At 41.6% G+C, this 67,754-nt stretch overlaps 2 protein-coding genes and 1 long non-coding RNA gene across 4 annotated transcripts; 1 reads left to right on the forward strand and 2 right to left on the reverse strand.

The window, feature by feature from the left end:
- Positions 1-20,214: 20,214 nt before the first annotated feature.
- On the reverse strand, positions 20,215-24,103 carry LOC139371149 (uncharacterized). The gene is made up of 3 exons (XR_011627211.1): positions 23,886-24,103; positions 23,612-23,646; positions 20,215-22,337 (listed from the first exon to the last, which is right to left on the reverse strand). It is a non-coding gene; the product is annotated as an uncharacterized lncRNA (long non-coding RNA).
- A 353-nt stretch (positions 24,104-24,456) lies between these two features.
- Positions 24,457-34,288, forward strand: LOC139371147 (ERBB receptor feedback inhibitor 1-like). 2 transcript variants are annotated; one of them, XM_071111256.1, is made up of 4 exons: positions 24,457-24,724; positions 29,518-29,717; positions 30,353-30,435; positions 31,099-34,288. In XM_071111256.1, the coding sequence occupies exons 2-4, from the start codon at positions 29,566-29,568 to the stop codon at positions 32,301-32,303; spliced, it is 1,440 nt and encodes a 479-aa protein (XP_070967357.1). In that variant the 5' UTR covers positions 24,457-24,724; positions 29,518-29,565; the 3' UTR covers positions 32,304-34,288. The 2 variants fall into 2 exon arrangements, with proteins under 2 accessions (XP_070967357.1, XP_070967358.1); XM_071111257.1 differs by having other exon boundaries at positions 24,463-24,724; positions 29,518-29,729.
- A 2,207-nt stretch (positions 34,289-36,495) lies between these two features.
- LOC139369841 (mucin-4) lies at positions 36,496-41,622 on the reverse strand. The gene is made up of 8 exons (XM_071109121.1): positions 41,234-41,622; positions 40,446-40,567; positions 40,146-40,210; positions 39,795-39,997; positions 39,461-39,629; positions 37,554-37,721; positions 37,350-37,420; positions 36,496-37,251 (listed from the first exon to the last, which is right to left on the reverse strand). The coding sequence occupies exons 1-8, from the start codon at positions 41,535-41,537 to the stop codon at positions 37,142-37,144; spliced, it is 1,212 nt and encodes a 403-aa protein (XP_070965222.1). The 5' UTR covers positions 41,538-41,622; the 3' UTR covers positions 36,496-37,141.
- Between the last annotated feature and the right edge of the window lie 26,132 nt (positions 41,623-67,754).

The raw sequence follows: 67,754 nt of genomic DNA on the forward strand, positions 1-67,754 counted from the left end.
TATGTGTGACTGTGTGTTGGAGAGGGGTGTGCAAGAGAGTGTGTGTGTGTGTGTGTGGTGGGGGTAAAGTGGATGGTTGACTCCACTGGAATGCGGCGCTGACTCAGTTCGTCTGGCAGCCATAGTCTTGCTCACTCTGTGGACTCATTCACGCTCTACACCCCCCTTTTGGGGTGGGGGGGGGGGTTGCCTGTTGCCTCATGTCGGATTTCCGGCAAGTGTCTTGGAATTTCAGGGAACGGAGCTCCAGGAAGCCCAGGGACGCTGCCTTGTTTGGGTTCTAGTCAAGTCTGGCCTCAGTTCTCTGCCGTAAACAAACCAATCCCTTGGTTACTGCTGTATACAGTATAATAACAACACACACTCACTCCCCACTGTGTGTCTCAAAGCCTCAGCATAGCCACGGGAAGATGTTTGGAGGTGGGGGTGCTGCGATTGTATTTCTCCGGGTGGGCAAATATACATGTTTTGCCCGATTTTTTTTATTCTTGTCTTTCAGGGGGTGCAGCAGCACCCTCAGCACCCCTACTTCCCGTGGCTATGAGCCTCAGTCAGTCTTAAAGGGCAATTCTGCCACTTTTCAACCTCATATTCATCATCTCCAGCACCAAACCAGGGTCTACATGTGTAAAAACAGCGCGTTTCTATGATCTATGATTAAAAAGATTAGAAGAAAGGTCCTAAAAAATGCTTCACTGTAACATCACAGTGTAGGATTAAAAAAGCTGTCATTTTTTTTACATCTACAATGAGTTTCTAGTCCAAGGGAGGGTATTTTGTTGCTCCCCACATCACCGCAAATCTCATAGTGTTTGAAAATCACAGTTTTTTTTTTTTTTTTTACTTTTGATAATGTCATTGGGTAGAACTTTTTTACTTTTAAATTTTTGTTCTACAAAACGTAGGAATTTGACATTTTTTGACACTGGTATTGTGCTGGAGATGATGAAAATTAAGTTGATAAGTGGTGGAGTTGCCCTTTAAAGGCATTTATTCTCAGTGCAGGTGGTTGGTAGTGCTATGATATAACTTGCTTTGTTCTATCAAGAAGAAAAACACTCTGTCTTCTCTCAGTCCCACGCCTGTCCCACCACCCACCATGGACAGACAGAGAGACCTGCTGTGTCTCCCTCTACGGGGCCACTGGCCACCTGCCCACCCTGCCTAGCTGCTGCTGTCCAGACTGAGCAGATCGTCTTTCAGCCAGGGATTAGCTACACCTCTCACTGGACTGTCACAACAAAACATGCTATCACACAGCAGAGGCTAGCTTATAATACACCAAGAGGAGCTTCTGACATCCCAATCATTTGACAGACACTGATCTAGAGTTTTGACTCACTTATAAAACTGCATTTACTTATACCAATGCAAATTAAATGTTAAAGCTTTAAAAAGACCCCAATTCAACTATAGAGCACTTTCCTGAAATCGACTCTGAAGGATCAAGCACACGGTTATTTCCCTCAGCACTTTTGTTTCAACTTGCCAGGGACCGTGAAACAGCTTTCTAGAATTTCCCTACACACTGTCCTGTATATTAGTACTGCTGGTGCCTGCTTATGGGGGGGGGGGGGGGGGGGGGAGGTTGGTTCTTCTATCCTTGTGGGGACCTAAAATTCCCAAAAGTCCCCACAAGGATAGTAAATCAAGGACATTTCTCCCTTGTGGGGACACTTCCTAAGTCTCCATGAGGACAAAGGCTATTTTAGGCTTATGGGTTAGGTTAATGGTTAGGGTTAGGGTTACAATTAGGGTTAGGGTACGGAGGTAGTGGTTAGGTTTAAGATTAGGGTTAGAAGTTGGGTTAGGGTTAAGGTTAAGGTTAGGTTTAGGGTTAAGGAAAATAGGATTTTGAATGGAAATAAATTGTAGGTCCCCATGAGGATAGAAAAACAAAACGTGTGTGTGTGCCTGTGTGTCTCCCTGTGTGTTGAGCATGCCACAAACTGCATTATGTTAGTGTAAAGAAGCATTGCAGGAAGGGTCCTTAATGCAGATATGCATGCATATGCAAACACACAGACGCACGCACGCACAGACACACACATACACAGTAACTGGGGCAGAATGCCAGCGGGCTGGTAGAATGTGACCTGATGACCTTTGCCTGTAGACTTCCACATGCAACCCTCAGGAGGGGAGGCCTGAATAGACCCGGTCTTCGCTAATGGAAGACTCTCTGTTTGTAAACTCTGACCATATGACACATGCAGAGCGGTAACACTGGGGCAAGCACTGCACACTTACAAACACTCAAATAAACACACACACACACACACACAGGCGAACCCAGCGCACACAAACATATGTATGTATGTTCAAAATAAAGGAGAGGGAAAGATAGGGAGCATGGAGGGGAGGTTATTATCAGCGGGTATGTCTTGTGTTGTACAGCACTTGGTGAACCTCGCAGCCACACATTTTACTGCTTTCATAAATCCTGACTTACCTGTTTGACGTTTTTTTTCAAACACGTGCTCAGTTCAGTGAGAGGCTGTGCTTGATTTATTCAACCTTAGAAATAACTTTACATACAAAACCACAAAACTTAAACTGGTGGTGAAAGTGTCCAGGTAAATATTACACAATACATCCACACATGCATGGACAGACTGTCTAATTTAAGTACACATGTACACATGCATGCACACCCACAGACACACAGACCCAAGCACACTCTGAGGTAAATATGAAGGCAATCTATTGCACAATGAGTTAGGAAGCATGATGTTGAATGCCTGTCCAAGCAGTCACACAGTTCCACTGCTTAAAACTAACTGCACCACAACATGGAACTTGACATGCTGTGTACATTGGATTTCAGCTGTAAGGATGCTCTACATATATTGAATGATCTTATGGGTTTAGAGATCTGAATGCCCCTGAGGTGAGGAACTCGTCTTCTGTTGTACAGTATATGGAAGAGGGGACTATCCTATGTTGTCTCAAACAGACAGGGCATGGGTAAACCCCACCCTCTGTGCAGGGAGAAAGGACACTAATAGATCTGACAGGTCTGGTTCAACCGGTCACAGATGACAAGCCTTTGGAATTGCTCCAAGTCGATCTGACTCAAGCGTGTGCATTCTCTGAGTGTGAAATCACACTTATTAAACTCATTTGCATTTGTGCCACATATTAAAGACAATACCTTGTTACCTTGATTTGATTAATGACCTATTTTGATAGGCATGAGATGACTGGAATTCAGTACTGTGGCGAAGGGTTATAAATTGATTTTATTTATTTTTTTGTGACCTCTAGGTTGTGTACCGGTTGGAGTCCCTCTGATTCCAGACTTTTTCCCAGTAATAAATCACACATATGTCCACTTTGTCACTGATGTGACTTCGATATCAGATCCACAACTGATAATAACCAGTGCCATTCTACACAGCACCTGTATTTGATCTTACTCATGAAGAATCTGTAGAAATCAGGAGAGACTCAACCTGCGTGAAGCTGGTAGCTGTCTCCAGAGCTCAGTCTGTATGGTTGTCTGTGTCATATCTCTCCTGTTAAATCCACAGGTGCAGATCCAACCTGGCGAGAGTCAGACAGGCTGGTGCCAAGGGGCCATAAAACAATCAGGAGATGGCCATATATATATCCTGCCTATCAAATAGCTAACAGAGCAGAGATGGGCCCATTCAGTCAGGTCACGTAGGAACAAACAACAGGGCCACTGCCCCTCCCTGGCCCCTCAGCCGCTGTCACAAGAGAGCCTCTATGGCACACAGACACCCAGTCTTCCTCCTTACAGTGTAAGGTTACCAATCCCATACTCACAGCTCTCAGACTGAGTGAACATGATGTACTGATCTAATCTATTAGGAAGGGTTTGCCCAATACACAGCAGGGGGAAATGGTAGTGCTGAAAGGGAATGAGCTAGACAGGCCCAAAGAGCTGCAGCTCCTATACTCTGTTGCTGCAAATCTGTTGATGCAAACAGGACTCTGGCTCTCAATCTGATTAGTAGCCTAGCTACACATCCACCTAGATATCTGGAAAGCCAGGAAAGTGTACCTGCGATTGGATGCTTGCAAAGGGACAAATGTATGAATGTCTAAAGGGTCCACAAGTGCACACAAATAATGCTAACTAGCGCAAACACCCTAAGACATGTATGGCTTTGGATAGGCCCTATTCAGTGTTGTTATCAGGGGAGGTATGTACATCTAAAAGATAATGCTCAGAACAAACTGACGACAACTCTTCCCCTGATTCATCTATTCAGTTCCACTACTGAGGGGTGACTCTATCACTAGGGCAACACGTCAAACAAACAATGTGTGGGCTTGTATGTGGATGAAACCCTAGACCCACCACAACTGCCTTCCGCCACACAAAATATATTGAGATCTGAAGTCATCACAGAAGACCAGAGTAATTAATAGACTCTAACACAAGTCCTGTTCCTTAGAACCAACCAAGCATGTGGGTGGAATGGGTTTCTGGGATAATGGCTGTTTAGGTTATCTCTATGTTTACCAGAATTGTGAACTCTGTAAATACAGGATGTGCCACAGGGTTATTATTCTCCCAAGGCTTTGTGTTCTCATCCATGGCTCATTGACTGGCCCACACAGCCCAGTGAGGAGGAGGGGGTGAGCTGTGGAGAGGTTTGGTTGAGTTGGCTGCATACTGATTATCTATTCCCAGGCCTTTGGGAGCATGATGGCATAATGATCATCTCCATTGTTTCTCTGAATCCCTGTAAACCATTGAAATACAAGGGGGAAGTGTACATCACAATTCTGTAATGTTCAGCCTTTTAGTCACTCTAAAAAAGGGGAGTAAACAGTTTGGGGTCACATGGGTTGGAAGGTGGGGGTTTGTTACTAGACTGATAAATGACATTATCCATCCGAACCTTTGCCACCTAGAAAATGTGTGTGACCGGACCTTCTCAAATAGTGCTTGAGTACGCAGCTGGTTTAGGTGTTGGGTTATGCCTACGCAGGTACATTGATTGTAAAAGGTTCACCAAGAGAAAACCTCAGGGAGGCACACTGCACACATGCCACCTCCCACTCCTCGCCTATCACAAAAAAAAATCTAGGATCAGAAACATTCATTTTTTTCTGCCAGTAGTTGACTCATAGTCACATAGCGAGAGCTGCAATTAGTCAAATGAGGGGGTACCCAATGACAAACATAACTTATCCTCTGGGCAACTGAGTAAGAGTTAGCATGTGCATTCAATGAACAGAGTTCTTAGTCCGTGTGTCACTCTGTTCCTTCCATAGCCAGAGGGGATTTCATCTGGTCCCATCAGTAAAGAGCCTGGAGTCTTCCCCAGTGCTGGGAAGGGAACCTATTGGGGTCACATGTGTATTTAGTCTTGATGAGACTACAGACTGGGCATTGGCCATTGTCTGGTTGTCCATATGAGAACTGAGTGGTTATCAGGCCTGCTGTGTGGTAGGTAACAGGATGTACTAAGACACTGAGGGATTGTAAATACGCTGGGGACACAGTGAGAGGTAAACAACTAGAAAGCGGAAGTTAAAGGCGGAAACAAACACAGAAGAATAGGAGTTATTAGCATACGCTCTTTGGAGTCAAAGGAAACAACAATGAGGGAATTAAATTCACTGGGGACAGAGATGGGCCAAAACAGATGAGAAACAACATAAGAACTAGATACTCAGGGGACAGTGCAAAGGGAGAAGCACAATTAGGACAACGTGAATAGTACACTCCAGGGACACAGCTTTTGTTCTATGTGAGTGTGAATGGATATTGGGGAGATACATACAGTAAAACATTAGTGTTTTGAGGAAAGTGTGTTTGAGAGACAGTGCAGGTCTAAGTATCTGGTTTCACTGTAGGTTATTGTGATTTTATAGGAAATAGAAGGAAAATTAGCACTATTGTTCTCTGGTGGGTGACAGAGAATCCACACATTTATAAGTATTCTCAAAGTAAAAAAAAGTAAAGCAGTTTACATGGCGTTCTCTTCGAAGAGAGAGGATGGCACACTGGACAGTGTTGGACATTGTTCAGCAGGGAATGGCCCTGTTATGTAATGTGAATATGACAGACTGTGGAAACAGAGGGAACTTCAATAACAAGCTAGCACACAATGTGCCAGATGCTGAGGCCATGCAAACAACCACTTCTGACGTAGGCATTTATATGATTCGTTTGAATTAATTGAACCTTTATTTTAACAGGCAAGACATTCAGACCTAGGTGGCAAATAAAATTTGATTTGATTTGATATTTGGCCTATCGAGGCATCAGAGCTCAGGCCTATCGAGGTCAACTTATTCAATAAAATAGCATGATCAACCGTATCAAATACTTTTGACAGGTCTACAAATAAAGCAGCACATTTCATTTTAGTGTCTAAAGCATAGAGAAGATCATTAACAACAGTCCAGCATAGTCCAAACCTACCAAAACAAATCAGAAGTGCAGTATAATTATAAAATAAATATATGGCCGAGCACAGGACTTAACAACCACTCATTGGTGCCTGGGAGCTTACACACCCATAACTGAATGGAATAGGGGGTGACATCCATGACTGTTTTCTCCACGGTCACATTGAATTATGAGGATAATTGTCTGTCTCCCCCATGTTGATCTTGAGATTGGCATTACAGTATGGCTGGTTTCAGAGTGGGAGCTGGGGTTTGTGTTGAGATGATTTAAACGGAGGGCCTCTGGCAGAACTTTGTCTCTGGGCTGGCCACTTCCTTTACCCATCTTGTGTGCCAGGCAGCCAAACTATGAGTCAGAACTCTGTGGTCAGTGTGGGAGGCTATTCTTCTTGTGTCACCCCAGTGACTAGTCTCCTCTCCCCCTTCCTTCCTTCCCTCTCGCTCTCTCTCTCTTTCCTTCTTCCTCTTTCTCTCTCTTTTCCCTCTGAATCACCAGGGAAGAAGTCAACGCCTGCTTGGCACATAATATAACTGCCCCCACACACTGAACGTGCTTTGATTCATTATTTGCTAATATTACTGTACAATACTACACCACTGAACGAGGATGACGTAGGACTGTTTGCCCATGTCTTATAAGGACTATGACACAGGAGTGAGGACATGTGCCTGTGCCCACATTCCAGAACACAAAACACTCTCCCACAAAGTGCTCTGTCTCTCTCGGGGGTTTTGCCCATCCTGTGCTGTCATTGTTTGTACAGTAGAATCCCTCTGCCTCTTACACACTACTCTCTTAACACGTAGCAGGATGCTGTGTCTCCTTCCTGTTGACACAGCCCCAGAGCTGGGAAAAGGAAAGCAGAGGGAAGTGGAGCTGTTGTCCCCTATCAGTGCTGGGCGCTCCGGGCAGTGCTCTTCCTGTCCTGATAGAGGGGGAAAGAGGAAGAGATGGCCGTGAAAGGAACTTTTGGAATAGGGAGGAATCGCTGGGTGCTTTCAATGACTTCAATCTTATCTGAGTGGAGTATGGTATGAATCCACTACAACACAGCAGAATTTGGGAGAGGGGATTGGTGCCTCTTGGCTTCCCTACCCACCTCTAGTAATAAGGCTAATGAGAATAGATTTAGAATAAAGCAGGAAATAGGACACTATTGAGTAAATCAACCGGTCAACCTTTCCAACCACACACAGCTTTGTATTCTGGCTCTAAATCTGAAAATAGACAACCGATGTGTTGGTTGGTTTTCACTGTGTTCCAAGCTGCATTTCCAATGAGTTCGGATGAGAGCTGTAATTAGTATGACCTTGATGATATCCCGCTGGTGGGAACATTTTGCATATAGATTTCAAAAGGAGGCAAATTACAGGAACTGGGGAAAAAACAGGTTTCACAGTATACTGAACAGTATGTTTGTGTTTTATGCAACGTCTGTTTTATCAGAAATATTTTTTAACATTCTCTTTGCACTAACCACTATGTTTTATGTAAGTCCTCTATGTAATTTCGATAGGACCAGTCAACTCTAACCCAGCCACAGTCTATCTTTGTCTCTCCCTTCCACCGTCACGGTCAGACAGCCGTGAAATAATCCTTGACATCGTTATATTCTCTTCAATGAAACACAACATTATGGCATATGCAGACAGCACAGTACCATTATTCCAGATGGTTACCTGTCTCTTATACAAACAATCTAAGAAAACATTTGGAGGTGGCCTGTCTGTCTGTCTGTCTGTCTGTCTGTCTGTCTGTCTGTCTGTCTGTCTGTCTGTCTGTCTGTCTGTCTGTCTGTCTGTTTCTCCTCCCCTCGCTCCCTAGTCATGGTTCCCTGGCCCTGGCTCCCTGGTCTTGGTTCCCCGGCCCTGGCTCCCTAGTCGTGGTTCCCTGGCCCTGGCTCCCTGGTCGTGGTTCCCTGGCCCTGGCTCCTTGGCCCTGGCTCCCTAGTCGTGGTTCCCTGGACCTGGCTCCCTGGCTCCCTAGTCGTGGTTCCCTGACCCTGGCTCCCTGGCCCTGGCTCCCTGGCCCTGGCTCCCTGGCCCTGGCTCCCTAGTCGTGGCTCCCTGGCCCTGGCTCCCTGGCCCTGGCTCCCTAGTCGTGGTTCCCTGGCCCTGGCTCCCTGGCCTTGGCTCCATAGTCGTGGTTCCCTGGCCCTGGCCCTGGCTCCCTGGCCCTGGTTCCCTGGCCAGCATTGCGTGTGGATGATAGCTGGACGTGGTATCATGAAGTGAACTTAGGAAGGGATGGGTTTATCTTGTCATGACAGTTGTGGTTTTCCTGATGGACTGTTCGCTGGACTGTTCGCTGGACTGTTTCATTTACACAACACTCACTTGGAAACATGTAAGGTTATTTTACCTGGAAACGTTGGAGACCCGCACAAATAATACATCCAAAACTGAGGCTTAAAGGGAAAATAAAGATGTTTATTAAAACAGGTTCTAGTACCTGACATACAATAAGAAGCTAAAAAGGAATAGTAAACTGTTTTCTTTGCATTACAACCAATGTCATTTGAAGCTCTAAACAATAGAATGTTTCAATCAAAATGATTCCATCGTCTTCCTCAGTACTCCAGAGGTGAAGTATCACACCTTCTGTTTCTGTGAACTAGGTCTATGTTGAATAAAACATATGTTTTACCAACAGTGTGGAGCTTGAGGGAATGATCAGCATACCACACACAAGCACACACACACGCACACACAGTCATGTCTGAAACCTTTTAGCTTTTGGACTAAACTAAGCCTGTCTCCATACACATCATTGTAATTTTGTACAGTAGTTAGATGGTAGCACTGCTGCTTAATTAGAGGGTAGAAATAATGAGGATGTAGGAGTCATTTGGGAGCAGACTTCAGAAACACAAAGAGAGGCTGCCAGCACTTTGTTGGAAGTCTGTTGTGTTTGATCTCCCTGAAAACCTCAAATAACCCAACTCAGAACAAAGGCTGTTCTCACTACTTTCTCTGAAGTCATGGGAATACTCTCTTCAAGAGTGTAAAGGAGGGCACACTGTATTTGGGACAAATTAAAGATTTTAAAAAGGATGCAACATTTTGCTCTATGCACAGTTGAAGTTCGAAGTTTACATACACTTAGGTTGGAGTCATTAAAACTCATTTTTCAACCACTCCACACATTTCTTGTTAACAAACTATAGTTTTGGCAAGTCGGTTAGGACATTTACTTTGTGCATGACACAAGTAATTTTTCCAACAATTGTTTACAGACAGATTATTTCACTGTATCACAATTCCAGTGGGTCAGAAGTTTACACACACTAAGTTGACTGTGCCTTTAAACAGCTTTTAAAATTCCAGAAAATGATGTCATGGCTTTAGATGCTTCTGATAGGCTAATTTACATAATTTGAGTCAATTGGAGGTGTACCTGTGGATGTATTTCAAGGCCTACCTTCAAACTCAGTGCCTCTTTGCTTGACATCATAGGAAAATCAAAAGAAATCAGCCCAGTTTGACCTCTTTAGAGTGAGAGAACTAGACTGATTTTTATTTCAAAGAGCATGTATTGTCCATCCACCACAAGTTCTGCAAAATGCAGAGGTGTCTTGGATGACATGACTTGGACTCGAGTCAGACTGAAGTCACAAATTTGATGACTAACAACTCGACCTTGACTTTAACACCAATGACTCGTGGCTTAACTTGGACTTGAGCCTTATGACTCGACCTGACTTGATACCCTCCCCAAGCCCAAATGTAAAAAATGATGCTATAATGCTATTGTGTGCAGCGCATCAACTCTTCATTTAATGGATTACAGTTTGAATCGGACAGCAGCCAATCAAATTGTGCCAGCTGAGAAAAAGTTGTGAGTGACAGTGCAGAGGAACGTCGGCGGGTGAATTCAGATTGAGCCCTTGGAAAGATGATACCCAAATTTACAGACGGAGGGGTAACAATTTCCAACTTTGTTCGACATTTGAAGCTGCACAAGAACGGTAAGTCGTACTTTACTGGTGTGTCATGTAGGCTAACGTAACGTTAAAGCAATGAGCCTCCACACAGTCAGGAACGTGATCATTGCAGCCAAGATTGAGCTACAACTGGCTAGGCAGCTGGCAGCCTAAATCCTGCCTGATGTTACTGCTGTTCCTAAAACTGCTGTTCCTACTGTAACCAAACAGAGAGAGAGAGAGAGTTTGTGTGTGTGTGTGTGTGTGTGTGTGTGTGTGTGTGTGTGTGTGTGTGTGTGTGTGTGTGTGTGTGTGTGTGTGTGTGTGTGTGTGTGTGTGTGTGTGTGTGTGTGTGTGAGTGTGTGTGTGTGTGTGTGTGCGTGCGTGCGTGCGTGTCTGTGTGTGTGTATGTTAAGGTTGTGCGATTGTGTACAAGCCTACATCGCCTAATTGCGTCCCATAGCGATCCTCGATAGTCGATCACTATGGGGGGGTGTCTTTCTCATAGCTACCCATGTATTTCCATTGAAATATAATGTTTATTTGGAAAGTAATAAATATATAGATATTTTTAAAAGCATTCATGATTTGTGTAAATGTAATATACTATTACTCTTGTTAAAAATATGAAATGGTATTACATTTGGTGAAGAGCACATTATGACTTGTTTAGGACTCGAAACTCAAAATGTAGGACTTGAGACTTGACTTGATACTTGACGGTCTTGACTTGAGACTTGACTCGGACTTACCTGTCTTGACTTGGGACTTGACTTGGGTGCTTGGGACTTGAGTGCTAAGACTTGAGACTTACTTGTGACTTGTAAAACAATGACTTGGTCCCACCTCTGGCAAAATGTACCTTGGTATTTTTTCAAAAGATTTCAGCGAGGAATCTCTGCTGAGTTGTGTGTCTGTGTGTGCGTTTTTTATTTTTGCATTAAGTGTACAGTTGGTGTGTACAGTATGTCTGTTATTTTGCTCAAGGGTAAGTGAGTGGTGCCTTGTGAGCTGTGGAAACCTCCCACACGCCCACACCTCCAGGCACCAGCGGAGAGGCACAGTGTGTTTGGCCCAGAGCAGGGCAAGGGCAGGTCGGCTCAGCTCCCCCGGCTGGTCTACTTCCTGCCAGGGACCACGGCTGTGTGGAGGCGCATGTCTCTTGATTTGCGGGAGGCCGGAAAGAAGGCTAGAATAAACTAAAGTTGTTTAATTTACAGGCCCGCCAGGGCCACACTCCCATAATTCAAACTGTCTTTAAAGCATGGCACCTACATTTGGTGATCGAGGCCAGCTGTGTCTGTGTCACTGTCTGTTTCAATTCTGCACAGACAGCATACTGTATAATCCAATCCACTTGTAATGTGCTATATATATACCGTTGACATTGGCCTGCACATTGTAAAAGAAGGGCAGAACAGGTTCAGAACAAAGCATGTTCTGTGTTAAAAAGACAATCTGTTTCATGCTTTAGTTCATAAAAATAGTTCCTAAAACAACTGATGGTGGGGTCTTGGTAAGAAGCACATACAAACGTTACAGTATTTTTCATCCAACGCTCTTGTTGCATAATTCAAAAAGAAGTTGCATCGCAACAACAACCCAGAGAGAATCGGTGATAACTGCAATTGTTCTCTGCATGGCTTGTCCATTCTGAGTTATTAATACTATGAAATGTTTCATAGTATTAGAGAGAACCTCTTTGAAATGTGGCATAGGGTTCTTTCCTTGACCCATACATTATGCAATGTGTTTTCAATGAAACACCACGATTGCCATTAGATCCAGGTGAGTGACTTGCATTAATGCATTAGGGCCGATCACAAAGGCTATTGTGGCACGGACAGTGGTTTGGTTATTCATGTGTATTGGCTTTCAGCATGTGACCCTTCGGCTCATAGTCTCCATGCCCGCAGAACGAGACCGTGCATTTGCATCCCCTCACAAAACCTTCTCTGGGACACGTTATTTCCCCTGAATGAATGCATTCACACAGCCCTCCCGCTGTACAGCGGTGGAAAATTTGAGTTGGGCAGAGACAACATGCCCCTGAGCCCGTAGGCCTGCCCATTAAGAAGTCCAGTGAGCACAGAGCCAAAGCAGCTCCAGTGTCAGGAATGAATGTGGATGCAGCCCTGGATCAGATTAGGTAGCCTCACTGACTTCAGAAGAGGGCCTAATTCCAGTGGAGACCGGAACAAAAGCAGTCCTGACAATGCACATACTCTGCCCTGGATGAGTCAGACACTGTCATCAGCACACACCAACGCACGTTGTTTATTTGACTAATCCTAACTAATCTGTGTGCTTTAGATGTGTTCCTCCTCTTTAGAAACATGTGTTTTTCCCCTCCACACAGGTTATGTCAAGCTCATTGCTTTTCTAACCTTGAGGTTATTGATCTATCCCTCAGTCCATTAGCTCTGCCCCTTTGAAGGTATGTGCTCTCCAACTCCTGAATGGAGAGAGCATCTGAAATCTTTATCAGTGACACAGGGAGCGAGGGTCCTAGTGGGGTTCTGTGTTTGCTATATCTCCCCCGAGAGGGCATATATCACGAAGCCAGGAGAGAGCTGACTCCCCTAGCTATCAGCTTTTGCTTTAGATTAATAGATTTCTACATTAGCAAAGCCTTGACCTCATCTTTAGGAGACTTCCATTGGAAAAACAGGAAACCCTGGGATACTCATCGGTTGCATTCCAGAAACTTCTGGGTTAACCATTACAGCACCAGCTCCAATGTTAAAACAGTCAAGTGTTAGTGAGAAAATGTAAAGGGATTTTAGAGTAATAGACAAACAATACTATAGCATTTATTTATGCTGTTGAGATGAATATTTGATCGTCTTTGACAGCATGTAAAACAGACTGAATAACATGTACTAGCTACAACATAGGCATACTACATTATACACGTGTTGCTATTAGGTCAAACTGCTCTGAAAACAAGGCCTATTAGGTCAAACTGCTCTGAAAACAAGGCCTGTTAGGTCAAACTGCTCTGAAAACAAGGCCTGTTAGGTCAAACTGCTTCGGAAACAAGGCCTATTAGGTCAAACTGCTCTGAAAACAAGGCCTGTTAGGTCAAACTGCTCTGAAAACAAGGCCTGTTAGGTCAAACTGCTCCGGAAACTAGGCCTATTAGGTCAAACTGCTCTGAAAACAAGGCCTGTTAGGTCAAACTGCTCTGGAAACTAGGCCTATTAGGTCAAACTGCTCTGAAAACAAGGCCTGTTAGGTCAAACTGCTCTGAAAACAAGGCCTGTTAGGTCAAACTGCTCCGGAAACTAGGCCTATTAGGTCAAACTGCTCTGAAAACAAGGCCTATTAGGTCAAACTGCTCTGAAAACAAGGCCTGTTAGGTCAAACTGCTCCGGAAACTAGGCCTATTAGGTCAAACTGCTCTGAAAACAAGGCCTATTAGGTCAAACTGCTTCGGAAACAAGGCCTGTTAGGGATATACTTTCATCTGTGTCAGCAAGTCTTACTGAATTCCTTTGGTTTTGTGAGCTCAGTTGGCTATGAACCAGAGAACTGAGAGGGTCTGTTTAGCAGGACATACTGGATTAGACCACAGCTGTCCGTCTCACAGCTTCTCCCCAGAAGAAACATTTCAGTAATAACATCATCATCTGGGCTGTGTGAATCTGGTAGGAAGAGCACAGGCGAGGTGACAGGGTACACACCCTAGTTATCATCTCTCCAACACCAACTATTCCAATAGTATAGTGCAGACAAGTGGCTTATACAAGTAGAATGATGGACACTCCTTTGTATAAATCGTAAATGAAAGGACAGTATTGCCTTTGGAGGTGTGCCTGTGGGTGTGTTGGAGCCCACAGGTCATCATACCCCCTACTGTGAAAGCACATTATAACACACACACACACACACAATTGGGAGACAGCATAGAGTAGCACTGTAATTTAATGCATTTCTCAAAGAGAAACGATTCATTTTGGGGACAGATCTATTGTACTCTCCCTCGCCCTCTGACCATAACTCCATCCTCTTAATTTCTGCTTACAAGCAAAATCTCAAACAGGAAGTACCAGTGATGCGCTCAATATGTTGTCCGATATAGCGGATGCTAAGCTACGGAATTGTTTCGCTAGCACAGATTGGAATATATACCGAGATTCATCCGATGGCATTGAGGAGTTTACCACGTCAGTCACTGGCTTCATTAATAAGTGCATCAACGACATAGTCCCCACAGTGACCGTACGTACAAATACTAACCAGAAGCCATGGATTACAGGCAACATCTGCACTGAGCGTAAGGCTAGAAATGTCCCTTTCAAGGAGCAGGACACATATCCTGACGCTTATAAAAAAATCTTTATACGCCCTCCGATGAACCAATAAACAGGCAAAACATCAATACAGGTGTCACGTTCTGACCTTAGTTCTTTTGTTATGTCTTTGTTTTAGTATGGTCAGGGCGTGAGTTGGGTGGGTAGTCTATGTTTGTTTTTCTATGTTGTGTTTTTGTGTTTGGCCTGGTATGTTCTCAATCAGAGGCAGGTGTCGTTAGTTGTCTCTGATTGAGAATCATACTTAGGTAGCCTTTTCCTACCTGTGTTTTGTGGGTGATTATTTTCTGTCTAGTGTGTTTCGTCACCTTACAGAACTGTTTCGGTTTCGTTTCTTTCTCTTTGTAATTTTGTTTAGTGTTCTGATTTAAAATAAATATCATCATGAACACATACCACGCTGCATCTTGGTCCTCTCCTTCCAACAGCCGTTACAACAGGACTAAGATTGAATCCTACTACACCTGCATTGACGCTCGTCGGATGTGGCAGGGCTTGCAAACTATAATGGATTACAAAGGGAAACCCAGCCGAGAGCTGCCCAGTGATGCAAGCCTACCAGACTTGCTAAATGCCTTCTATGCTCGCTTCGAGGCAATCAACACTGAACCATGCATGAGAGCACCAGCTGTTCCGGACCACTGTGTGATCACGCTCTCCGTAGCCGGTGTGAGTAAGACCTTTAAACAGGTTAACATTCACTAGGCCGCAGGGCCAAATGGATTGCCCGAAGACATACTCAGAGCATGCACTGACCAGCTAGCAAGTGTCTTCACAATGTTCATGGGCAGATTGTCAAAACGTTCTACAGCTGCACCATTGAGAGGATCTTGACTGGCTACATCACCACTTGGTACGGCAACTGCTCGGCATCTGACCACAATGCACTATAGAGGGAAGTGTGTATGGTCCAGTACATCACTGGAGCCGAGCTCGCTGCTATCCAGGACCTCTATGACAGGTGGTGTCAGTGGAAGGCCCTAACAATTGTCAAAGACTCCAGCCACGCAACTCCCAGTCTGTTCTTTCTGCTACCACACGGCAAGCGGTACAAGAACACCAAGTCTGGGACCAAAAGGCTCCTGAACAGCTTCTACCCCAAAGCCATAAGATTGCTTTTCACTGCCTACCTACATGTACATAGTACTTCAAGCAATCACCTAACCAAACCTACATGTACATATTACCTCAATCAATCACCCCAACTACCTCGTACACTGACTCGGTCCCTGCACTCTGCAAAATTGTGTTACTATTTTATTTGTATCTATTTGTTAATTGTCATACCTTTTAGCTGCATTGTCTGGAAAGGGCTTGTAAAGTAAGCATTTCACGATAACGTCTACACTTGTTGACAAATAACATTTAATTTGATTTGACAATTCTACCCTTGGTGACAGTGTAATGGTATGATGTGTTTTCCAGTAACTCCCTCAGATTGTGTTCTGGAGACTAAACACACCCTGTGATCGAGGAGTGTATGCTCGCTCCACCCACTACTATTAAGCTTTGGGAGCACTCATAGACTTCAACAGAACACTGATGAAGAGTGATGCAATGGATGAGTCGCCCTTACCACTTTTCATCTTACCAAAATAGAAGTACCTGCTGTGTATGGTGGCGTACTCTGAAATCCCTCCTTTTCTCAGAAGTCTTCATACTAAAGAGGAAGTCGATTAATATCTGAGATAGCTGGAGGATTCAGGAGCATGTAGTCTGGTTTGCGTTAATGGCTAATAGTGTTGTAGTATGGTACAAATATTTACATTTTAGCGAGAGATGACAGCCTATTACTGGCTTTTGCATTGGGATTTGTTAGGTTTTCAAGGCAGAGGCTTGGAAGCGTCTGTGTGGGTCTGAGCGGAGCCACTGTCCTGCCAAGATGCATGAGAGGAGATGTGTCAGTCAGTCTCAGCCAGGGCCCTTGCCTTGCTCTCCTAACAGGGCTGACTGATCACAGAAATGTGCTTCAGACTGTCACTACACATGCTAGTTTCTCATCACCATGTATTACTGTACATGTTGGGAGAAACATTGATGTACCCACATTCATGAAAATACTTTACAAGAGAAATATAACAAAAACGATATATGGGCATGACAATGTGTAGGCTTACTCACTTATGGAGATTCCAGCTTGCCATAATAACAAACCTTTCCTTTTATGCCAACCTATTAGTGCTGAGCGATTAGTGCTTTTTCGATTTATGTGGGTTATGTAGGTTGAACGCTGTAATAACACAGAATAAAACAATGAATAAAAGTCTTATGATGGTAGTGACTGCCCATTACTGCTTATCACTTATTAACCATTATTTACTCACATTACTACTTAATACAACATGTCAGTTGTTGTGTGTATTACATTTGTTTCATTTGATGACATTATCACTATAGAGCTGCTGCCTATATGCTACCTATATCACTATTTTAGCACTTCTTCAAAGTAAAGTATACTTTTATGATTTCTGAATAGCAACTATAAATAACTTAGACCAGGATTCCCCAACTGGTGGCCCTTGGGGCTGAATTTCACCCTCAGTTTTCTGAGCTAAACAAAAAAATTATAATAATTGTTGGACATCAAAGACATGTGGACTACAGGAAACGGGTCTCTAGTGGAAAATACCGTTTTTGGAAATCTGTTCCAAAGTATTCCCACGCATAATAGAGATAGATATACAGTATGTGATCATATACAAATGTTCGCAACGTTTTAAATTATTATATTTTAGTCAAATATTATTTATTGCGGTCATTTTTCAGTCTACAAATTATTTGTAATTATTTTCCGGCCACCTGACCATCCGTTTAAGACAAAATCAGCCTGAGACTGAATGTAGTTGATGATCCCTGACTTACATCATGTATTTTCAAGTAGAGATACCTCGCAAAGCAACTGCTCTCTATCCCTATCAATTGAGCATTCTTCTGTCTCTTCTCATAGCAGGTGTAAAATAAACACACAGACTGGACAAGTAGGCACACAATGGATTATGGTCATTGGTTAAACTATGTTGAATATTGGCCTGTTAGAAACTACAACTCCCTACTACATCACACAGTTCTGGCTTGAACTGATTTTTCTCTAAAGACACTGCGCAATGTGTGCATGGAGCTCACAGAAAAAAAATTGCGAAATGGAATTCAAAAAAATTGAACCAACATTGGTCAATTAGTTGTTTAAAAAACTAAAAATACCAGAAATGTTGGTTAGTCGCTAAGAACTACAATCTATATATCAGTGTCCAATCAATGGTACCATTTATGTTGTTTATTTCCAAGTAAACTTCAATTCACAGTGAAAATACATATTTGTAACAGGATTACCTCAACAGCTAGAGGTCATCAATCTGATGACCTCGATAGTGGATGAGTCATTTCTAGCTATGATGTTGCTTCCTTTTCTATCAAACACACCCCACCCTTCCTGCTGGAGAGAAAGCTATTATAATCAGCTGTGAGAATGTAACGTCATTCCACATGAATATCCTGGTGTTGGAATGGGTGAACCATATTGGGAAATTCCCTCAGGTTCAAAGGAAAGTAGGAAGCTGTGAGTTCTGGCATTATTGGGGAGGATATGGCAGGGGATTTAACCTAAGCCATCAAATGCTATATGACATGTATTTCATCTTGTAGAAAAGGTATCTGGCAGAGGAGTGCTGTGTCTGTGTGTAGGACCTGTTGAGTGCCAGTAGATTTTTCAGTACTTATTTTATATACTGTCCCAAGCCCTCTCTTCTCTGTGCTGCTTGCCTGTCTGCCTGCCTGACTTTATAAGGAACTTCCTGTGTGGTGACATCACGCAGGCACCAGAGTGAAGAGGGCTGCTTTGTTATGGGAGGGGAAAAGAGAGGGGCGGAGGCATGGGGTAATACTTAGCACACAAAGTTCTCCAGTTAATCCTATCCATTCAATTTATCTGTCCAATCTAGTCTTTTTTCATTTCATTCTCTTACACAGTTCTATGCTTCTTCTCTACACTCTAAAAATGAGGGGTTCAACAAGGGTTCTTCTAAGCTCCTCAATGTTCTTTGAAGAACCTTAGGGTTCTTGGCACTGAAAAGGTTCAAAAGGTTCTTCCAAGAACCCCATAGGAGGTGGGGTTCATCGAGGAACCTCCTTAGTTGGTGGGGTTCCTGCAGGAACCTAACTGCCCATCTGAAACATTTGGATTTGAATTTGTAAGGACAGCAGGTGCAGGCACTTAAATGAAAAATGTAAAGGTTTCCTCAATTTAATGGCTAGCAGCATACCACCCTGCATCCCACTGCTGGCTTGCTTCTGAAGCTAAGCAGGGATGGTCCTGGTCAGTCCCTGGATGGGAGACCAGATGCTGCTGGAAGTGGTGTTGGAGGGCACTCTTACTCCTACTGGTCTAAAAATAAACATCCCAATGCCCCAGGGCAGTGATTGGGGACACTGCCCTGTGTAGGGTGCTGCCTTTCGGATGGGAAGTTAAACGGGTGTCCTGACTCTCTGAGTTCATTAAAGATCCCATGGCAATTATCGTAGGGGTGTTAACCCTGGTGTCCTGGCTAAATTCCCAAGCTGTCCCTCAGGCCATCACGGTCACCTAATCATCCCCAGATTACATTGGCTCATTCATCCCCCTCCTCTCCCCTGTAACTATTCCCCAGGCTGTAAATGAGAACGTGTTCTCAGTAAACTTACCTGGTAAAATAATAAAACATGTAAGGTTCGTCCCTTTTGTATGATCTAAATTAATATTGTTTCATGGTGATACCATCTATCTTTTGATATTTGTGCACATCTTTCAAAAACAGAAAATGGACACAATTCAATGGATATCAATCAACAAAGAGGTAAGAATATGTAGACTGAGAATATGTTGAAGGCTAGCTGTATTGGGTGTAGATGACTGAACTGCTCACTTTTTGTGTCTGTGTCTGCAGGTATACAGAGGAAGAGGCATACAAAGGTATGTCAATTGGTGTTGGTATGTTATGCAGATCACATGTCCCATCCTCCTCCCTTATTTCTTCAATGAATATCCCATAGGCCTCTACATTATGGATAAGGTATGTGTATGAAAACCATTATCAAAACTTTCTGTTCCATTATCATTTACCACAAAAACCAAGGTATGAATACTGTCGTGTGCATGTTTTGTTAATCATCTGTATAATTACTATTTTGTGGATCCACATACTTCACCCTCTTTACACCTCTGATCAATATAACAGGGAACCTATTTGATCACCATGCACTGCAAAATCATTCTGGCTATGGATACGGAGAACATCAACACATTAACATCAACATGCCAGAGGATATATCCATTGGACTTGGGGCTCTGCTGGGCTATGCTGGGAGTCTACCTCATATTTAGATTTTTTTATTCTGCTTTGTCACTAAAATCTTTTTTTTTTTTTTCTAAAATATTGTGTTATTGTTATGCGTATTATTAATAATTATACTGGGGGGGGGGGGGTCCATCAAAATGTTATTAGAGGATCCGTCAAAAGGGTTCTTCCCCCACAGTTTCAATTTGAAGAACCCCTAAAGGATATTCCATATGAAATCACTGTAAGTAGGTAATGCCAACAAAAGCTGTCAAAGTAAACAAAGCAATATGTATTTACTGTGCAGACTTGATTTTATGCAGTTACACAGAAATCATATGCAACACACAGCTCTCAAGCTCACCTTCATATATCCACAAACACCCAGTAATCTGATCTCACAACCCCACCATTCTCCTGCAGGCAACAACTGGCCTAAAGGAATTTAAAAAATGTCCTTGAAATTATAAAGGGGGATTAGAGAGAGCCTGGTCCATCCACGGCTAAATATCTAATGATAAGCCTGTTAAGTCCGGGGTCCAAGGCTGGCTATAGAGATTTACCAAGTCAAGCAATACGCACACTTTGTTACCTCCACTTACCTCCAGTTTCTGCCTCTATTTATTTAACAATGCACTTGTTTGTAGACATTGCATGACTGTGTTTGGTTAGCATGCATGGTTGTAGCTAGTTTGTTTAACCTAGTTACACTACGTGAGTATGTGGACATCTGCTCGTCGAACATCTCATTCCAAAATCATGAGCTTTAATATGGAGTTTGCTGCTTTAACAGCCTCCACTCTTCTGGGAAGGCTTTCCACTAGATGTTGAGACGTTGCTGCGAGGACTTGATTCCATTCAGCCAAAAGAGCATTAGTGAGGTCGGGCACTGATGTTGGGCGATTAGGCCTGGCTCGCAGTCAGTGTTCAAATTCATCCCAAAGGTGTTTGATAGGGTTGAGGTCAGGGCTCTATGCAGGCCAGTCAAGTTCTTCCACACCGATCTCAACTAACCATTTCTGTATGGACCTCGCTTTGTGCACAGGGGCATTGTCATGCTGAAACAGGAAAGGGCATTCCCCAAACTGTTGCCACAAAGTTGGAAGCACAGAATCGTCTAGAATGTCATTGTATGCTGTAGCATTAAGATTTCCCTTCACTGTAACTAAGGGGCCTATTCCGAACCATGAAAAACAGCCCGAGAACATTTTTTCTCCTCCACCAAAATGTACATTTGGCACTATGCATTGGGACAGGTTCTCCTGGCATCCACCAAACCCAGATTTGTCCGTCGGACTGCCAGATGGTGAAACGTGATTCATCACTCCAGAAAACGCGTTTCGACTGCTCCAGAGTCCAATGGCGGCGAGCTTTACACCACTCCAGCTGACGCTTGGCATTGCACATGGTGATCTTAGCCTTGTGTACGGCTGGTCGGCCATTGAAATCCATTTCATGAAGCTCCCGGCAAACAGTTATTTTGCTGACAGAGGCCGTTTGGAACTCGATAGTCAGTGTTGCAAGTGAATATAGATGATTTGTATGCACTACGCGCTTCAGCACTCGACGGTCCCGTTCTGTGGGCTTGTGTGGCTTGTCCCTTCGCGGCTGAGCCTTTGTTGCTCCTAGACATTTCCACCTCACAATAACAGTACTTACAGTTGACCAGGACAGCTCTAGCAGGGCAGAAATTTGGCAAACTGACTTTTGGAAAGGTGGCATCCTATGAAGTGCCACGTTGAAAGTCACTGAGCTCTTCAGTAATGGCCATTTTACTGCCAATGTTTGTCTATGGAGATTGCATGGCTGTGTGCTCGATTTTATACACCTGTCAGCAATGGATTCGGCTGAAATAGCCAAATCCACTAATTTGAAGGGGTGTCCACCCTTGTACATATAGTGTAGGTTGAACGGACACACACAAAGTTTATAATGGCCGGAGTTGTTCCAGCAGATATTCAAGCAGACAGAGAGTGACTCACCCATTTAGGTAATGCTAAATAGACATATGTTGAAGAGTTTTGATACAGTCTAGCAAATGTGTAATATATAAACAGTGTAATACATTTATTTTATTTCTCAGTACAGTGGAACAAGTCCATTATAATTCATTCACATCTAATTTGACGCTATAGTGTCAGACTTGAGTGACTGGTTTGGGACATTATGACCAGAGTAAAGTCTATAAAGGACATTTCTGTTGTTTCATCATCGGAGCTGCCCAGTCAATATTCTGACAAACACAGAGCAGGTCCCAGGTAAACAGAAATGTCCACAGGCATCAGATAAGAAGCAACAGTCAGACGACGTGGACTCCATTCAGTTACCATGCAGGATAATATACTGCGGAGATAAGAGTGTTTCTCTGTGTGTTTGCTGCGGGGTCGATCCACCTCAAAAAGCACAACAAAGAGGATTTCAACACCCACCATCTCATATTTTTCTGAAATTGTTTCTGTTGTTCGAAACAGATAAGATTAGCATTCTTGCAACATTTGTTTATTGAAATATAATTGAATCTCTGAGAAATTAAGCTAATTGATTGCAGGATTCATATAATATTGAATAAATATAGTGCCTAAGACCTGGTTTGGACCCCCCAAAAAATAGAATAATGAGTTAGACATGAGGAATCCAAAGAAATAGTCAAAAGCCACCCACGGACCCCACCCCCCCCCCCCCCACCCTATGGCAATTCCACCCCAACAATTAGTATTTAGTTTCACTTCTCTATGTTTGAGAAGTAGTATGGATAGCAGGAACAGCACCATCTAGTTGTCAAACCTGTTAATATAGGATCTAGGATGGGACATAAACTCAACCACTTCAATTACTAATTTCTCTGAACTGGGGCAAAAACCATCATCAAATCCACTGAGAATACAATACATAGGATGAAGAAACAATACTCTGAGCCGCATTTCCATACTAGTTGTCAAACATAAAGAACTGATACTACTGTATATACTTGTTGGGTGGGATTGGCGTAGGGTGGGGGGGGGTCCGTGGATGGCTTTTGACCGCTTCTTCGGATTCCTCATGTCTTACTCATTGTTAGGAAAAAGTTTGGCCCAAATCGGATGCTGGGTACTATAATTATTTAATAGTATATGACTCCTATACATTTTGGTGCAATCAAGTAGCTTAATTTCTCAGAGATCAAATTCAATTTCAACCAACTAATGCTTCCGGAATGCTTATCTTATCTGTTTCTAACTACAAGAACATTTTCAGAGCAATCTGAAATGGTGGGTGTACTGGTTTGCTGAAATCGACATGGAACGACCCTGTGCCTACCTCCTTATCTCCACTTGAGACATCCGTATTACCTAAACCTACTCCTCCTCTCTACTTCTCTCTGTCTCCCCTCAGCTTTGTGTGTGAGAGTTTTACATTCATTTTGTCTTTGTTCCACTGAGTCTAGCTGGAAACGATAAAGCACAGCTACAAACAGAGTGTTGATAGAGTCAATGGTACATCCAGAATAAGACTAACAGAGGTATGTGTATGTGTGTGTTGTATTCTCTGTGCTATGCAGTTGTGTTCAGACAGGTTAAGATTCAGTCTGGGTCCTCAAACAACCTCTGTCTGCCCAGGGACTGCCAGGGATCAGCCAGTGTGGCGTCACACAAAGCCATGAGCACAGAATAGCTCATTTAATCCCTACCTGAGTTGCTAACAAAAATGATCCTTATCTTCATTCTGTAATGCAAAATGCAATTTAGCCAACTTATAGTGTACAATATGTATTCCCCTCCCACCTCAATTTGTGCTGTATTTATTTGTTTTTGATAAGCACTCTAAACACTTACTCCCAGCATAATCTGCAAAACCTAAAATACTGCAACACACAATACAATGTACAACACTCAAGGAATGTAGATAAAACTGACTTTTGTTATGTCAGATGATAGTGTAGCCCAGGGATTTTCAAATATTACCTTATGAGGTCCGGAGCCTGCTGGGTTTCTGTTTTACCTGATAATTAATTACACCCACCTGGTGTTCCAGGACTAATTCCGTCTCTGATTAGAGGGGAACAATTAAACAATGCACTGGAACTGACTTTGAGGTTCAGAGTTCAGTTTGAAGGCCACTGTAGCCTACTGTACCGTAAAGATGTGGCAGGTAGCCTTGTGGTTAGAGTGTTGGACTAGTAACCCAAAGGTTGCAAGCTCGAATCCCTGAGCTGACAAGGCAATTAACCCACTGTTCCTAGGCCGTAAATTGAAAAGAAGAATTTGTTCTTAACTGACTTGTCTAGTTAAATAAAAAATCAATCACACAATTTTTACCAATGTATACCAACTATTAATTACACAAAATATCTGTAAATGTATAATTCTTAGTGAAGCCTGCAAAACACATATAGCCGCATAAATCATTTTAGGTATGCATATACATTATTCATGTAAAGTGAAACATAAAATCTTCATCAGTAGTCGAATGTGCAGGTGTTGTGTGTGCAGGCGGCTAAATGGAAAGCTATGTCTTTAAGAGTTGAGTGAAAGGCGGAGCCAGAGTATATTCTTGTAGCGTGGTGGAGCTTAAAAGAACATCACTCACAACAATAGTATTATTGAGTAGTCTCTCAGAACATAAAGAATAGTTACTGTACCAAATGCGTTGTCCTTTATTTATCCTCAGTACAATAGCAGACTGAAGCTTGTAAATTGGGCTATACTAACGTCTACGGCAAAACACGGGAAGTAGAACTGTCGCCAGAAGAGGATTCTTAACGTTTCTACGTAACAGCTGAGGAAAACTGCGAGGTTGTAAGGTGAGCTCTAAAAACATCTTGGTTTGCAGTGACATGTGTATTTATTTATTTGTGTGTGTGTGTGTGTGTGTGTGTGTGTGTGTGTGTGTGTGTGTGTGTGTGTATATGTATACGTGTTGATGACGGCAGCAGTGATTGATGCAATCTCTTATCTCAGCCGGTACATTGTATCATACATTGTATCCCTCCGTTATAATATCTTTATTATACTGCTATGCCTTTTCACACTAAACAATACACTACTATACAATATGTTAATCTATTCAAGGTTGGAACAACTTGTTCTCCCTGTACAGCTAAAATTAGGTCTGCGCTTTTAATTCCAGTATGTGACAGCGATTTGGTTCTTTATAGAGACCAAATCAGTCACATACTGGAATTAAGTGTAGAACCCATGTCATGTAAATGTAAATACAATACCGATATATAACTGTATTGATTTGAGGTGAAAAGTTGATAGTTGCATATCGGTATATTATTTGACGATATATATCGCAATATTATTTTGTAACGATATTACTGTTATTTTTTGCGCTAGTCAGCTGTACCTGCACCAAAACTGCAGTATTTTTTTTCTTTAGCTTGCTCTCCATCTTTTAAAATCTTGAGCCAATATGTTTTCAGCACTTTTATTTCCGTGACAGATCAAAACTCGTTTTCTCATGGCTCTCTTGTCCATGTGCAGCAGACATATAGTGAGCAATATGTTTGGAACATCGAATCGCAATAAAATCACAGTATGGAATAGCATTCATACAGAATCGCGAAACCAATAGAATCACTATACCTATCATATTGGCAGCTAAGTATCACGATAATATTGTATCGTGAGGTCCCTGGCAATCCCCAGGCTTACTGACGATGTCAAGAATCAAGAAGTGATGGATCCTTATTTCATCAGTTACTTGAAATTGGGAAAAACGTATATTATGGAGTAAGCCACATACTTGTAAACTCGAACAATCAATCCTGTAAAGCAAGGGGGTGTGTGCACTGTTTGCCTGCAGCACAGGTAGAGCGGGTATGGTTGCTCGGGAAACCGCTGCATGGATGTCGTAAGTGGGGTGTGAACCTCTTCTTTCTATGTTTTTCTGTGCCTAATGTCGCTGTGTATAGTAAGGTTATGTCCCGAAATGTCACCATATAGGGCTGTGGCCGAAAGTAGTGCACTGTAGGGAAAATGTGTGATTTATCAGATGTGCACAACGTTCTCATGTTAGTGTGTAGCATACATGGTGTGTAAAACCATACCTCTTGGCCTGGAGTGACTGAGCTGTGCTCGAATAGGCCTGTGTATTACTCTTTTGATAGTACGCTATGGATGTCAAATAGAGATGGTCATCATCACAAGTGTGTTTACCACACCGCTTGTCTTCCCACAACAAAAAATCCTCTGCTCTTTGAAATAATTTGCCTGCAATGTTCCCATTCATTATTTCTCTATGACTACCACATTTGTTTAATCCTGGTGTTGCCTCTAAATACACTAGTAAACTGTGATCAAACGCACATCCTTAAGTGGAGAGCAGGGCCGAAAAAGGTTGGTATAAAATAAATGGACGACTGTGCTCCTTTATTCACAAACAAACAACGTTGAAGTGATCTGACGAAGGTTCTTGCAGGACCCAAACTTTTTATTTTTGTTGTGAATACATGGTGAAGCTTATGAATGTGTGGGCTCTATTTATTTTATGCCTCTAAATAAACTAAATGTAAACTATGGTTAACCAGTGCCAGGATGAACTGTTTTTGCACCTGTTGCCAGAGGAAGTGCGAGCCTCTCAGGGGTCATTATCAAGGATCAAGTTGCGTACTATCCCCTCCGAACTGAATCCTGGGCAAGGGATGGGAGACATGCCATGTTGGGCAATTTGGCCTGAGCTGATATCCTGGGCTGTTCCAGAGCTTTGTTTCCGAATGACCAGCTGTCTGGGCAGCACATCAATCTGTCCTTTCTCTAGAACTGCTGAGTTCTTAAAAGATCATGGATGTGTTCTTACTACTTGATGATTGGATGGTTGATGATAGATAGATATTGTTCTGGCCATGAATTTATTATACATGCAAAACACCACGCATTGACTGAACTATTCCTCCATATGATCAGCTGTAAATGGCATAGACTTCTGTGAAGTTATGGTCTCCATCAGTTGAGCAGAGATGTCCCTTAGTCACCCAGATTAGGTCTAGCCACTCTACCCAAAGGAAGTCAGTGGCTGTTGTGTGATGCACTCATTCCCCTCTCTTTCTGGTCGCAGGTTCCTAATTAAAGGTCATGTCCCCAGAATAAGTTTATGGTCTGTATGTAGGGCAGCCCAGCCCCCAAAGTGACTCCTTTTATCAACACTCTATGCAGGTTTTATTGTTTTCTCAGGAATTCAGCATTTTCTGTGTTGATCTTGTCAACCCCCATTGTCACACCTCTGAGAAGCAGAGGTTCTGTTGTGATTACATCATGTAGGTCTGATATCTGATTGGAGGATAACTTTACAGTAATACTATTGGTCAACAGCTCAGATTTTGAATCCAAACAACTCAGATGCTTATAAAAGGGTATTCGATTAATTGTTCTTCCTCTTATGTTCACGACTTGCTGTGGTGAGATACTTGCACTCTTTATCTCTCCCTCTCATGATCTATGGGCCATGGCACACGCCATGGTTTCTTTGTCTCGCTCTCTCTGACCACGCTCTCTCTAACCATGCTTAGAATAAGGGATAAACGCCAATGTTCTGTACATTACCTTGGAAATAATGTACAATGCAGCGGAGTTCATTTTTCCAAGGCAATGTACAGAACGGTGGTGTTTATCCCACTTATACCACAGTTGCCAAAGAAAGCACTCATTTACCAGTAGGAATACCTTTTTCGTTGATATTGTACTTTCTCATATTTTGGTTGCTAGAGATGCAACTCAGTTGTTGGTTCGACTAGTTTGATATTGATGGATGCGACCCAGTTCTTTGTTCTGTTGACATGGCACTGTTCTTATTCCTTGCTTGCTGTTAGCTAACCAACTAGTTACGGCTATACAGTCACAACCTCAGCAGCCAGAATAACTGCACAGTTTATTCCATTGCGTTTGTTTAAGCTGTTCAGCCCGCTTATCCCACAGTTGCCAAAGAAAACAATACTATAATCACATTTACCGGTAGAAATAAAACATATTTTAATTTATATAAGCAAATTCATACTTTATCATCTTTTGGTTGCCAGTCGTTCGTTCTTTATGTTCCATTGACTTGCTCGCTGACAAACTAGCCAGCTAGCTACGGCTAACACAGTCATGAACTCTGCAGCCAGAAGCTAGCTAAATAGTTTGTTTCTAGCAAACCTACCAATATAATAAGCAAACGAAAAAATCTAAGTTGCTGAAAACAGCTGGTCAAACTAGGAACGTGGGAGTATTTTACAGCATAGTGCCACTTGTGTCATGACTGCAACAGTAGGGACCAGAGAAATTCATGTTCACCAAGTTAGGTCATCAGATGCTCCAAAAATGTCTCTGCACTAATAAATGCTAGCTAGCTGCATTTCTTTCCTCGTTAGACCTGCGTTTCAAATGTATTCAATTTCAGTTTGTGTGGTTGTTCGATAAGCTTTCTGTAACTTTGTAGCAAGTACAGTCTGCATGTGTAGGTGTTTATTGCGTCATGATTGCAAGGTGTCACGACATTTTTTCCAACTGTGCCGTTAACTGGTTTTAATGTCCATTCTAGAATGCCCTTCTAACAATCAGAAACGAGTATTCAACAATGCTGTGGTATAATGCGTTGTAACGCTTGTTAGTGCTTTATAACTTAAGCTTTATGGCTTTTATGTGAATAAATTCATTTTACTAAATAAATAACTTGTATTTAGAATTCCATTCTCAGACATTTCTTCATTGCCTATTACTGTAACTCTTGCATATTGCTAATTATCTTAATGGAGTCAGATAAACATTTTAATAGGTGAATTGCTTAATCTTATTCAAATCACATGTGAGGTATATACAATGTATAATATCATACTTATCAAATATTACTGCCCACTACACAGACCTAAAACATCAATGTGTCGTGAAGGAATGACAGTTACTGGCCATTTCTCGTCTGACCTGGGATGAATGTTCTCCTGAAGACTGAATACATTGGAACATTTAGCTAATAATGTGCTGGTGTTATTTGTTTACACTTTGTTCTGCATATATGACTTGATTTCCTCCCTCTGAACCTTGCTTGCATTGTTTAGTCAGCCCTGACACACATTTGACATGACTCGAACATCCAGGTCATCTGACATGGGGAGTGCTTGCAACACCAGGCATATCTCTGGTTACAGGAACAGTCTAATTTAAAAGAGATCTCTTGCAGTCAGAGCTACCTGTCTGCTGGGACTCAATTAACACTCTGCTGTTGTAAAAAGACACTGTCATTGGTTTGGTTAAAAAATCAGCCATGATGTTGGGGGGGGGCCCCAGATAGCAAAATGTGTACAATAGCAGAAAATTTGCTTTAAAATGTAAAATCAGCCTCATGGAATAGTGTGAACAATAACATGAGATGATATAAAACAGCACATGTTTTGCTTTTAAACTGGATTTCATTTTTTCTGATACTTGGAGAGAGCTTTTAACTAGAGATGTTGTGATATTGACTGTAAAATACAACCGCAGAGGATTGTGTCTCATGTTGGTGGAAATGTGTCAATTAACATAATAAAGAGGATATCTAATTGTGCTTTTATTACCGGCTCCTGCCTTGGGCCCCCTTCACTTTCACTCATGTTCCTGCCTCTTGTCTGTGTTACAGGTCCAGCAGTAGCAGCCAGCTGGGCGCGCCGAGTGTTTCCTGGCTTTGATGCGACCCGATTGTGCCTTGAGCATGTGCACAGCGGGCCTGACTGCCCAGGAGATCTGTTTACCTGCAGACAGCCCCTTCCTGCGGACCAGTCACTGTCTCAGCATGGCTGAATCCAAGCCCTCATGGAGCCACCGCCATGAGCTGGACAAGTAAGTCCCCACGTGAGTCCTCGGTTACAAGAAGAACATGTTTTATTAGTTCATAGATGCCTTAAAGAAGTCAATAGAACTCACCCAAAACATTGGAATTGCCATGGAAAAGGGCTGTTGGGAAAGATCCCAAATCTACATTTAGGCTATTGTTTGTAACGTAGTATTTCACACTACGTTGAAGTAAACATCAGAGTATAATACTTGTTTGAATGTTAACCCCAACACATGTTCATGTCATCTTCACCAATCAACTGCATTACCCTTAGAAACGATTTTGACTACCACCACCGATTTCTGTATGCTAACCAGCTTTACAAACGGGAGTTACCCTTTAGCAGTCACTTCTTCTTCTAAACCTGAAAAGGGACAACTTCTAAATGTTATGCATCGAAACAGGCAAATATATCAAAATTGGACTTAAGTAACATTGTGGGCCTATTACAATACGAATCCACTTTGTTGGGTCAGATTTGTAAAATGTGCGCCAATCTGGTCAATAATGCGGTCTGTGTTCCCTTAACCGCATCTATGTTTTACTAAGTGTATTCCTGCAGGGATGGTTGGAATTGCTATAACTACATGTACAGTATCTGGGACAATTACTCAACTATGTACATCATACCTTTTTACAGCTTGTACTTCAGTATGGATCCAGCACCAACAGAATACAACTTTCGATTTCAGCAGCAGGTGCCACCATCGCTCAATTCTGAGAGTAAGTACTGGACCCAGCCACTGTAGATTCTATTTCTATGTTACCAACCACCACTTACACCCACAATCCTTCCTTTTGCCCTCTGCCTTATACACAGCCTTACAAGGAAGGATTTAATACCATGTCTCTGAGCCAACTGGTTGATGTTTACTGGGAGGTTCTTGTTTCTATAAGAATAGAGAGTCAGAATGCTGGCTTCCCAGGATCTGCTTGAACTATATCCTGGGGAATGTTTAACCAACCAACCAATCAATCATACTGTATATTATGTACATACTACTTATGCTAGTTGTTATTACTCTTTTCTTCTACTTTTTATTACTACTTGTTCCTTTATTACTTTTGTATTTGGCATTTGATTCTTGACTGATGTTATTGTACTGCATTGTTGAGGAGCGTTAGCAAGTAAGTATTTCACTGTACCGTGTGCATGTGACCAATAAACTTTGATTTGAACAAAATTATGAGAGGAGAGGTGCTTTCAAGTAATTAAGGTGTGTGTCTCTCTGACCTCCACACTTCCAGGAACCTTTTAACCTAGGGACCCTGCTAGGAGCCTGGCTCAAGTGAATTAGTGGTGCACTATGGTTGTAACTTTCTCTGGTAGTTACAAAATACCAATATTTTGATTGAATTGCTTTTCTAACCACCTTCTCCCTGCAGGACAGAAACATAGCCCTGGTGCACAGTGGTTACCCCCAAAGAAATCCCGTCCCACTCATCTGTCCCTGTCATCCAGCACTGAGCCCTCCACCCCTAGCCCTGCTGAGGATGACCAGGTGGTCCCTTCCTTCCAGAGGTTGTCTGTGTACGAACACTGCAGTCCCCCCCACACACCTAGCCGGGGGGCCAAACCCCTGCCTCCTCTCCCTGGGCGGGCAGACCTTTCCCCTGACCAGGCCATGGACAATGAGGTGGAGTTCTTCACCAGTTCAGATGACCGACGCTGCTTGGTGCCTGAGCAGTGTCACCCCAAACCCTCTGCCTTTCGCTATGGAGCCCCCAGCCACAGGAGCTTCAGGGGCTGTGGGCAGATTAACTATGCCTACTTTGAGGGACCTGCGGGGCAGCAAAGACAACAGGAACAGAAGGAGCAGCAGCGGGTACAGGAGCAGCAGCGGGTACAGGAACAACAGCGGGTACAGGAACAACAGCGGGTACAGGAACAACAGCGGCAACAGCACGAGCAGCAGGAACAGCAACAGAGGTTGGAGCAGGAGGTGCGGGAGCAAGCAGAGCAGCAGCAGCCAGTGTGTCCCAGACAGCAGGACCGAGCCCAGAGGAAGCTGCGGCGCTCTCACTCTGGCCCTGCTGGCTCCTTCAACAAGCCCACGTCGCTGCGCCTGCCCTGTCACCACCGCCACACTCAGGGCATGGACAAACCAATGGTGCCCCCCCGCGTGCCCATCCCCCCACGCCCCATCAAGACTGCAGACTACCGCCGCTGGTCAGCCGAGGTGTCCTCTGGGGCCTACAGTGATGAGGACAAGCCCCCGAAGGTGCCCCCCAGGGACCCTTTGTTGTCTCAAGGCAGCTCCCGTACCCCCAGCCCCAAGAGCCTCCCCTCGTACCTTAACGGTGTTATGCCCCCCACACAGAGCTTTGCCCCAGACCCTAAGTACGTGAGCTGGGGTTTACAGAGGCAGAACAGTGAGGGGTCTCCCTGCATCCTGCCTGTCATGGAGAACGGCAGGAAGGCCAGCACCACACACTACTTCCTGCTCCCACAGAGGCCAGCCAACCTGGACAAACCTTACCCGGAGAAGATACTCCAGTATGTGGACTGCCCGGCAGGTCGCAATAGGGGGGCTTCAGACCCAGAATGGGATTGTCAGACCAAGAGGAAAGTACAGGTGGATATAGTTTGACCCGGAGGAGACAAATTAGGGAAGGACTCCAGTGGACACGCGCAATCAACCACTGGGGACACAGTGCCTCAGGACGCTGAGGCCTTCAAACACTTACTGCTGCTTTAACACTGACGACTTCGGTAGTTTTTACCTTGCTATTCTAAAAACATATGGGTATTTGACGTACCATTTACAGTTACTGGGACTTTAGGAACTGCAACTACAACAAAGATGCATGATCTAAATGATTTCTCTAACTATTGAGTGTGTGGGTAATATGTAACAATTTTTAGTTTGTTTTATATGATTTAATATTTTAGTACATTGAGTATATGGAAATGTTTTTCTGATAGTGGTGCAGTTAGCGTATAAGCTGCCTCAAGTTCTCAGTGGTGTGTGTGTGTGTGTGTGTGTGTGTGTGTCACATGTATAGGATGTTTTGTGAGTTGTATGTTGTGTTTTTGATATTGCTTTTGTGTCTCAGAACTTGGGGACAAAGGGTCAGTAAAGCAATCATAATCTCCTATTGCATATATGAAGTCTAAAGAAGAGGCCAATGTATTGAAACACTTTATGAAGGATTCTCCACCCACATCCCCATTCTAACTCCTATTATGTATAAGCATGAATATAGGAATGCACATATGTTTCCTGCCTTGTTGATATTTCAGTCTTACTCAGGCCACTATGTTTATGAATGGAAGTGTATTTCTGTGTTTCCCTCACTGGATGTACACTCTGTACCCGTGGGAGAGTGGAATAATGGTATGCCTGTCTCCAGTGGAATGTCTAGTGCAGTTTGTACTTTGTGTTAGGCGTGTGTGTGCGTGGTGCAACTGTGTTCGTGTTTTCCCTGCTGATTTTGTGACTTTTCTACCATATCGTAGAAAACTAGGTTAACAATATTTGTTACTGTTCTCTTCCTGTTTTCAACACTGCTGCCAAATACACGGTCGTAAAGAGAATCCTCCCTAACCCTTATGCTACTTTCAGTGTCCAGGTCATTTTGTGTTGCACAAAAAATGTGCCTGTTGAACATATGTGAATGTATGATTTTCTTACTGTTTGGGCAGCTCAGTAGCTGGTCAAGCTGGGAGTCATTGTCTGTCACTAATTGTCTTCAATACTACCTCCCAATGACAATACAAATCAATATATACCCAAAAACCTTGTGGAACGTAATCCTAAAATAATTTGAATTGAAACCTCTAAATTAAAACTGAAACATTGCCAAATATTTCTCAAACGCCCTCAGTGAAAATATGATTAAAATCCAAACCACTACTTCACTTAACATAGTCCATTTACCATATTTCAGAATTATAAACCGAATGACCGGACCTTTCATTTGACATTATTTCGACTACACCAAGTGATCGTGGATCCCAGAGACGTTGGGCTCACCTGATAACATAGACATTATGCTTGACTGTGTGGGGCTTACCTACCTGAAACGGACTTTCCTGTTCTGCTAATGCATTCCTGCCTGACATGATTGCAGTGGGTGTGGTCCAGAGACTTTGGCTGCTGGCGGCCAGGAAATGATATGGATTTTATTGTAATAGATTATTCAAGAATCATAATGATGACATAGTGAATTTAGCAAGTGCATCGAAGTAACCCTGGATATAAATCATGGTGGTTGAATTGGATAGCAGATTAGCTTTACAGTCAAATGGTCACTTAAGTACATTTTCCCTCAAAGGGAAAACAAACCTAGTAGAGGCCGTGTCGTTTTATATTTAATGTATAATACATTGTTTACATTGTACACTGATAGGTTATTTAATCTTAACCTATTCCCATGTCTTATCGGAAACAATGAAATCAAATGAAGACTAGTTCATCGAGAATAATTGACATTATCTGCTGTGGTGAAACAAATGCACTGGCAGTAAAGAACATGATGCTGTGTTTATTTAACATAAATATACTAGTCATTATGAATATTTGATCAATGTATCAGTCTTTTAAAGGGAAAAATAAAATGACTTATTTATGAATCGGCCTTTGTTCTGTACTCTGTTTGTTGAATGGTGTGAGATGAACTCTGATTCAGCTGTTTGGCCTGTTTTATCACCCCCACCCACACCCTCATGCAGTGCCTCATTACAGCTGGCTGCAGTCCAAACACACAGCAGAGCGACTTATTCAGACAGACAGGTATACATTACCTTCCCCTTCCTGGTTGTATGTATGACTCTCTCCCCGGCTACCTGTTGAGCAACTCAGAGGCCAGGTAACCTGGTTCCTCAGGTCTTCAGTGCTTCATGTTGCCTTGTTTCACTGAGTCCATAGCTTGAATGATGATTGGTTATCTTCTTATTTGAAAAGATTTGTCAGTGCAGTTACTCATTTTTATAGCACAGGACAGCTATGCACACAGAGCAGGACTGAAATCATTAGCCAAATCCAGTCTAGGGTGCGGTCACCTGCTCAACATTATTCTTATACAGTACATTGGTTATTGTCTCTGGAAAGGGTAGCTCATAACTTACCATTCCTTTTTTGCTGTAAGCATATAGTGTGATGGTCTATTGACCGTGATGGTGCTGTGTCCTCTGAGAGGAACAAAAGGCAGCAGTGTGATCTAGGCCACCTGCCAGCTCTTTCACCTGGCTCTCGCTCAGGTGAGCTGCTAGGCAACAGCATGGACGGTGGCCATGGCAACAGATGGTGACAAGGGCTATCTATTTAAATGGTGGTCCCAAATGGGGACAGTAAAGCGCAAGTACGCAAAATCAAGACGAAACAAAGAGCAATAATGAATCTGGTCTGTGCGACGCATTTGTGAATTCATGCAAGAAAAAGTTACATTAACCACAAGAAACATCCCACTAACAGAAACACGACAGGAACATGCACACAGGGGATGCACATTTCAGTGTTCATTGTCTTAACCATGTTCTACCTCAAGGCTGACAAAGTGTGAGATTTACCCAATGGAACAATCTCCCACTTTTTAACCATGTTCTACCTCAAGGCTGACAAAGTGTGAGATTTACCCAATGGAACAATCTCCCACTTTTTAACCATGTTCTACCTCAAGGCTGACAAAGTGTGAGATTTACCCAATGGAACAATCTCCCACTTTTTATGGCTGCTCTTATTAAAATAATAAATAAATAAATATATATAACCTTTGTGCTTTCGCCTGCAGATGTCTGTGATAAATATTGCAGTGTGGTTGAGATGTCTGAATGTCCTCTAATACGTCTGCAGCAAGATTATAAATGTCTGGTTATAGTCTGTGGTAGAGACAACATTATGGCTGTTTTCTATCGATGTGGGGGAGAGGGAGGGGTCAAATAAAACAGAATTGATTTAAAAAGGGTCCATCGAATGTTGTAGTGTTTTAGATACAAAAACTGTCATGTTTGAATCAGACTTTCCTCTATGTCTATACAAAACTGTCATGTTTGAATCAGACTTTCATCTATGTCTATACAAAACTGAAATAACATGATCAAAGGAATAAACCGGATTCAAAAGATAAAAAGGCAGAGTGAAATACCAGCTTGAATAATGGATACAGTATAAGAGCCCAGAGAATATATCACATTGGCAGTACTGGCACAAATGGCACAAAATGCTACCTGTCCTTCTACTTCCAATACTCTGTACGCTATCAGCAGTAATGCCCAGAGTGAATTAAAGAGAAAGGGGAATACCTGTCAGTTGTACAACTGAATGCATCTCTGAATCAGAGAGGTGCAGGTGGCTGCAATAATTAACATCCACTTCAACAGCACCCAGGGAACAGTGGGTTAACTGCCTTGCCCAGAACAACATATTTTTACCTTGTCAGCTCAGGGATTCAATCCAGCAACCTTTCAGTTATTGGCCCAACGCTCTAACCAACAGGCTACAAGCAACAGCTCTTCAAACATTGGCAATAACGCTAAATGTCATGCAACTGAACATTGCATGATGTAAACTGAACCTATTGCATGACATTATTGCCAACACGTTCAAAGAGAAAACAGTTTTTATTTGTGTTCTTTGTTATACTGTTATTTTATTATTGATGCTCTTCCCTAACTTTCTGAAAGCACATGCAGTTGTCCTTGGAAAAAAGGATGTGTGCTCCCCCTAGCGCACATAGGTTGTAGTTGCCACATGATATTAGATAAATATGAAAATATTACATTCCATTTAAAGATGTGAAGAATGGAAGAAAAGGACGCAGATGATTCGTCTCACCGTTTATTTAAATATTTGTCAAATTAAAATATATATGTGAACCCAAAGCCCAGAAGTGACATATTACACTTAGTCAACAGATGTAACGTACACATCTAATACTCATACAGGGTCGTCTTTAATGCCAGAAAATTGTTCATCTAGATCTCATTCTATTTATCAAGTCCTCAAAGGACAGTAGTGTGTAGCCTTATGCTTCCGAATACCAGTAAAATAGCTGCAGTACAAAATGAATTTGATTCACAATGATTATGCATATTATAAAGAATCATTATTTGTGGTTAAACGTTTTAGGCAGCTTGAATACTTTATTCTGTGTTATTTTGAAGAAAATCTATTATTGTTGGCCATTGGGTCTTCACCTGAGAAAACATTTTGGATAATCATATCACTTAAAATGTCAACATTAGTATACATTAAAATAGAGAATCATAAACAGCTGGTGCTCTAGACTGTGAAAGTAATTACATGTAAATACTTGTTATTATAGCATATAGAGAGGTGTGATGTTTTAGTGTAGATACTATATTTTATATTTACTGCCACTCATTACTGGATGTAATTTTTCATTCATAGCGAAGATTGTAAGATATGACAAATATGAAAGACATGAAACAACAGAAATTACAGTATAATGCCTGTAAATGTACATTTTATGTTGTGTCAACATTGTCAAGATGCAGGCTGAATACTCCTGGGCAGCCTTCGTCAACTAAATCACTATTTGTGTAGACTGGTGAACTGCCATGGTATGGGCCGAGGTCTAAAATCAAAATGAAAACAAATGAGTGTTGGGAATATATTATAGAAAGTATAATACTCTGGTTGTCAGTCATTGGGACTGTGCAGAGATGAGCATACCTCTTTGTGTGAAGTCAAAAAAGTCCTCTTTGAGAGACATCAGTCTTCTGGCAGGTGGCTTGTCAATGTTCCTGAGTTATAAAAACAACATTTTTGAAACCATAAAATGATATTCCTCACACAGATTGCATCTAATTTACTTCAAATCAAGCAATCATTTGCATGGCATACAAGAATATGCCTGTATTATGTTATGATACCCACCATCGTCCCCCACGGTTCCTTCGCAGGACCACGATAACCACGATGAGAACAAGTATGAGGAGGATGCCTGCCCCCAGCGCACCAAAGAGTGCAGCATAGAAACCTCTTCCCCTGCGGAAGCGCTCACACTGGGGTCCATCATACTGCTCCAGGGAAGACTCATAGCACCTTTGTCAAACAGTGAGGTGGTTATGATGCACACTGCTTCAGCATTTATGTTTCAACATTTAATTTGGTTACATTTAATTAACTGAAATTACTTTGTAACATTGTGTAACACAACTTAACATGTACCAACATCGCAGCACTACTTACGGTACATACAGTGCCTTGGGAAAGTATTTAGACCCCTTGACTTTTTCCAATTGTATGTTACAGCCTTATTCTAAAATGGATACAAACAAAAAGTCCTCAGCAATCCACATACAATACCCAGTAATGACAAAGCGAAAACAGCCTTTGCTATGAGTCTCGAAATTGAGCTTAGGTGCATCCTGTTTCCATTGATCATCCTTGAGACGTTTCTACAACTTGATTGGAGTCCACCTGTGGTAAATTCAATTGATTGGACATCATTTGGAAAGGCACACACCTGTCTATATAAGGTCCCACAGTTGACAGTGCACGTCAGAGCCAAAACCAAGCCATGAGGTCGAAGCAATTGTCCATAGAACTCCGAGATAGGATTCTGTCGAGGCACAGATCTGGGGAAGGGTACCAAAACATTTCTGCAGCATTGAAGGTCCCCAAGAACACAGTGGCCTCCATCATTCTTAAATATAAGAAGTTTAGAACCACCAAGACTCTTCCTAGATCAATCAGGGGAGAAGGCCTTGACCAAGAACCCGATGGTCACTCTGACAGAGCTCTAGAGTTACTCTGCGGAGATGGGAGAACCTTCTAGAAGGACAACCATCTCTGCAGCACTCCACCAATCAGGCCTTCATGGTAGAGTGGCCAGACAGAAGCCACTCCTCAGTAAAAGGCACATGACAGCCCTCTTGGAGTTTGCCAAAAGTAACCTAAAGACTCTGACCATGAGATTCAAGATTCTCTGGTCTGATGAAACCAAGATTGAACTCCTGGCCTGAATGTCTAGAGCTCTGTCAGAGTGACCAAGAAATGTCTGAAGGAAACCTGTCACTATCCCTACGGTGAAGCATGGTGGTGGCAGCATCATGCTGTGGGGATGTTTTTCAGGGGAAGGGACTGGGAGACTAGTCAGGATCGAGGGAAAGATGAACAGATCAAAGTACAGAGAGATCCTTGATAAAAACCTACTCCAGAGTGCCTAGGACCTCAGACTGGGACGAACGTTCACCTTCCAACAGGACAACGACCCTAAGCACACAGCTAAGACAACGCAGGAGTGGCTTCGGGAAAAGTCTCTGAATGTCCTTTAGTCGCCCAGCCGGAGCCTGGACTTGAAACCAATCAAACATTTCTGGAGAGACCTGAAATTAGCTGTCTAGCAACACTCCCCATCCAACCTGACAGAGCTTGAGAAGATCTGCAGAGAGGAATGCAGGTGTGCCAAGCGTGTAGCGTCAGGCTGTCGTTGTAAATAAGAATTTGTTCTTAACTGACTTAATAAAGAAATAAAAAAAGACCCAAGAAGACTCAAGGCTGTAATTGCTGCCAAAGATGCTTCAATAAAGTACTGAGTAAAGGGTCTGAATACTTATGTAAATGTGGTATTTCCGTTTTTGCAAACATTTTAAAAAAAACAGAGTTTTTGCTTTGTTATGAGGTATTGTGTGTAGTTTGATGAGGGGAAAAAAAACAATGTAATCCATTTTAGAATAAGTTTGTAACGTAACAAAATGTGGAGAAAGTAAAGGGGTCTCAATACTTTCTGAATGCACTTTATCAGATTGAATACATTCTGAAAACAAATAGGGTCTTACAGACAAATAGGTCCACTTTGAACATTATTAAAGCATTCTCCGTGTCTATGACAGTAGTCTGGATACTGTTTACAAGGCCCCACACACTTCCAGCTGCCATCAGAGAGCTCTTCTGTGTAGTTGGCAAAACCCAGACGACAGGCCACAAAGGACCTCAAATCTGCAATATCTGATTAGAAAACAATTCCCCATCAAAATTACTCTCATTTCTCTACTAAATTCAATAAAGTTTAATTTGACAATGTTTTCAAACAAAATGAAACTATTTACAATTTACAAATACAAAAAAAACGTTATGCCTGATACATGTTTTTAATTGCCACACATTACTTACTCCTTATTTCCATTGGTTGGAAGGTAATGTTGGTAACCTGGATTTGCACATTTTCAAATGCTTGACTGATGATCATCAGGTTATCTGTGTTGTTCAAGATATTCCTAAGTATGGGTTCCAGTTCATTGTTGAGGAAATCAATTTGGGATGCATTGTTGGGATAGGAGTATTCCGCTATGCTCTCTGCAACTATACTTCCGGGTCTAGAAGAATAGACATAAATCACATTTCAAGAGTTCAACAGTTGATTAATATAATAGGAATTTGATTTGCAGTATTTAAGTGTATTTTATTCGTGTTTGTTTAATTAAACTTCTTAGATCTTTGAGATTTGAAAATATAATAACCTACATTAGATTAATGACTTTTACATCTTTAAAATTGTGTGGATCTGCTCTCCTGCAGAGAGCACTAAGCTGAAAAACAGAAAGAAAAAATATACATTTGATATATTTCACTTTGATCCTGTAAAAAATGGTGTATCAAGTAGCCATTTTAGGCCTATGTGTTATTGTAACTACTTCTTTATTCAGTAACAAATGATACCTTATTGCATTAGTATTCAGTTGTTCACATATATTACTGTACCATTACACATTTATGAATAATGCTTTTACAAAATCACACAACATTAAAAAACATATTGCATACCTCCTTAATCAAAGTTTTGATTAATATTTGGGACTTGCTGGAGTTCATATTTTCATACTCAGTCTCAAATTCCCTCATAATCCTCAAAGAGACATTTGCCTTTCTGGTTGGTACTGCCTTATCTGCAAAGAAATGCATGCCTACGTAATTACAAACATACAGAGAATCCCGTTTTGTTATTAGTAAATTGAGGGCAGTGAAGAAGGGCTTGATTCAATCCGTATCGCCAAAGTTCAGCGCTATAGGATGATGAAAGACCATGTTCCTGTCCGCTTTTTTTCATGGTAAATGTTTGCCTGACAACTCACACTGAATTTAATTCTGCTGCTCTATCGATCGCTACACATATTCAATCTGAAACTGACATACTAGAAATCGTTGGATTGTCTCTAATAAATCTAACTAGTCAGAGTATCAAAGTTGAATACGTCATCGTGGAAAGTTTTTAATGTCATTGTGGATAAGAAACTTCAGTTGGCTGGAGTGATGTTGATGGGTAGCAAGGCAAAGTAAATGTCAATCAGAAATGACCTTTACATTTCGACACGGATTGAATCGAGCCCTAAGTTTAATGGGTCTACCATTGGTGCAAAAGGTCTCGTCCTTCTATGTCAAGTTAAAACCACACATGTATGGGTTCATGATAGCATCAATCATTCATGATGAAACATTAGTTAATTAGTTCATGCAGAGGTGACATTCAGCTTTACTTGTTAAACAACATTGGCCAATATATTTTTTACTAGTCATGTCGAGGCTAAGGAATTATAATGAAAAGGAAAACTCACCAAAGGAAACTGTGATGACATTACTTCCATAAATACACAAATCTCCAAAGGTGGAGTCAGAGCAATGGCACTGACATAAGCCAAGAGTGTCATTGAAAGAACAAGGAGCACCATGACACTGACAGTCCTCTTCATTACACTGATGAGTTGTAGATATTGTTGTGAATGTCGTAAGGATAACATTTGAGGTTGAACTGTGGGCTGGTGTTGACTGACTGTCTGCCTGTGTATGCACAATTGTGGTCACTGTCTCGCTTTGCGTTGACGGTCTCCTTTCTGTGGTCGAACCTGGAATCATTGTCATAGGTGTGGTAAATCCAGATGAGGAAGTGGTATCTAAAGTGGAGGTGGAAAATGCTGATTCACTTGTCTTTTTCAAGTGTCTAGTTGTGAATGATGTGGAAAGACCATATCCAGTGGTTGCCAGAGTGGAAGAAATGTCAACAGTGGTTTGTGACATTCCTGAAGTTGACAATTTGTTGGTGGTTGGACTGGTGTCTTCAGTTGTTTGAGACTCCATTGAGGTAGGGATTGATGTGCTTTGGGTTTGATTTACAGTTATGTCTTGTCCTGTAATAACAGGGTAGGATGTTATATGTGTAGTGGAGGGTGACTTCAATGATTCAGTTGTCTTGGGGGAGTTTGTAGTTGTGAATGGTGTAGAAATATGATCTTCTGCAGTTGAGACCACAGCTGTACTATCCATTGAAGGATGGCTTGTGGAACCATGTTCTTTAGTAGACATCTCAATTGAAGACATCTCCAATGTGGATTGTGATATTCCTGAAGATGACAATTTGTTGGTGGTTGGACTGGTGTCTTCAGTTGTTTGAGACTCCATTGAGGTAGGGATTGATGTACTTTGGGTTTGATTTACAATTATGTCTTGTCCTGTAATAATAGGTGAGGATGTTATATGTGTAGTGGAGGGTGACTTCAATGATTCAGTTGTCTTGGGGGAGTTTGTAGTTGTGAATGGTGGAGAAATATGATCTTCTGCAGTTGAGACCACAGCAGTACTATCCATTGAAGGATGGCTTGTGGAACCATGTTCTTTAGTAGACATCTCAATTGAAGACATCTCCAATGTGGATTGTGATATTCCTGAAGATGACAATTTGTTGGTGGTTGGACTGGTGTCTTCAGTTGTTTGAGACTCCATTGAGGTAGGGATTGATGTGCTTTGGGTTTGATTTACAGTTATGTCTTGGCCTGTAATAACAGTGTAGGATGTTATATGTGTAGTGGAGGGGGTCGGCAATGATTCAGTTGTTGTCGGAGAGTTTGTAGTTGTGAATGGTGTCGACACACTACTTTCTGGGGTTGAGACCATATCTGTAATTTCCATTGAAGTTTGCCTTGTACTTGTGGACCCAATGTTTTCACTTGTCATCTCTGTTGAAGATATTTCCAAAGTTGATTGTGACAAACTTGATGTTGACAATCTATTGTTGGTTGGACTCGTATGTTGAGTCCTTTGAGACTCCTTTGAGGTGGGGATTGGTGTGTTTTGGGTTTGCGTTGCAGTTCCGTTTTCTGTTGTAATAAGAGGTTGGAAGGTTATGTCTGTAGTGGAGGAGGACGTCACTGATTCCATTGTCTTTGTGGAATTTGTAGTTGTGAATGGTGTGGAAAGATTTTCTTCTGCAGTTGAGACCACAGCTGTACTTTCCATTGACGATTGGCTTGTTCTTGTTGACCTGTGTTCTCCAGTAGCCATTTCAGCTGAAGACATTTCCAAAGTGGATTGTGACATACCCGATGTTGACAATATGTTGGTGGTTGGACTGTTGTACTCAGTTGTTTGCGACTCCATTGGGGTTGTGATGGTTGTGCTTTGGGTTTGATTTACAGTTACGTCTTGTCCTGTAATAATAGGTGAGGATGTTATATGTGTAGTGGAGGGTGACTTCAATGATTCAGTTGTCTTGGGGGAGTTTGTAGTTGTGAATGGTGTAGAAATATGATCTTCTGCAGTTGAGACCACAGCTGTACTATCCATTGAAGGATGGCTTGTGGAACCATGTTCTTTAGTAGACATCTCAATTGAAGACATCTCCAATGTGGATTGTGATATTCCTGAAGATGACAATTTGTTGGTGGTTGGACTGGTGTCTTCAGTTGTTTGAGACTCCATTGAGGTAGGGATTGATGTACTTTGGGTTTGATTTACAATTATGTCTTGTCCTGTAATAATAGGTGAGGATGTTATATGTGTAGTGGAGGGTGACTTCAATGATTCAGTTGTCTTGGGGGAGTTTGTAGTTGTGAATGGTGGAGAAATATGATCTTCTGCAGTTGAGACCACAGCTGTACTATCCATTGAAGGATGGCTTGTGGAACCATGTTCTTTAGTAGACATCTCAATTGAAGACATCTCCAATGTGGATTGTGATATTCCTGAAGATGACAATTTGTTGGTGGTTGGACTGGTGTCTTCAGTTGTTTGAGACTCCATTGAGGTAGGGATTGATGTGCTTTGGGTTTGATTTACAGTTATGTCTTGGCCTGTAATAACAGTGTAGGATGTTATATGTGTAGTGGAGGGGGTCGGCAATGATTCAGTTGTTGTCGGAGAGTTTGTAGTTGTGAATGGTGTCGACACACTACTTTCTGGGGTTGAGACCATATCTGTAATTTCCATTGAAGTTTGCCTTGTACTTGTGGACCCAATGTTTTCACTTGTCATCTCTGTTGAAGATATTTCCAAAGTTGATTGTGACAAACTTGATGTTGACAATCTATTGTTGGTTGGACTCGTATGTTGAGTCCTTTGAGACTCCTTTGAGGTGGGGATTGGTGTGTTTTGGGTTTGCGTTGCAGTTCCGTTTTCTGTTGTAATAAGAGGTTGGAAGGTTATGTCTGTAGTGGAGGAGGACGTCACTGATTCCATTGTCTTTGTGGAATTTGTAGGTGTGAATGGTGTGGAAAGATTTTCTTCTGCAGTTGAGACCACAGCTGTACTTTCCATTGACGATTGGCTTGTTCTTGTTGACCTGTGTTTTCCAGTAGCCATTTCAGCTGAAGACATTTCCAAAGTGGATTGTGACATACCCGATGTTGACAATATGTTGGTGGTTGGACTGTTGTACTCAGTTGTTTGCGACTCCATTGGGGTTGTGGTGGTTGTGCTTTGGGTTTGATTTACAGTTACGTCTTGTCCTGTAATAACAGTGTAGGATGTTATATGTGTAGTGGAGGGTGACTTCAATGATTCAGTTGTCTTGGGGGAGTTTGTAGTTGTGAATGGTGGAGAAATATGATCTTCTGCAGTTGAGACCACAGCTGTACTATCCATTGAAGGATGGCTTGTGGAACCATGTTCTTTAGTAGACATCTCAATTGAAGACATCTCCAATGTGGATTGTGATATTCCTGAAGATGACAATTTGTTGGTGGTTGGACTGGTGTCTTCAGTTGTTTGAGACTCCAATGAGGTAGGGATTGATGTGCTTTGGGTTTGATTTACAGTTATGTCTTGGCCTGTAATAACAGTGTAGGATGTTATATGTGTAGTTGAGGGGGTCGGCAATGATTCAGTTGTTGTCGGAGAGTTTGTAGTTGTGAATGGTGTCGACACACTACTTTCTGGGGTTGAGACCATATCTGTAATTTCCATTGAAGTTTGCCTTGTACTTGTGGACCCAATGTTTTCACTTGTCATCTCTGTTGAAGATATTTCCAAAGTTGATTGTGACAAACTTGATGTTGACAATCTATTGTTGGTTGGACTCGTATGTTGAGTCCTTTGAGACTCCTTTGAGGTGGGGATTGGTGTGTTTTGGGTTTGCGTTGCAGTTCTGTTTTCTGTTGTAATAAGAGGTTGGAAGGTTATGTCTGTAGTGGAGGAGGACGTCACTGATTCCATTGTCTTTGTGGAATTTGTAGTTGTGAATGGTGTGGAAAGATTTCCTTCTGCAGTTGAGACCACAGCTGTACTTTCCATTGACGATTGGCTTGTTCTTGTTGACCTGTGTTCTCCAGTAGCCATTTCAGCTGAAGACATTTCCAAAGTGGATTGTGACATACCCGATGTTGACAATATGTTGGTGGTTGGACTGTTGTACTCAGTTGTTTGCGACTCCATTGGGGTTGTGATGGTTGTGCTTTGGGTTTGATTTACAGTTACGTCTTGTCCTGTAATAATAGGTGAGGATGTTATATGTGTAGTGGAGGGTGACTTCAATGATTCAGTTGTCTTGGGGGAGTTTGTAGTTGTGAATGGTGTAGAAATATGATCTTCTGCAGTTGAGACCACAGCTGTACTATCCATTGAAGGATGGCTTGTGGAACCATGTTCTTTAGTAGACATCTCAATTGAAGACATCTCCAATGTGGATTGTGATATTCCTGAAGATGACAATTTGTTGGTGGTTGGACTGGTGTCTTCAGTTGTTTGAGACTCCATTGAGGTAGGGATTGATGTGCTTTGGGTTTGATTTACAGTTATGTCTTGGCCTGTAATAACAGTGTAGGATGTTATATGTGTAGTGGAGGGGGTCGGCAATGATTCAGTTGTTGTCGGAGAGTTTGTAGTTGTGAATGGTGTCGACACACTACTTTCTGGGGTTGAGACCATATCTGTAATTTCCATTGAAGTTTGCCTTGTACTTGTTGACCCAATGTTTTCACTTGTCATCTCTGTTGAAGATATTTCCAAAGTTGATTGTGACAAACTTGATGTTGACAATCTATTGTTGGTTGGACTCGTATGTTGAGTCCTTTGAGACTCCTTTGAGGTGGGGATTGCTGTGTTTTGGGTTTGCGTTGCAGTTCCGTTTTCTGTTGTAATAAGAGGTTGGAAGGTTATGTCTGTAGTGGAGGAGGACGTCACTGATTCCATTGTCTTTGTGGAATTTGTAGGTGTGAATGGTGTGGAAAGATTTTCTTCTGCAGTTGAGACCACAGCTGTACTTTCCATTGACGATTGGCTTGTTCTTGTTGACCTGTGTTCTCCAGTAGCCATTTCAGCTGAAGACATTTCCAAAGTGGATTGTGACATACCCGATGTTGACAATATGTTGGTGGTTGGACTGTTGTACTCAGTTGTTTGCGACTCCATTGGGGTTGTGGTGGTTGTGCTTTGGGTTTGATTTACAGTTACGTCTTGTCCTGTAATAACAGTGTAGGATGTTATATGTGTAGTGGAGGGGGTCGGCAATGATTCAGTTGCTGTCGGAGAGTTTGTAGTTGTGAATGGTGTCGACACACTACTTTCTGGGGTTGAGACCATATCTGTAATTTCCATTGAAGTTTGCCTTGTACTTGTGGACCCAATGTTTTCACTTGTCATCTCTGTTGAAGATATTTCCAAAGTTGATTGTGACAAACTTGATGTTGACAATCTATTGTTGGTTGGACTCGTATGTTGAGTCCTTTGAGACTCCTTTGAGGTGGGGATTGGTGTGTTTTGGGTTTGCGTTGCAGTTCCGTTTTCTGTTGTAATAAGAGGTTGGAAGGTTATGTCTGTAGTGGAGGAGGACGTCACTGATTCCATTGTCTTTGTGGAATTTGTAGGTGTGAATGGTGTGGAAAGATTTTCTTCTGCAGTTGAGACCACAGCTGTACTTTCCATTGACGATTGGCTTGTTCTTGTTGACCTTTGTTCTCCAGTAGCCATTTCAGCTGAAGACATTTCCAAAGTGGATTGTGACATACCCGATGTTGACAATATGTTGGTGGTTGGACTGTTGTACTCAGTTGTTTGCGACTCCATTGGGGTTGTGGTGGTTGTGCTTTGGGTTTGATTTACAGTTACGTCTTGTCCTGTAATAACAGTGTAGGATGTTATATGTGTAGTGGAGGGGGTCGGCAATGATTCAGTTGTTGTCGGAGAGTTTGTAGTTGTGAATGGTGTCGACACACTACTTTCTGGGGTTGAGACCATATCTGTAATTTCCATTGAAGTTTGCCTTGTACTTGTGGACCCAATGTTTTCACTTGTCATCTCTGTTGAAGATATTTCCAAAGTTGATTGTGACAAACTTGATGTTGACAATCTATTGTTAGTTGGACTCGTATGTTGAGTCCTTTGAGACTCCTTTGAGGTGGGGATTGGTGTGTTTTGGGTTTGCGTTGCAGTTCCGTTTTCTGTTGTAATAAGAGGTTGGAAGGTTATGTCTGTAGTGGAGGAGGACGTCACTGATTCCATTGTCTTTGTGGAATTTGTAGTTGTGAATGGTGTGGAAAGATTTTCTTCTGCAGTTGAGACCACAGCTGTACTTTCCATTGACGATTGGCTTGTTCTTGTTGACCTGTGTTCTCCAGTAGCCATTTCAGCTGAAGACATTTCCAAAGTGGATTGTGACATACCCGATGTTGACAATATGTTGGTGGTTGGACTGTTGTACTCAGTTGTTTGCGACTCCATTGGGGTTGTGGTGGTTGTGCTTTGGGTTTGATTTACAGTTACGTCTTGTCCTGTAATAACAGGGTAGGATGTTATATGTGTAGTGGAGGGTGACTTCAATGATTCAGTTGTCTTGGGGGAGTTTGTAGTTGTGAATGGTGGAGAAATATGATCTTCTGCAGTTGAGACCACAGCTGTACTATCCATTGAAGGATGGCTTGTGGAACCATGTTCTTTAGTAGACATCTCAATTGAAGACATCTCCAATGTGGATTGTGATATTCCTGAAGATGACAATTTGTTGGTGGTTGGACTGGTGTCTTCAGTTGTTTGAGACTCCATTGAGGTAGGGATTGATGTGCTTTGGGTTTGATTTACAATTATGTCTTGTCCTGTAATAATAGGTGAGGATGTTATATGTGTAGTGGAGGGAGTCGGCAATGATTCAGTTGTTGTCGGAGTGTTTGTAGTTGTGAATGGTGTCGACACACTACTTTCTGGGGTTGAGACCATATCTGTAATTTCCATTGAAGTTTGCCTTGTACTTGCGGACCCAATGTTTTCACTTGTCATCTCTGTTGAAGATATTTCCAAAGTTGATTGTGACAAACTTGATGTTGACAATCTATTGTTGGTTGGACTCGTATGTTGAGTCCTTTGAGACTCCTTTGAGGTGGGGATTGGTGTGTTTTGGGTTTGCGTTATAGTTCCGTTTTCTGTTGTAATAAGAGGTTGGAAGGTTATGTCTGTAGTGGAGGAGGACGTCACTGATTCCATTGTCTTTGTGGAATTTGTAGGTGTGAATGGTGTGGAAAGATTTTCTTCTGCAGTTGAGACCACAGCTGTACTTTCCATTGACGATTGGCTTGTTCTTGTTGACCTGTGTTCTCCAGTAGCCATTTCAGCTGAAGACATTTCCAAAGTGGATTGTGACATACCCGATGTTGACAATATGTTGGTGGTTGGACTGTTGTACTCAGTTGTTTGCGACTCCATTGGGGTTGTGGTGGTTGTGCTTTGGGTTTGATTTACAGTTACGTCTTGTCCTGTAATAATAGGTGAGGATGTTATATGTGTAGTGGAGGGTGACTTCAATGATTCAGTTGTCTTGGGGGAGTTTGTAGTTGTGAATGGTGTAGAAATATGATCTTCTGCAGTTGAGACCACAGCTGTACTATCCATTGAAGGATGGCTTGTGGAACCATGTTCTTTAGTAGACATCTCAATTGAAGACATCTCCAATGTGGATTGTGATATTCCTGAAGATGACAATTTGTTGGTGGTTGGACTGGTGTCTTCAGTTGTTTGAGACTCCATTGAGGTAGGGATTGATGTGCTTTGGGTTTGATTTACAGTTATGTCTTGGCCTGTAATAACAGTGTAGGATGTTATATGTGTAGTGGAGGGGGTCGGCAATGATTCAGTTGTTGTCGGAGAGTTTGTAGTTGTGAATGGTGTCGACACACTACTTTCTGGGGTTGAGACCATATCTGTAATTTCCATTGAAGTTTGCCTTGTACTTGTGGACCCAATGTTTTCACTTGTCATCTCTGTTGAAGATATTTCCAAAGTTGATTGTGACAAACTTGATGTTGACAATCTATTGTTGGTTGGACTCGTATGTTGAGTCCTTTGAGACTCCTTTGAGGTGGGGATTGGTTTGTTTTGGGTTTGCGTTGCAGTTCCGTTTTCTGTTGTAATAAGAGGTTGGAAGGTTATGTCTGTAGTGGAGGAGGACGTCACTGATTCCATTGTCTTTGTGGAATTTGTAGGTGTGAATGGTGTGGAAAGATTTTCTTCTGCAGTTGAGACCACAGCTGTACTTTCCATTGACGATTGGCTTGTTCTTGTTGACCTTTGTTCTCCAGTAGCCATTTCAGCTGAAGACATTTCCAAAGTGGATTGTGACATACCCGATGTTGACAATATGTTGGTGGTTGGACTGTTGTACTCAGTTGTTTGCGACTCCATTGGGGTTGTGGTGGTTGTGCTTTGGGTTTGATTTACAGTTACGTCTTGTCCTGTAATAACAGGGTAGGATGTTATATGTGTAGTGGAGGGTGACTTCAATGATTCAGTTGTCTTGGGGGAGTTTGTAGTTGTGAATGGTGGAGAAATATGATCTTCTGCAGTTGAGACCACAGCTGTACTATCCATTGAAGGATGGCTTGTGGAACCATGTTCTTTAGTAGACATCTCAATTGAAGACATCTCCAATGTGGATTGTGATATTCCTGAAGATGACAATTTGTTGGTGGTTGGACTGGTGTCTTCAGTTGTTTGAGACTCCATTGAGGTAGGGATTGATGTGCTTTGGGTTTGATTTACAGTTATGTCTTGGCCTGTAATAACAGTGTAGGATGTTATATGTGTAGTGGAGGGGGTCGGCAATGATTCAGTTGTTGTCGGAGAGTTTGTAGTTGTGAATGGTGTCGACACACTACTTTCTGGGGTTGAGACCATATCTGTAATTTCCATTGAAGTTTGCCTTGTACTTGTGGACCCAATGTTTTCACTTGTCATCTCTGTTGAAGATATTTCCAAAGTTGATTGTGACAAACTTGATGTTGACAATCTATTGTTGGTTGGACTCGTATGTTGAGTCCTTTGAGACTCCTTTGAGGTGGGGATTGGTGTGTTTTGGGTTTGCGTTGCAGTTCCGTTTTCTGTTGTAATAAGAGGTTGGAAGGTTATGTCTGTAGTGGAGGAGGACGTCACTGATTCCATTGTCTTTGTGGAATTTGTAGTTGTGAATGGTGTGGAAAGATTTTCTTCTGCAGTTGAGACCACAGCTGTACTTTCCATTGACGATTGGCTTGTTCTTGTTGACCTGTGTTCTCCAGTAGCCATTTCAGCTGAAGACATTTCCAAAGTGGATTGTGACATACCCGATGTTGACAATATGTTGGTGGTTGGACTGTTGTACTCAGTTGTTTGCGACTCCATTGGGGTTGTGATGGTTGTGCTTTGGGTTTGATTTACAGTTACGTCTTGTCCTGTAATAATAGGTGAGGATGTTATATGTGTAGTGGAGGGTGACTTCAATGATTCAGTTGTCTTGGGGGAGTTTGTAGTTGTGAATGGTGTAGAAATATGATCTTCTGCAGTTGAGACCACAGCTGTACTATCCATTGAAGGATGGCTTGTGGAACCATGTTCTTTAGTAGACATCTCAATTGAAGACATCTCCAATGTGGATTGTGATATTCCTGAAGATGACAATTTGTTGGTGGTTGGACTGGTGTCTTCAGTTGTTTGAGACTCCATTGAGGTAGGGATTGATGTACTTTGGGTTTGATTTACAATTATGTCTTGTCCTGTAATAATAGGTGAGGATGTTATATGTGTAGTGGAGGGTGACTTCAATGATTCAGTTGTCTTGGGGGAGTTTGTAGTTGTGAATGGTGGAGAAATATGATCTTCTGCAGTTGAGACCACAGCAGTACTATCCATTGAAGGATGGCTTGTGGAACCATGTTCTTTAGTAGACATCTCAATTGAAGACATCTCCAATGTGGATTGTGATATTCCTGAAGATGACAATTTGTTGGTGGTTGGACTGGTGTCTTCAGTTGTTTGAGACTCCATTGAGGTAGGGATTGATGTGCTTTGGGTTTGATTTACAGTTATGTCTTGGCCTGTAATAACAGTGTAGGATGTTATATGTGTAGTGGAGGGGGTCGGCAATGATTCAGTTGTTGTCGGAGAGTTTGTAGTTGTGAATGGTGTCGACACACTACTTTCTGGGGTTGAGACCATATCTGTAATTTCCATTGAAGTTTGCCTTGTACTTGTGGACCCAATGTTTTCACTTGTCATCTCTGTTGAAGATATTTCCAAAGTTGATTGTGACAAACTTGATGTTGACAATCTATTGTTGGTTGGACTCGTATGTTGAGTCCTTTGAGACTCCTTTGAGGTGGGGATTGGTGTGTTTTGGGTTTGCGTTGCAGTTCCGTTTTCTGTTGTAATAAGAGGTTGGAAGGTTATGTCTGTAGTGGAGGAGGACGTCACTGATTCCATTGTCTTTGTGGAATTTGTAGTTGTGAATGGTGTGGAAAGATTTTCTTCTGCAGTTGAGACCACAGCTGTACTTTCCATTGACGATTGGCTTGTTCTTGTTGACCTGTGTTCTCCAGTAGCCATTTCAGCTGAAGACATTTCCAAAGTGGATTGTGACATACCCGATGTTGACAATATGTTGGTGGTTGGACTGTTGTACTCAGTTGTTTGCGACTCCATTGGGGTTGTGATGGTTGTGCTTTGGGTTTGATTTACAGTTACGTCTTGTCCTGTAATAATAGGTGAGGATGTTATATGTGTAGTGGAGGGTGACTTCAATGATTCAGTTGTCTTGGGGGAGTTTGTAGTTGTGAATGGTGTAGAAATATGATCTTCTGCAGTTGAGACCACAGCTGTACTATCCATTGAAGGATGGCTTGTGGAACCATGTTCTTTAGTAGACATCTCAATTGAAGACATCTCCAATGTGGATTGTGATATTCCTGAAGATGACAATTTGTTGGTGGTTGGACTGGTGTCTTCAGTTGTTTGAGACTCCATTGAGGTAGGGATTGATGTGCTTTGGGATTGATTTACAGTTATGTCTTGGCCTGTAATAACAGTGTAGGATGTTATATGTGTAGTGGAGGGGGTCGGCAATGATTCAGTTGTTGTCGGAGAGTTTGTAGTTGTGAATGGTGTCGACACACTACTTTCTGGGGTTGAGACCATATCTGTAATTTCCATTGAAGTTTGCCTTGTACTTGTGGACCCAATGTTTTCACTTGTCATCTCTGTTGAAGATATTTCCAAAGTTGATTGTGACAAACTTGATGTTGACAATCTATTGTTGGTTGGACTCGTATGTTGAGTCCTTTGAGACTCCTTTGAGGTGGGGATTGGTGTGTTTTGGGTTTGCGTTGCAGTTCCGTTTTCTGTTGTAATAAGAGGTTGGAAGGTTATGTCTGTAGTGGAGGAGGACGTCACTGATTCCATTGTCTTTGTGGAATTTGTAGGTGTGAATGGTGTGGAAAGATTTTCTTCTGCAGTTGAGACCACAGCTGTACTTTCCATTGACGATTGGCTTGTTCTTGTTGACCTGTGTTCTCCAGTAGCCATTTCAGCTGAAGACATTTCCAAAGTAGATTGTGACATACCCGATGTTGACAATATGTTGGTGGTTGGACTGTTGTACTCAGTTGTTTGCGACTCCATTGGGGTTGTGGTGGTTGTGCTTTGGGTTTGATTTACAGTTACGTCTTGTCCTGTAATAACAGTGTAGGATGTTATATGTGTAGTGGAGTGTGACTTCAATGATTCAGTTGTCTTGGGGGAGTTTGTAGTTGTGAATGGTGGAGAAATATGATCTTCTGCAGTTGAGACCACAGCTGTACTATCCATTGAAGGATGGCTTGTGGAACCATGTTCTTTAGTAGACATCTCAATTGAAGACATCTCCAATGTGGATTGTGATATTCCTGAAGATGACAATTTGTTGGTGGTTGGACTGGTGTCTTCAGTTGTTTGAGACTCCATTGAGGTAGGGATTGATGTGCTTTGGGTTTGATTTACAGTTATGTCTTGGCCTGTAATAACAGTGTAGGATGTTATATGTGTAGTGGAGGGGGTCGGCAATGATTCAGTTGCTGTCGGAGAGTTTGTAGTTGTGAATGGTGTCGACACACTACTTTCTGGGGTTGAGACCATATCTGTAATTTCCATTGAAGTTTGCCTTGTACTTGTGGACCCAATGTTTTCACTTGTCATCTCTGTTGAAGATATTTCCAAAGTTGATTGTGACAAACTTGATGTTGACAATCTATTGTTGGTTGGACTCGTATGTTGAGTCCTTTGAGACTCCTTTGAGGTGGGGATTGGTGTGTTTTGGGTTTGCGTTGCAGTTCCGTTTTCTGTTGTAATAAGAGGTTGGAAGGTTATGTCTGTAGTGGAGGAGGACGTCACTGATTCCATTGTCTTTGTGGAATTTGTAGGTGTGAATGGTGTGGAAAGATTTTCTTCTGCAGTTGAGACCACAGCTGTACTTTCCATTGACGATTGGCTTGTTCTTGTTGACCTTTGTTCTCCAGTAGCCATTTCAGCTGAAGACATTTCCAAAGTGGATTGTGACATACCCGATGTTGACAATATGTTGGTGGTTGGACTGTTGTACTCAGTTGTTTGCGACTCCATTGGGGTTGTGGTGGTTGTGCTTTGGGTTTGATTTACAGTTACGTCTTGTCCTGTAATAACAGGGTAGGATGTTATATGTGTAGTGGAGGGTGACTTCAATGATTCAGTTGTCTTGGGGGAGTTTGTAGTTGTGAATGGTGGAGAAATATGATCTTCTGCAGTTGAGACCACAGCTGTACTATCCATTGAAGGATGGCTTGTGGAACCATGTTCTTTAGTAGACATCTCAATTGAAGACATCTCCAATGTGGATTGTGATATTCCTGAAGATGACAATTTGTTGGTGGTTGGACTGGTGTCTTCAGTTGTTTGAGACTCCATTGAGGTAGGGATTGATGTGCTTTGGGTTTGATTTACAATTATGTCTTGTCCTGTAATAATAGGTGAGGATGTTATATGTGTAGTGGAGGGAGTCGGCAATGATTCAGTTGTTGTCGGAGTGTTTGTAGTTGTGAATGGTGTCGACACACTACTTTCTGGGGTTGAGACCATATCTGTAATTTCCATTGAAGTTTGCCTTGTACTTGCGGACCCAATGTTTTCACTTGTCATCTCTGTTGAAGATATTTCCAAAGTTGATTGTGACAAACTTGATGTTGACAATCTATTGTTGGTTGGACTCGTATGTTGAGTCCTTTGAGACTCCTTTGAGGTGGGGATTGGTGTGTTTTGGGTTTGCGTTGCAGTTCCGTTTTCTGTTGTAATAAGAGGTTGGAAGGTTATGTCTGTAGTGGAGGAGGACGTCACTGATTCCATTGTCTTTGTGGAATTTGTAGGTGTGAATGGTGTGGAAAGATTTTCTTCTGCAGTTGAGACCACAGCTGTACTTTCCATTGACGATTGGCTTGTTCTTGTTGACCTGTGTTCTCCAGTAGCCATTTCAGCTGAAGACATTTCCAAAGTGGATTGTGACATACCCGATGTTGACAATATGTTGGTGGTTGGACTGTTGTAATCAGTTGTTTGCGACTCCATTGGGGTTGTGATGGTTGTGCTTTGGGTTTGATTTACAGTTACGTCTTGTCCTGTAATAATAGGTGAGGATGTTATATGTGTAGTGGAGGGTGACTTCAATGATTCAGTTGTCTTGGGGGAGTTTGTAGTTGTGAATGGTGTAGAAATATGATCTTCTGCAGTTGAGACCACAGCTGTACTATCCATTGAAGGATGGCTTGTGGAACCATGTTCTTTAGTAGTCCTCTGAATTGAATATATTTTCAAAGTGGATTGTGACATAACTGATGTTGACAATATGTTGTTGGTTGAAGTCATGTGTTTAGTTGTTTGAAACTCCATCGAGTCTGGGACTGAAGTGCTTTGTGTTGATTTTGCAGTTATGATAACCTGACCAAGTTCAATGTTTTTTGATGTTAAAATTGTTTCTTGGCTGTTCAATGAAACCTTTGATTGTGTCACGTCGCTTGTGGGTGGCATTGTTGTTGACAAGAGGTCTCCAGTAGATGTGGAGTGTGTGACTTGGACTCTCCTTTCTGTCATTTCTCCACTTAGATCTTTTGAAGTGTGTTGAAGACTAGCGGTCATTCTAGACATGTTTGTTTCATTGGTTAATGTGGAGGTGATAAGGTTTGTTGTGGAGGTTGAAATTGTAAATGTTTTTGGTGGCCGCTCCTCTGTTGTGGAAAACTCAGTGTTCTTTGTCTGTCCAGTTGTGTTTTTTGGATTTGTTTCTGTGGAACTCAGCTTTTTATTTGTAACTTCAGGTGGGGATGTTATGTCTATAGGGGAGGGGGGTTTCACTGATTCAGTTGTCTTTGTAGATTTTGTAGCTGTGAATGATGTTGCTAGGGACGCAGTTGTACTTTCCTCTGAAGATGGGCTTGATCTTGTGGAACCATGTTTAGTAGTTGTGTTCTTTGAAGAATTGTCCACCGTGGGTTGTCCAGACTCAATTGAGGTAGGAATTGGTGTGCTTTGGGTTTGTGTTGGAGTTACATCTTGTTGTGTAATAACAGTTGAGGATGTGATGCCTACAGTAGAGGGGGACGTTTCCAATTCACTTGTCACTTTCGATTCATTGGGGTTTGCAGTTGTTGATGGTGTTGAAGGATATTTCCAGTGGTTATACATTTTAGGTTGATTTGAGGTATTTTTTGAAAGGTTTATAGAACGAGATAATTCATTCCCAATGATTGTAAAATTATTTCTAGACTGTTTCATTCCATTTTTTTTTCCAAATGTCCCAAGATTCTTCCCTGTGGAATCTGAGTGAGCTTGTCTTTTTGAATATTGATCTGGTAAAAAAATGTAAAGAAAACATGTTTTCATATTTTCTCTGTAGAATTTTTACATTTGTTACATTTCACAATTGCCTCTTTGGCTTATTTCAACATATCTCAATATTCCAAAACTTTATGAATTCAAAATGTCTTAGAAAAATACAAATCTAATACATATTTTCTTTATTTATCTGTTATTTTACCAGGTAAGTTGACTGAGAACACGTTCTCATTTACAGCAACATCCTGGGGAATAGTTACAGCGGAGATGAATGAGCCAATTGTAAACTGGAGACTATTAGGTGACCATGATGGTTTAAGGGTCAGATTGGGAATTTAGCCAGGACACCGGGGTTAACACCCCTACTCTTACGATAAGTGCCATGGGATCTTTAATGACCTCAGAGAGTCAGGACACCCATTTTAACATCCCATCCGAAAGATGGCACCTTACAGTGTCCCCAATCACTGCCCTGGGGCATTGGGATATTTTTAGACCAGAGGAAAGAGTGCCTCCTACTGGGCCTCCAACACCACTTCCAGCAGCATCTGGTCTCCCATCCAGGGACTGACCAGGACCAACCCTGCTTAGCTTCAGAAGCAAGACAGCAGTGGTATGCAGGGTGGTATGCTGCTGGCAAATATATATGAATATGTAAAGACAAAAACAGCTAATATTTTGTTGCAATGTGTACTAACACTGCAGTGACTCTGTATCTACCAATATAACTCAAATCTCAGCTGAGCGGTGTATTTAGGAGAAAGTAACTTTAATGAAAATTCATTTCTAAATTAAATAATGAGCTCTTTTGATATTTTTTTGCATATTTTCTCTATTTTCAGCATACAGGTGATAAATCATTGCATGTTTAGTGTTCACTACTCAGTAAGCATCATATTAACGATCTGTGTCAAATTGATGAGACATTAAGTAATAACATAACTATTAAATTAATGCTTAATGTAAAATCATCAAATAAAACAGGCTGCAATCTGACGAAGGATAAACATTTCAGCTCCGTCAATTACTGGCAGAAGCCATAGAAAATACGCATCAATGGCTCAGATACATTATTCCACATTTTCAATATATATAATATTTCTTATGTTTTCAATATTTACATTACTCTACTTTTTATCTCCACATTAGCATTGTCAATGTTAATATTTTGTTTCATAAGGTAAAGCAATTCTTTTTTTCATGTGCGAAATGCATGAACTTACCTATTGTGACAAATATACTTATCATTATGATGGTAAGGATTATGGAGTATGATAAAAGCCTTCTCCCTACTATGTGTCTCAGGATGCCCCACATATTTTCAGTCTTGTAATAGTCTCTCAGTCAAGAGATATTTAGAAAAGGTCAGCCAAAATCCAGTTCATTGTTTCAAGCCTGAGTAGTTTTGAAGTGCGCCTTTGAAATATTTCCCACAGGGTTTCCCAAACACTTCAATCTCAATGCCGCAGTAATACTCTGAACGCAGGCAGTAATGTTTTATCCACTGCAATTGTATTGCAGTTGTGTTTTGACACTGATTTATAAATCAGTTAGAGGTCTATTGTAAGTGTCATAAGCAATAGGCTACCAAGTAGTTGGCTGAGTTAGGTATTAATTCAGTGCACACCCTAAGCAAATTTAAATGGTTTAGACTTGGACTTCCTCATCTTGGAGCTCCTTGCCATTTAGTCACACCCTCTACATCTATTTCCGTAAGAAAGGTCAGTATAGGTAGTACAAAGAGTGGGGGCCAGATTCAGATTTGTCAATAAAGAGAGTATGAGACTTAAGAATAATGCCACTGAAGTCAATTCAACGTCTATTAAACGACGTGGAACAACTCTGATTCCACCAGTGTGTGCCCAGTGGGTTAGATAGTTTGAAAGAGGAGAAGAGGGTTCATTAAAGATTCAAAAGGTATCTTCAAAAAGACAATTCAAACACCATTTCCAAAATAAGATTGTCATGTCGTGTGTATAGGTGGCAGGTAAGTCAGGCGCAGGACAATCAAACCTGGTATAATGGAGTAGTTTAATAGCGTGAAACAAAAACTCCAAAACCAAAGTACATAATAAAATAAACGTGGGTACAAGAACCCGTACCCAAGAAACAATCTCTGACAAAGACATGAGGGGAAACAGAGGGTTAAATACACAACATAATAATGAATGGGATTGGAACCAGGTGTATAGGAAGACAAGACAAAACCAATGGAAAATGAAACATGGTTCAATGATGGCTAGAAGACAAGTGACGTTGACCGCCGAGCATCGCCCGAACAGGGAGAGGCATCGACTTCGGGCGAAGTCGTGACAAAGATTTTTCTTTGGGATATTGTCCCAGTTTCCTTGCACTTATTTTTATACAAAAGTGAACGCTTTTAGTCCACAAATCCAAATGTAGAAATCTTCAATCATGTATACCAAAAGCACAATCTTTGAATACAAAATATCCACCAAATTATCACACCTGCTGGATTATAAATTACCAACAAAAGTGCCAAGAGTGTGCCTTTGGAGCAAGCTCCAATGTTAAGGAATTGATAAAGCCTTATTGACAGTAGTTCTACACAAAACAATCACTCTGATAGTTGTGTGATAATGTGGATGGGATATCTGAATTTATTTGCCTTGTTCCACCTGAAACCTCTTGAAAGTTTTCAAGCCATCTAAAGTCAATATTACCTGTATTACTTACAATTGTTAGGTTGCTAGGGAAGGATATTGTCAATCATCAGTATTTAAATGTTTGTAAACTGTTCGATCAAAATAAATAGAATCTTTGAATTGACAAGGGCAATGACTATGTAAACAAAAAATGTGTTTCAAGGTTACGGAAGTTATTGGGACTTTTTAATTCCCTTGAATTTAATATAGCATGTGGGTATGCTATTAACTATATGCACTTATAACCATCATTAATTATTATATTCTGAAACTACATGTGGTTAAATTATTTTTCAAATGTATAACCTCTCCACATGTTAAAATGTCTTCCTGCTTCTCAGTTGCATCAATGCATTTACACAAAGGTCAAGTAGACTGCAGTTCATAATTTAATTGAATAACATAATTTAATTGAATAACTGAACACTACACAAAATAACAACGAAGAGAAAACGAAACAGTTTTGCCAGGTGAACCGACACTAAACAGAAATTAAACACCCACAACCAAAATGGGGAAAACAGGCTACCTAAGTATGATTCTCAATCAGAGACAACGAACGACACCTGCCTCTGATTGAGAACCACACTAGGCCATACACATAGAAATATAACATAGAAAAAATAACATAGACTACCCACCCCAACTCACGCCCTGACCAACCTAACACAAAGACATAAAAAAGGAACTACAGTCAGAACGTGACACTTGGGCAATATTTACCACATAGATTATAGATTATTTACCACATAGAATATTTACCACAGAATAAACCGGCAGTGCCGGTTTCCACACCGGTTTGCTCATGTATAACTAATTTATGAAAATATGTATTTTTTTGCTGGATTCCCTTTTCTTTGCTGGATTCCCCTCTTGAAACAGGAAATACACTTACTGGTAATCTGTTATGTACTTTATTATTCACCTTGTGATAAGCAATTGGCTACAGAGGCTAATACAAGGCATGGACAATCAAAGCCCTTAGCAGACTTAATTTACCCTCCCTGTTCTCCAGAGAGATGATCTCATGTTTTTATTTTGGTCTGGGTGTTGTTAGGTGTGCCTTCATTGACATCACAAACCATGTTTCCATCCACAGTTTTTATGTGGGTAAAGTCATGCCGTATAAACGACAGCTGTGACAATTTTATAAATGCAGACAAATTGTTTGTTCAACCTGGTGGGCTCACACTGGGCACACTGGTTGAATTGACGTTGTTTCCAAACCATTTCAATTAAATGATGTTGAACCAATGTGGAATAGAGGTTGAATTGACATCTGTACCCAGTGGGTTTGTCAGCAAAATGAATGATGTGTGAAATGGCAGTGGAAACACCTTTATGTGCAAATATTTCTATAATAAGCATCATATCAAAGTAAACTTTGAGTCAAGATGATATGGTGTGGGGTCCTCCCACTATGATTCAGAGAAAACATGCAGTTTATTGGCTACAGATAAAGTAAAGTGGTGGAAGTGCAAGATGGTCTTGATACTCCTTTCTAATGAATATCGAGGGTTTTATGCTGGTGACATGATGACCGATGCCTGACTGCCGTTTGACAAGTAAAAATATTCTCTTATCCATGATAATCTAGTCATGTATAGTAACCTATCCCCAGCCTTCCCGTACTCTATCTGCGAGCTGTTGGTTAGCTAGCACAGATGCCAAGACCAGAATAGGCACATTTGCTATTTAACGCAACAGTTTGTGACAAAACTATCGGTAGAGTTGAAAATGTGATGGAAACACATTGAACTTGATTTTTACTCAGTACAGGAAAACTTAATTGAAAAAGCACATGTGTGCACTACGCAGTGGCGATTTCAGCATGTAAATCTTGGTGGGGCAAACTTTTTTGTGTAGTGGCTTTACTGGCATGCATAACACAACACTAAACAATTGTTGTGTCTTTGGCATCATTAAAGTGAAGACTTATTTTATCAAATCAATTCTCTGTAATTATTATTACGTGATTAAACTAATCATGTAAATGCAATTAACTAGGATGTCGGGGCACCAAGGAAAATCTTCAGATTACAAAGTTAAAATTTTCCTAATATAACTTTTCAGATATTTTAATATCTGATCAATTAGTCTTCTAATTAATGAATCATTCTTTACCTCATGTTAGTCTCATTCCGAACGTGTCAGCGATTGGGTGCAGAGTGAAAGCGGAGTCAGGCGCAGGACACAGGTATGGAGTAATCCAACTGAGTTTACTCAAAGAATAAAGCAAAATTGCAAAATGGAACATACAGCAAAACTCTAACAAAACACAACCACTAACGACATAAACAATCACGGACAGAACAGAAATGTATGTCAGATGGTTAAATAGGGAATGTAATGAGGGAATGTAAAACAGGTGTGTGTGTAATCAGACAAAACAGAAAAATGGATCGGTAGTGACTAGAAAGCCGGTAACGTCGACCGCCGAACAACACCCGAACAAGGAGAAGGGCCGACTTCGGCGGAAGTAGTGACAGAACGTCGTAAATCGTTGGTTATCTGCACGAAACCAGTCTTTACTATAAATCATCCATACATCAATTGTCTTAATCATTTATTTTACTAACTAACTAAACAATCACAGAAATGCATAACAAACAAACAAAGTAGATATGGTTACAAGGAAATGATAGGGGATGTGCCCTAGTGGTCTAAACCGATATGACGGTTTGGTAGACAAAGGGACTGAGAAGGGCGCGAAAGACAAAAGACAATACACAGTTGATAATTACAATATATGAAATGCTAATTCTTTGCACATGAACGCTCACTCATTCGGGAATAATTGCAATCAGTATATATATTTACGCTCAGTGTGTCGTCATGATCTCTGTTGGAATCGTCTGTCTTTCTGTTGGAATGTTCATCTGAACTTCTCTTTGCGCCCCTGGATACTTCAGAGTTCCATTCAGAAATGTTCTTATCGAATAGCTGTTTCAGCGGTTGTTGGTCTTCGCATCTCATGTTCACATAATTCCTAGGTGCAGACTAGTAATTAGTATCAAAGATTTACTCTTATTCTGTCGGTATCGATAGTCTCAGAGTTTAATCACGTGGTATGGTTAAGAATTCAGCAACCATTACAACCTTAGCTTGTCCTGAGGTTTTTCTGGTCTCTACTCAAACCTTAGCTCCCTCAGCTGACCGAGGTAGGCATGGTCTCTATTCAAACCTCAGCCCTCTCGGTAATCGAGGTACGCTTTAAGTGGGCTTCTCCAGGTGGGATTTTTATTCGGAACTGTGGAAAAGCTGTCCCATGACGCCAGATCGATGTCTGTGCTCATGGGGGCGGGCCAATGACTTAGTGAAACTTTAAACAGAAATACAATTCTCTCACATTAACGGTTTAAAATCACATTACACAATTTCACAAATAGTTTCATCTTTACTCATTCATTTTATACAATAATTAGATGCAAGCCTCAGAACGAAAGCTCCTGTATAAACAGAGGCATGGTAATGTGGTTGTATTGTTTTTCCTCAGGTCACAATCATAAAACAAAAATGGACCAGTCGTAGCTGAATTCGCCACCGACCGTTTACACATTCTCCAAAACATGGATATTGTTCAGTTCTCAAGTTCTGTGAGGTAGAAGAAGTTCCTTTGTTCTACTGTGAACCCTCTCTCTATACCGCATGGCCGAGGGGGTAGAGAGTCTCCTCATGGAATTTACGACCTGAGATAACAGAGCCTTGGTAAGTGGGAGAGAGAGGTGGTAAGAGAGAGAGGGAGGGTACTCGCTATACCCAAAGAGGGCCACATGACACAATACATAAATTGCACTATAACAGTGACAAACGATGCCCACAAACTTAGGGCCTATATAAAGATGTCCTAACAGCAGAGCTTTCTTTTCAACAGCATGGAGTGAATCCTTACCACTGCTTCACCTGGCTATCAGCGGAGCCTTGTCTGGCAGCGAAGCAGTTCATTCAGTCTCATTCACTGCCTTATAAAAAAAACATAGCTGATATGGCTGCCTTACTTAGACAAATTAGGTTTCTACTAACAACTGAGTTGTACAAACTATGGCATAAGGGAAAGATGAGTGGATAAGAGGCAATCCGTAATTTCTAGTGATGCACCAATATGACATTTTTGTCCGATTCCAATATTTTCCTTCCCAAAAAACCTGATACCGATAACTGATACTTTACATTTTTGCAGCCTTTTAAGCATTCTAGTAGAGTTAAATAGTTAACACACACACACACACAGATGCAGCGGTCTAAGGCATTGCATCTCAGTGCAAGAGGTGTCACTACAGTCCCTGGTTCGAATCCAGGCTGTATCACATCCGGCGGTGATTGGGAGTCCCATAGGGCAGCGCACAATTGGCACAGCGACACAACGTCGTCCGGGTTTAGCTTTGGGTAGGCGGTCATTGTAAATAAGAATTTGATCTTAACTGACTTGCCTAGTTAAATGAAGGTTACACACTAGAGGTCAACCGATTATGATTTTTCAATGCTGATACCGATACCGATTATTGGAGGACCAAAAATAGCCAATACCTATTAAATTGGCCGATTGTTTATATATATATATATTTATATACTTGTAATAATGACAATTACAACAATACTGAATTAACACTTATTTTAACTTAATATAATGCATAAATAAAATCAATTTAGTCTCAAATAAATAATGAAACACGTTCCCTTTGGTTTAAATAATGCAAAAACAAAGTGTTGGAGAAGAAAGTAAAAGTACAATATGTGCCATGTAAAAAAGCTAACGTTTAAGTTCCTTGTTCAGAACATGAGAACATATGAAATCTGGTGGTTCGTTTTAACATGAGTCTTCAATATTCCCAGGTTTTAGGTTGTAGTTATTATAGGAATTATAGGACTATTTCTCTCTATACCATTTGTATTTCGTATACCTTTGACTATTGGATGTTCTTTTAGGCATTTCGCAATGAGCCAGGCGGCCCAAACTGATGCATATACCCTGACACGAATGCGCTTTTGTTAAATCATCACCCGTTTGGCAAAGTAGGCTGTGATTCGATGATAAATTAACAGGCATTGACCACATTGATTATATGCAACGCAGGACAAGCTAGTTAAACTAGTAATATCATCAACCATGTGTAGTTAACTAGTGATTATGTTAAGATTGATTTTTATAGGATAAGTTTAATGCTAGCTAGCAACTTACCTTGGCTCCTTGCTGCACTCACGTAACAGGTGGTCAGCCTGCCACACAGTCTCCTCATGGATTGCAATGTAATCGGTCATAATCGGGCGTCCAAAAATGACGATTACCGATTGTTATGAAAACTTGAAATCGGCCATGCCAATTAATCGGTTGACCTCTATTACACATACACACACCACACTGACCAAAAAGTTATTTTGTTGGAATTTACGTATGTCCCCATTACCAGTAAAACATCATCAAAACCTATTTCTTTCATTTACTTGCTGTGCTGTTTTGTTGTTAATTTGTTCAGTCAATTTATTCTCAACCAGAATTTCTATGGAACCCATTTGGGTCTTTGCTATGGAACGCCGTTTGGGTCTTTGCGTGCCAAAAAATATACTATTTAACGTGTCAAATAACATTATTTGACATGTCAAATAAACTTGTTGACTATGGTTGACCAATCAGGACCTGAATATGACTGCACGTCACATAATAATTTTACGGGTTCATACATTTCTTACGTAGTTAATACACATTGGTTACACTATCACTCGTATTTCATATGTCACAACGATTCATCGATACATATGCTATGATGCTGGTAAAATTGTCTCGCGCACCTACAGTACTGGTCATTAAAAAAAAGCTAGCTAGCTCATCGGTGCAAACAATGTTCTTCCCCAAAAACATAGCAAAACGACAATCTGTTTTATTAGCTATAGTTAGCTAGCTAATTATATAGCTAGGTGTCATCATCTAAAATAACCCTTTGGGCACCAGGGTTATGTAGCTGGCTAGCTATTTATTTTTATGAACTGAAGTTCAATTTCAATTGGCGAACAACAAGTGGCAACCTAGCTAATGCTTACTCACAAGGATTCCTAAATCATTGCTAAGAATAATGAAAATGACTACAGGTTCTACTGGTCATTGTTTTCAGGCTGGGTGTATTAGTGCTAGCTAGGTACCAAGCTAAAGCTAGCTACCCCAGAAGTTGCGGTCGAACAAATGATTCTTTATTACCAACGAGGTATTGTAAACACATCGTTCGTGGCCGGTGTTTGCAGACTTTTTGTACAGCTATGACAGTGCTACTGTATGCACTGTGTGCTACTTTTTTGACACGCAAAGACCCAAACGGTGTTCTATAGTATGTATGTTGTGAAGCTAATAGCAGTGACGCTATTACTGTGTAACTCCGGTAGAGCAACATCTGAAAAATAGGCACTTGGTAGTGTGTACAGGTGCTCGACCAGTCGGCGAAAGCCAACATCACCCACGACAGAGAACAGTTGATTGTCAAGGGCAATGAATTCCATTATCTTGGTTTTAATGGATTTCGCCTTTGAGTTGTCAATGAATGATGTTTGTTACTCTTTCAAATGACTGCTCGATCCACACAGCAGACATTGTGGGCTAGTTTAGGAATGCTGTGTTGCACGTATAGCGCAACATTTTACGTGGCGTCATTACGTTAAATAGGTGCACGTCAGCTTTGACATCGGTTTTGCACATCGGGGCGTTAAACTAGATATCGGCCGATACCGATGTTGCCATTTTTAGCTAATATCGACCAATTCCGATATGTTGGTGTGGCATGTGAATGTTTATCCTTTCAGCTTGGAAAAGAGACCCTTAAACCCAGACTTGAACATCATACCCTCTCCACTGAATAGCAGGCTGGTGATTGTTTAGCAAAGCTTATAGTTAGCTACTAACTCCTTCCAAACCACTCTTTGTTGAATTTGCGATTTCCAACTTGTTGTGTAATGTTTATGTCCAATGGCCAATGAGCACCGATATGTTTTATCTATAATTTCTCTTCATATGACAAGGATTTGCCAGTAGATTGTCAACTTGATTCATGAAGATGACTGCTTGTCTTGCTTGCTAGCTAAGATTTAGAAAGTATGATGTTGACACATCAGTCCAATCAAAGCTATGATGTACAGTGCATTCGCAAAGTATTCAGACCCCTTGACTTTTTCCACATTTTGTTATGTTACAGCCTTATTCTAAAATGTATTAAATAAATGAACATTGTCATCAATCTACACACAACACCCCATAACGACAAAGCAAAAACAGGTTTTCAGAAATATTTGCTAATGACAGGTCGCCACTGGCATTACACACTCAACAAGTCAGTTTGGTGGAAACACACCAACGGTGGGAAAATGTACACATTTTCTTTATGCTGATTTTTTTCTATTTGCATGGAAAACTGTCTCCAATTGGATGGACATCTAGTTACTGATTACAACACCATCATTATGTATGCCGATGACACAATTAGTTGTAGGCCTGAGGTCAGAGACCTGGCCGTGTGGTGCCAGGACAACAACCTCTCCCTCAACGTGATCAAGACAATGGAGATGATTGTGGACTACAGGAAAAGGAGGACAGAGCACGCCCCCATTCTCATCGACGGGCTGTAGTGGAGCAGGTTGCGAGCTTCAAGTTCCTTGGTGTCCACATCACCAACAAACTAACATTATCCAAGCACATCAAGACAGTCGTGAAGAGGGCACGAAAAAACCTATTCCCCCTCAGGAGACTGAAAAGATTTGGCATGGGTCCTCAGATCCTCAAAAGGTTCTACAGCTGCACCATCGAGAGCATCCTGACTGGTTGCATCCCTGCCTGGTATAGCAACTGCTCGGCCTCCGACTGCAAGGCACTACAGAGGGTAGTGCGTACGGCCCAGTACATCACTGGGGCAAAGCTTCCTGCCATCTATACCATGCGGTATCAGAGGAAGGCGCTAAAAATTGTCTATGACTACAGCCACCCCAGTCATAGACTGTTCTCTCTGCTATAGCACGGCAAGCGGTACCGGAGCGCCAAGTCTAGGTCCAAGGGGCTTCTAAACAGCTTCTACCCCCAAGCCATAAGACTCCTGAACATCGAATCAAATGGTTACCAGACTATTTGCATTGCCCCCCCCCTATACGCCGCTGCAACTCTGTTATTATCTATGCATAGTCACCTTAATAACTCTACCTACGTGTACATATTACCTCGACTAACCGGTGCACCCGCACATTGACTCTGTACCGGTACCCCCTGTATATAGTCTCGCTATTGTTATTTTACTGCTGCTCTTTAATTACTTGTTCCTTTTATTTCTTATTCATATTTTTTAACTGCTTTGTTGGTTAGGGGCTTGTAAGTATTCGACACATGACTAATACATTTTGATTTGATCCAGTTTAAACAAGCATCTCTCTTGATCAAGAGCAGTCACATATCCAAACATCTGATTGAGGCTAAGGTTCTAAACTTCTTACAATTAAGAATGATGGCCAATGTGTTCTTGGGGACCTTCAATGCTGCAAAAATTGTTTGGTACCCTTCCCCAGATCTGTGCCTCGACACAATCCTGTCTCAGAGCTCTACGGATAATCCCTTCATCCTCATGGCTTGGTTTTTGATCTGACATGCACTGTCAACTGTGGGACCTTATATAGACAGGTGTGTTCCTTTTCAAATCATGTCCAATCAATTAAATTTACCACAAGTGGACTCCAATCAAGTTGTGGAAACATCTCAAGGATGATCAATGGAAACCGGATGCACCTGAGCTCAATTGCGAGTCTCAAAGCAAAGGGTCTGAATACTTATGGAAATAAGGTATTTCTGTATTTTAATAATTTTACAAACATTTCTAAAAACTTGTTTTGGCTTTGTCATTATGGGTATTGTGTGTAGATGGATGAGGTAAATGTTTTATTTTATCCATTTTAGAATAAGGCTGTAACGTAGCAAAATTGCTGCTGCTACTGTTTATCATATATCCTGATGCCTAGTCCCCTTACCTCTATGCATATCTAACCTTACCACTCCCTGCACATTGTAATTATGGTATTGTAACTGACCCTGTATATAGCTTGTGTGTGTGTGTGTTCT

Source organism: Oncorhynchus clarkii, chromosome 17 (assembly GCF_045791955.1).
Source record: "Oncorhynchus clarkii lewisi isolate Uvic-CL-2024 chromosome 17, UVic_Ocla_1.0, whole genome shotgun sequence".
NCBI lineage: Eukaryota > Metazoa > Chordata > Actinopteri > Salmoniformes > Salmonidae > Oncorhynchus > Oncorhynchus clarkii.

Coding starts and splice junctions, on each gene's coding strand:
- LOC139371147 (XM_071111256.1), top strand. CDS start 29,566: ATGCGACCCGATTGTGCCTTGAGCATGTGCACAGCGGGCCTGACTGCC. Junction 29,718..30,352: donor CACCGCCATGAGCTGGACAA/GTAAGTCCCCAC, acceptor ACCTTTTTACAG/CTTGTACTTCAGTATGGATC. Junction 30,436..31,098: donor ACCATCGCTCAATTCTGAGA/GTAAGTACTGGA, acceptor TTCTCCCTGCAG/GACAGAAACATAGCCCTGGT.
- LOC139369841 (XM_071109121.1), bottom strand. CDS start 41,537: ATGACAATGATTCCAGGTTCGACCACAGAAAGGAGACCGTCAACGCAA. Junction 39,630..39,794: donor CCAACCAATGGAAATAAGGA/GTAAGTAATGTG, acceptor TTTTCTAATCAG/ATATTGCAGATTTGAGGTCC. Junction 37,722..39,460: donor CAAAGTGGACCTATTTGTCT/GTAAGACCCTAT, acceptor TGTTTGACAAAG/GTGCTATGAGTCTTCCCTGG.